Here is a 72,089-nt window from a genome sequence, read left to right on the forward strand (position 1 = left end):
CTACACCTGAGCCGGTCCAGTCCACAGTCCTGATGAGTCCTGTGTGTGAGGTTCTGCTGTTTCAGACGTGTTGTGTTGTTGTTGTGCACAACGTTAGCGATTAGCACCAGGCGACGCGTGCAGCAGATAATGTGCAGACTGGAGAAGCAGAAGTAAAACGATGAGTCCTCTGAAGGATTTAAAAATACTAAAGTCTGTTCCTCACTCAGAAAAAAGAGAGAAACAAAAACATAGACGGTGATTAATCACTTAAGTTCTGCATTTGAGGCCAAATATACAAGGAAGGAACCGAGACGCCGGTTCAATGACGTCTGAGACAGGAAACGGTTTCTTCTTCACCTCGAACAAAGGAGAAGAAAAGAAGAAAAAAACACAAAAACACAGGAAGTAAGACACTGCTGCAGCTTGTACGGTGGCCTGGAGAGCTCAAACTGAACCAAACACCTTCACACACACACATACACATTTACACACTGCAGGTAGAACAGGAAGTGTTTCCGGCGACCGCAATATAGTGACAGAAACATAAAAGAGGCAGAAGAACAAGAAACCTAAACAATTAGAATTTAAATTTACCCCGGGGGCAAAGCAAAAAAACAGACACGGAGCGTTGTAAAAGGTTTGACAGCAGAAATGATATCTAGGAACTTGAAGGATTAAAACCTGGGTGGACAACCTGGTCAACTAGCTGCTGGAAAGCTACAGGGGCCAAAACCCCTTTCTTGGGTAGTTTTGCTGGTGAAATGATGTAAATGCAAATATTTAGGTACTACAATGGCATAAATAGTCATACAACTATATAATTTGGCAGAGAGTATCCTGACACATAGGGGGAGGCATGAAAAAAAGATTCTGGGGTTTGTTGCAACTTGATTTTAAGATATCACCCTCAACATCCCAAAAAAGACAAAAAAAAGTGCTGTTCGCCTGACAAATTCTCATGAAAATTATGATTTTTCAGCACTTTATGGAGAATATCTATGCCTAACATGTATATAGAAAACTTCCTTAATTCATAAGCTTTCATTTGAGTCCAAGATAGCCTTTCTATCTCAAAAGCCCCACTTGCTGCGGCCAACGGTCTTCTCTATCTATCTGTTCACTCATCGGGTTAACATGGAGTTTTTCACAATAGGTGTTGCATTGTTTGGAGACAGCCTGTAGCTTTCCAGTAGCCAGTAGAAAGGCTATCTGGGACTCAAATGGAAGCTTATGAATTAAGGAAATTTTCTGTATAGTTGTTAGGCATAAATATTCTCCATAAAGTGCTGAAAAATCATAATTTTCATGAGAATTTGTCAGGCGAACAGTACTTTTTTTGGGATGTTGAGGGTGATATCTTAAAATCGAGTTGCAACAAACCCCAGAATCTTTTTTTCATGCCTCCCCCTATGTGTCAAGATACTCTCTGCCAAATGTTATAATTGTATGACTATTTATGCCATTGTAGTACCTAAATATTTGCATTTACATCATTTCGCCAGCAAAACGACCCCAGAAAGGGGTTTTGGCCCCTGTAGCTTTCCAGCAGCTAGTTGACCGGGTTGTCCACCCAGGTTTTAATCCATGAAGTTCCTAGAGATCATTTCTGCTGTCAAACCTTTTACAACGCTCCGTATGTCTGTTTTCCAAAAAACTGGGATTTTGCCCCCTGGGTAATTATAAATCAATAAAGTAATTGATAAAAAATGATGAAATAATCAATAAGAATCCATGATCGGATCGGTTTAAATCAAATCACAGACTCAGACGTTTCTTAAAAATTTAAAAAAAACTTTATTTGGCCAACACAAACAAACATCATGAACACTTAATGCCACAGAACAAAGAGCTCCGCCTCCTCTCGGTACCGTCACAGTGCGTCTGCTGCACCTCGCTAAGCCCCGCCCCCTCTCGTTATGTAGCTCCACACACTTCATCCTCTCATTCAGTCTGCAGATAAAAACACTTTCAGTAAGAAAATAAAACTATTTATCAAGAGACGAGATTTTCTTTTCTTTTTTTTTTTGTTTTAAAATCTCGTCTTGAGAACATAAAAACAGTTTCAGTCTGTTGCTGCTGCAGCTTCGATTGTCAAAGCACTTTGTGAACTTAAAGTGAATTTAAAGGTGCAAGTTATTATTATTATCATTATTATTATTATTAGGGCCCGAGCGGCGACTGCAAGTCGCCCAGCGAAAGCCCTATTGAAATCGCGCTGTTTATTATTATTATTATTATTATTATTATTCCCACACCCTTAAAACGCCATTTTGACCCCTTTCCCAAAGGCGAAAATGCGTCTACTTTTGCATGGGTGTCCGGCCGGATCCGAAAAACGATATTTTTGAGTGGTCGCACATGGTTGACGCGAAATGGCTAAATAGCGCCCCCTACAATTTTGCCAAAAACCCATAGGGAAAAAAATGATGTTAACGAAAGCGGACCAAAATCGGCACACATATTTATCAATGCGAGATGAACAAAAAATCCTCCTATAGCGAAGCCCGAAACCCAACAGGAAGTCGGCCATTTTGGTTCAAAGTTCGTTTACGCAAAACGAACTCGTCCGAGGGGTTACGCCCGATCGGCTCCAAATTGGGTTCAGAACATCGTCAGACCTAGCTGAGCTTATCTTGTGCTCCGCAGGTCTGTAGCTCAAAGCGCTTGGCCTCTGGCGTGCCCCGAAGTTTGGCGACTGTTTCGGTGCTCGCCATGTAAATACGAACGGCTCTCATGCCCTCATACTTGATCGTAGACGCTTCAAACTTGGTGCAAAAATCTATGGCGAGACCCTGAACGATCCGACATATTATTTGCCTACGTCGCTCATAGCGCCCCCCGGTGGTAACAGGAAACGTACAAAAATTCGTTAAAAATACGTAGTTCACTAAATCGACTTTGTTCCACTTCTAGTACATGCTGAACCAGTTGCTGAAGCTACATTATGAACGCTTTGAAGATACGACGAACGGCGTCCGTGTGCCGCCGCGGCGACTGACGATTTTTTGTCGTAAAATTACGTTTGCCTATTACGCGCACATACTTCGTCGTAGCCACTTGAAATTCAAAGGACATGACGTTGGCTCCGCCCTGAACGTTTTGATGTATCGACTTCCTGCCTGGCTCATAGCGCCCCCCGGTGGTAACAGGAAGTACGCAAAAATTCATTAAAAATCTCTACTTCACCCGATCAACTTCATTCCACTTCTAATACATGCAGAACCAGTTGCTGAAGCTACATTATGAACGCTGTGAAGATACGACGAACGGCGTCCGTGTGCCGCCGCGGCGACTGACGATTTTTTATCGTACAATTACGTTTGCCTTTTTCGTGGCTTTAACGAAGTCGTGTCCTCACGAAATTTCATACACGGGTCAAGAATGGCGAGCTCTTTCAGCAGATAGAGTCGTTTCCTATGGGCGTGGCTAAATGCCTCAATAGCGCCCCCTTGAAGTTTTTCCGAAATTCTTCATAGACAAATTTCGCTTACTTTGTCGAACACATACAAAACTCGACACACACGTGTATCATACCCAAACATACAAAAAATTGAATTGGAGCCACGCCCTAAACCCAACAGGAAGTCGGCCATTTTGGTGTAGATTTTTCCCGCCTAAAATTAACTCCTCCCAGAGCGTTCGCCCGATCAAGTTCAAATTAGGTATACCACATCTCCAGACCTCGCTGAGCTTATCTTGTGCTCCGTGAGTCCGTAGGTCAAAGGGCGTGGCTGCCAGCGCTCAATTCACTTTGGCGTGCTCGCCATGTCCATACGAGTGGCTCTCACGCCCACATACTTCATCCAATCAACTTCAAACTTGCTGGACATGATGATGGCTCCGCCCTGAACGTCCCGATATATTAACTTCCCACGTAACTTATAGCGCCCCCCGGTGGTAACAGGAAGTGTACTAAAATTTGGAAAATGTACATTCTTTGCCCCATCAACTTCATTCCACTTCTAATACATGCAGAACCAGTTGGTGAAGCTCCATCATGAACGCTGTGAAGCTACGAGTAATGGCGTCCGTGTGGGGGCGCGGCGACAATTCCTCGCCATGACAATACGTTTGCCCTTTGGATGGCTTTATTGAACTCCTATCAACATGAAAATTGGTACACAGGTCCAGGGTCACAACCTCAACGTTTCTATGTACTCATAGGCGATCTCACTCATTCGCCCCCTAGTGGAAACAGGAAGTGGCATATTTTACATCAACATTGTCCGATTTCCACGAAACTTCACATGTGTGATGAGGGACTGACCCTGAACACACCTGCACGCATCCCATTACTGCCCCCTGGTGGACGAACCTTTAACTGCTCATAATTCCTTCATGCTTTGTCCGATTCACTCCAAACTTCACATGTGTGATGAGGGACTGACCCTGAACACACCTGCACGCATTGCATTACTGCCCCCTAGTGGACGAACCTTCAACTGCTCATAACTCACTCATGCTTTGTCCGATTCACTCCAAACTTCACACGAGTGATGAGGGGCGGCCCCTGAACGCACCAGACCACATGCGGTGACTGCCCCCTGGTGGATGAACGAAACATTGCGTTTTTTGCCTCCTTCCGGGTTTTTTCTCCATTTCTGCTCCGCGCCACGGCCCCGGCGTGCCTCAGGCCCCGCGGTGGCATGGGCGAGCGAGGGCCCGCCATCGCCGCTTGCGGCTTTAATTATTATTATTATTATTACTTACGACGGAGTATTAGAGCCACATTGAGAGAAAAAAAAAACACAGACTTCGAGAATAAAGTCATAAATTTACGAGAATAAAGTCGTACATTTCCTACAAGAAAAAAGTCATAACATTACAAGAATAAAGTCGTAAATTCATGAGAATAAAGTCGTAAATTTACGAGAATAAAGTTGTAAATTATCTATGAGAAAAAAGTCATAACATTACGAGAATAAAGTCATAAATTTATGAGAATAAAGTCGTACATTTCCTACAAGAAAAAAGTCATAACATTACAAGAATAAAGTCGTAAATTCATGAGAATAAAGTTGTAAATTATCTATGAGGATAAAGTCGTAAATTTACGAGAATAAAGTCGTAAATTTTCGAGAATAATGTCGTAAATTTACGAGAATAAACTGATTTATTCTCGAAGTTTGTGATTTTTTTATTTGTCACTGTGGCCCTAATACTCCGTCGTAATTACAGGACCATGTGACCAGTCAAATGTGTTCATTTGAAATGCATTATGGGAGATTTGGTGCTGGTGCCTTGGGCCGTGGCCGCCGACCTGAGCGAGGGGAGCGACACTGAAGCAGAGTACAGCTGCATGGAAACAACAACAACAACAACAACAATGGATAAAAAGTTTCAGTCACCTGATTTGGAGCTGCTACGCTGCTAACCAGCTAGCAGAGGAGGAGGAGGAGGAGGAGGAGGAGGAGGAGGAGGAAGAGGAGGAGGAGGAGGAACTTAAACTCGGCCGTGAAAGGGTTAAAGAGCTGATTCACAGCAGGATTAAAGCAGAACTGAAAACCGTAGTAAGAACCGTATAAGAACGCAGATGACGTCATGCATGTCACAAATCGTGATTGGTTTGAGTTCGGAAAGTCGGAGGAAACCATGGAAACATGAAATGTGTGTACTGATGAAGTTCGACTTGTGGCTAACACGGAGCTAATGCTAACATGAACACACACACACCATGGATCTTTTATAAGATAATGTAATACATCATGACACACACACACACCTTCGCGTTTTGGAACCTTTATTCATGTGTGTGTATGTCTGTGTCTTTGTGTCTTTGTCTGTGTGTGGCCGTGTTAGCGTTAGCTCCGTGTTAGCAGGGCTTAGCAAACACCGCTCTCTATCTTCTCTTCTCTATCCTCCTTCTCTTCTTCCTCCTCCTCCTCCTCTTTTGAAATGAGAATAAAAACAACTTGAGGTTCAACAGAAACTGGAGCTGAAGGTTTTGTTCAGTAGTTTCAACAACAACAATAACAACAACAACAACAACGAGCGTCGACTTAATTTGGCTGCAGCATGTTTTTGATTTGCTTCGGGGTCGTCTCGTCGTTCAGGTGTTTGGTCGTGTACCTGCAGAGAGGAGGAGGAGGAGGAGGAGTCAGTGATGAAGGCTCTCCTTGCTTGTAAAAGAGATTTTTTTTATCTCAAGCAATTTGACTGGTAAAATAAAGGTTAAATAAATAAATTCAGGAGCGTCATGTTGTGTTGAGGTGAACTCACCTGAGAGCGTTGAGGAGTCCCTCCACGCTGCTGGGAGGCTGCTCCTTCAGCACCCGGATACAGCCCTTCATCTGCCACACACAGACACACAACCTCAGGACCAGAACCAGAACCAGACTAGGGCTGTCAATCTTTCCCCAAATAAGATTCAAATTTCTAATGCTTCTTATGACTAGGGGAGGGATTATGGTGATAGGAGAATCTGACTAAGGCCCAATTCCAATTCTATTTTTCATCCCTACCCCTAGCCCTTAACCCTTGCCCTTGAAACGGAGCTACAACCCCACTTTAAAAAAAATGCTACTATCCCTTTAAGAAGGTAAATCGAAATATTGAATATCGAAGTAGTGGTGCCAAACGGATCACAGTTGATCCGTGATCCGTTCCGATTGTGTGTGTGGTTAACATACGTCTATATTGGAGGTCTTGACGAAGGCCCCGGCCGGGTGGACGTGGTCGTACAGGATGATGACGCCGACCATCACACGGAGACAGAACAGAACTGTCTCCTCGCTGGCAAAACGACTGCGATACTCCCTGCACACACACACACACACACACAGAGTCAGGGTGCTACCGGCTCTGATGATGATGATGATGATGATGATGATGATGCATTCAGGGACTCGTCAGGACTCACGGTGTTTCCAGCATCACTTTGCAGACGCAGGCCATCGTGCTCAGACAGTCTGTGGTGTTTTCCACCGGGACGTCGGAGTTCTGCAGAAACAACGACGACGTGAGAGAATCAGCCTCAGTCGTTATCGTTAAATAACCAATAATCACTATGTTAAAGGGATAGTTCAACATTTTGTCAAATTGGCCCATTGCCATAATCCCTATAGTCATAGCAGTAGGTTCAGTACCTTTAATTGTCGGTGCAAGCTGTTTATAGAACGGCGGAGCAGAGCCGTGAGCTGCTCAGAGCTACGCTACGGAGGCTCATGGGATTTCTTGGTTTCCCTCATCAAACTCATCAAATACACAATCCAACAACTCCACAACGCTCTGGTGGACAAGTTGTGAGCTGCACATTCACCACACTATGAGATAATAACAAAACGTTACCAGACAGAGTTGTTTTAGAAGGAAAGACAGAGACTGCTTGATGAAAAACTGTCCCTGAAGGCAACGTTTTGCATGAATTTCCCTCTAAAACAACTCTGGATTGTGTATTTGATGAGTTTGATGAGGGAAACCAAGAAATCCCATGAGCCTCCGTAGCGTAGCTCTGAGCAGCTCACGGCTCTGCTCCGCCGTTCTAAAAATAGCTTGCACCGACAAATAAAGGTAACGAACCTACTGCTGTGACTATAGGGATTATGGAGATTCAACGGCCAATTTGCCAAAATGTTGAACTATCCCTTTAATACTTCAGTATGGTGGCTCTGAGGGGTCAACTCGCTGCTACGAAGTCAGAAAACTGCTTCGTCAGACTGACAGAGGAAGAGGAAGAGGAAGAGGAAGGGTTTTTTGGGGGACACATTGAGGTTTATGTGTCCCCCAGAAACACTTGTGTTTTCTGACTTTGTGTCTTTGTGCATCTGTTGTCTTCAGCTGCAGTGAGTTGACCCCTTAGAGCCACCGTAGTTCAGTCCTGACACTGACACCTGGAGGCTGAAATCTGCATTACAGCACCGATGTGAGTACGAACATCTACATCTACTTTATAACAGATGTAAATAAAACAGAACCAGAGCGCGAGATGAACGTTTTTGACGTCTGGACTCACGTCTGAGACGAACTTCGACGTGGCGTCACTTAGCGTCTTCAGCATCGGCGTGGCGCTGGCGTAAAACAGAGACATCCGATTGGCCAGCTCGTTGTTGACCTCATTCCCCGCGTCGGCCTGAAAAAAAAAAGCATGTGTGTGTGAATGAATGAATGAATTTATATTTATTTAAGTGTCATGTACCAATTAAGGCGCCAACCTATTACTGTGCGTTCACACCAAAAGCTTCCAGAGCGACAAAAACGCTCGAGGGTGGGCGTCAGACAAGACAGCTCCCAAAACGGCAAATATTTTCAGCCGCTTTGGTCGCTCGTCACGTGACTGACGTCAAAGTTCGATCGCGCTGAGCCGAAATACAAAAAAAAGAAGAAAAAAAAGGCAGCCGACGGACATCTCTATTCTGACAGGTTGCCGCCGGATGCCGCCGAACCGCGTCATAGCTAATTGTCCTAAAGTTAACCAGGGCTCAACTTCTCGTCTGGTGACGCTTTGGACACTTTGGAAGCTTTGGACGCTTTGGAAGCTTTGGACACTTTGGAAGCTTTGGACACTTTGGACACTTTGGAAGCTTTGGAAGCTTTGGAAACTTTGGACGCTTTGGACGCTTTGGAAGCTTTGGACACTTTGGAAGCTTTGGACACTTTGGACACTTTGGAAGCTTTGGAAGCTTTGGAAACTTTGGACGCTTTGGACACTTTGGACACTTTGGACACTTTGGAAGCTTTGGAAGCTTTGGAAACTTTGGAAGCTTTGGAAGCTTTGGAAACTTTGGACGCTTTGGACGCTTTGGAAGCTTTGGACACTTTGGAAGCTTTGGACACTTTGGAAGCTTTGGACACTTTGGACACTTTGGAAGCTTTGGAAGCTTTGGAAGCTTTGGACACTTTGGAAGCTTTGGAAGCTTTGGACACTTTGGAAGCTTTGGAAGCTTTGGACACTTTGGACACTTTGGACACTTTGGAAGCTTTGGAAGCTTTGGACACTTTGGAAGCTTTGGAAGCTTTGGACACTTTGGACACTTTGGACGCTTTGGACGCTTTGGACGCTTTGGAAGCTTTGGACACTTTGGACGCTTTGGAAGCTTTGGATGCTTTGGAAGCTTTGGAAGCTTTGGACACTTTGGAAGCTTTGGACACTTTGGACGCTTTGGACGCTTTGGAAGCTTTGGAAGCTTTGGACACTTTGGAAGCTTTGGAAGCTTTGGACACTTTGGACGCTTTGGAAGCTTTGGATGCTTTGGAAGCGCGGCGACGCCTGTTGACGCTTTGGACGCTCAGTGTCGCCGGGCTCTCATTGAAAATGAATTGACTTCCGGTGTTTTGACGCTTTGGAAGCTTTTGGTGTGAACGCACAGTAAGAGCTTACAAGACACATTTCATATTTAGACAACAAACAAAATCATCAGAGCACAGACAAAACAAAACAAAAACAGAAACAAAAACCACATGGAATTCACATAAATAATTCACTTTTTCTTTTTGACCAGGCCCTTTTTATGAAAGTAGCTATAGTAAAGACTTATTTTCTGAAGAACCATTCCAACTTTACCTCATCATCATCAACCCAAAACAACTCAGGTTTCACATTTTGCATTTTCTGAAACAAAAACTGCCTGTTCTGACTTCGTCATATAACGGACAATGAAACACAAAATGCAGTTCATCCTTGATTACATTTAGATTACATAATGTGCATAGTCTTCCCTCCTCAGGTACTGAATTAAACCGACCTGTTTCTATTTGTGTGTGTGTGTGTGTGTGTGTGTGTGTGTGTGTGTGTGTGTGTGTGTGTGTGTGTGCGTCTCTTACAGACAGGTTGTTGATGCGCATGCGGCTGATGGTGCGGCGGTAGTAGCTGAAGTCGTTCTGGATGGCCGGGTTGGTCATCTGGAAGACAGAGTGGACACATGAGGAGGAGGAGGAGGAGGAAGAGGATGAGGATGAAGAAGAGGAGGGGGCGGGGCTTAGAGTCAGACCTTGAGCTCGTCGAATCGCAGCGTGAAGTGCATGATGTGGGCGAACTGACGAGCCAGAGCCTGTTTCTGCTCCAGATGCTGAGTGGGAGTGGAACCAGAGCTGGTGAGGACGTCGAGGAGACACTGAAGACTGGACTCTGACGGAGACAGAGACAGAGACAACGTGATGTCACATCCAGACCTTCAGACCTTCAGACCTTCTCACTCTGGACTAGACTTGTCACGATACCAGAATGTCACGAGTTGATACAAACACCAGAATTTGTGAATTTCCACCACGATTCTCGATACTCATTCAACACCACGATAAAAATGAAAAAACAAAAGCACACTGGTCTCAGGGACGGCTCTACACCGGGGCTAGGGGCTGCTATAGCCCCGTGAAAAATATGTGTAGCCCCAGTTAAGCCTAGGGCTGGGACGATATGCTTTTCTCCCGATTTGATTCTTCTACGATTTTTTGGATGGCGATTCGATTTAAATTGCGATTCTACGATATTGCTGATTCTCTCGATTTTTAGTCTTTAGCATTTTTAACATTTATCTGCACACAAATACTGTAGGAGCCTATAAATTAACATACTCCATTATAAAGTGAACTTAAACCCTTTTCAAAACCTGTACTCTCTGTATGTAAAAAAGGCTAACAAATGCACATTGCACAATATTAAAAAATAATAATAATAAAAATTCCCCCCAAATTTTTTTTCCAAAAAAAAAAAAAAAGTCGATTTTTGAAAAAAAAAATCGATTTAAAAATCGTCAAAAAAGATATTGCGATATTTATGTGAATCGATTTTTTCTCCCACCCCTAGTTAAGCCCCTCAAGTATTTCATTTTATATTTTAAAATACATAACTTTTTTTCAGGTTAAAAAACATTTAAAACTTCACAAGTAGCCATTCTGTTCCAATCCAATCCCCTGTGCCTACTCCATTGACTGGTGTACCCTACAACCTGTGTGTGTGTTGTGTGTGAGGGGACAGGAGCTGAGGGGAGGGGGGAGTCTTTTTTTATGTTTGTGCGTTAGGCGGAGGCTAGCTAACTTACAGTCCGTTGCAATGGATCGTTTTGTGATCACGAAAAAGAGTGCAGGTAGAAAATGAAGACTCAAGACCCAGCCTTCCAGAGGGACAAGGAAGAAGAGGGAGATGTGAAAAATGAATCTGAGAGAGGAACTCGTGAGCCAGGACTTGAAGGAGCACCAGAGAAGTCCATTATGTGTTATATAACTTTATCCACCCTACATGTATTGATTTTTTTGCCGGCTTCCTTTTAAACAAATGCAAAAGCACCAGACTTGCATAGTTAATTAAAAATTTAAGCCATGAAAATGAATTATTTTCGTATCGGTCAAGCCCCCCCCCTTAGCACCGTCCCTGACTGGTCTATCAAAGAACAGTTTCACATCAAACTGCAGCAACATGAAGTTAACAACAGAGTTAAAATGGTGAATTATTATGACTCAACACAAACAGGAAGTCACAGAGTCGTGACTGAGTCCTTCAAGTATTAAACAACACAACTGTTGTTCTCATTCATTCACTTTCAGGCTGTTTTCACAGATACAAAAACCATGCACTGTTTCACTTTTCAGCGAGCGTTGGCGTGACAACTCTACTGTGACGACTTTAAGGTGAACTCGATTTCCACCTTAACTCTGTAGGATTTCCACCTTAACTCAGCTCCATGTGTCCCTTGTCTCCAGCTCCAGAGTCCTAGTTCTGGTTAAATCAGTGACTAGTAACTAGTTCCAGGGAGAACGGAGGCTCTCTGCCTTCCACCGAGCGTCTCTTGGCTGAAAATTGCATCATTTCTGCATGTCTGGTCACGTCCGCTGTTTCACTGAGCCTCCTCCCGGTCGTGCATTTGAAGCCTTTGATAATCAATCAGTGGATCGATGGATTACCATACACGTGTTATTATGATGTGTGTATTGTGTGTAGTCGTATCTGTCATAAACAAGAGATTAACTTTACTGTTTACGGGGTGCGTTTGTGTCGTGGAGTCGCGGTGCCACCGAGACGAGAGGAGAGCTGTGACACCGGGTCAGAGGCTCTGATCGCAGGTTTGGTTTCCAGCCACGATGTGAAGGAGCCTCCACTCTCCTTGTAACAAGTTACAAGTCGTTTATCTAACATCACAGTTAGTCCGAAGCTGTTTAATGACGGTAAAAATTAAACATAAGGTAAATATCCTGCATAGTTTCTCTTTTCTGTGCTGCGCTGATCAGAGCGGCGTCCCTAGCAACGGTCTGTTATACTTGATGACCGCAGAACGCAGCGCTGGACCAATCAGAGAGCAGCATTCAATAGAGCCGTGTAATAAATAACCTTATCCACCGCTCCATGGATTGATTTCTCACCGGCTTCGTTGGAAACAGATGATGCACATGGAGGAGAGGAGGGGTAGAGACACCAGAGCTGGAGAGGTCAGGATTATGAGCTCACATTGTGCCGGTACATCACATCATCAAACTGCATCAGCATCTTAAAGAGTGACATCATGTTGTTCTGGTCCTGAACCGTTCTCTCACACAGAACTGAACAGAAGGACTGCCTGGTCGTATATGTCTTATTCATACCAAAACTCAGATAATGTTGTTGTTTGGTCTCCCTACAACTGAATGCAGCCACTGTTACAAGCCCACACATCCCGTTTTGATTCATCATTGCCCCAAAATGCGAAATTGTCCCGAAAAAAATGAAATAAGTCTATGTTTCAAGCTTGTTTTGTAGCGGAAGCTCCAAATTGGACGAACCAGGGTCTGTCCTCTTCCCAGTCCGTCCAAATTTGACGAACCGGGAAGAGGAGCTTCGAGAAGCTTCCGCTACAAAACAAGCTTGAAATATAGACTTATTTCATTTTTTTGGGGACAATTTCGCATTTCGTGGCTTCAATACAAGACGGACATTACATACGAGCAGCATGGAGGTATTTGGATGTTTTTTGGTGTGTCTTTTTGTTACGAAGACAGTTGGTATCCATTTGCAACCGTCATATGGACATGCACTGCTACGCCGAGACCCCCTGTAACTTTCAATTTTGGGTGAACTATCCCTTTAAAGAGTGACATCATGTTGAGACCAGGAAGGAGATGTGGATCGGACAGAACCAGAACCAGAACCAGAACTAGAGCGAGGGTTATTATGTCAGTAGCTACGGTAACTCTCTGCTGAGCGGTGAATTCCCTCCAGCTCACAACAACAGGAAGTTAGTTGGTGTAGTTTGGCTGCTCAGCTGCAACCGTGGGTGTGACTCACACACACACACACACACACACACACACACACCCCGAACACACACACACACACACACACACACACACACACACACACACAGAAGAAGCAGAACTCCACAGAGAATCCAGCTGTTTTTAACTTTCCTTCGTGTCACAATGACTCACTGACACTCGTCTCAACACCCATGATGCATTGCAGCGGACAGGAAGTGATCGGCCGCTGAATCAGCTGCTCTAATGGACACTCTGTATTTTTATTCTTTCTGTAACAACAGGCTGAAAAATCATGTTTTTGTCTTGATATCTTTCTTTGATATCTGTTTTTTTTATATATATATTTATCATATTTTATTGTGTTTTTATTTTATTTTTCACTATTACTATATTTTATTGCTGTTTTTAATCTTGGTGCATTAGTCTCCATGTCATTCTTCTTGTTTCACTTCTTATATATAAGATGTAAAGCACTTGAACAGCATTTATTTGCTCTGAAAGGTGCTATATAAATAAAATATGATTGACTGATTGATGAGAAACTTGATCAGAGAGTAAACGCTGACACCTGTCATGTTTTTATGTGTGTGTGTGTGTGTGTGTGTGTCTGTGTGGGTGGGGTTGAGGGGTTAGTGATGCGTTCAGGCTCTTACCGAGTTTCTGGGAGAACTCGTAGAAGGTTTTCAGTTTGGCGACCAGAGGCACGACGGCGGACCAGGCCCTCTCCTGGACCCCCTCCACACTGGGGCTCTGGATGGCCTGAACACACACACACACACACACACACACAATTCATCGATTCATCACACAATAATCAATTCTTACATTAATCGTCAACTATTCTGATAATCTACGGTTTGATTTTCTCTGATTCCAGCTTCTTAAAGGGACAACCAGGAGTTTTGTTAAAGCAAAGTGTTTCCACACTACATTTATGAGCCTCCGCACCGTGAAATTCTTTGACCGGCGCAAGACAGACTCATGTTTTCATTCATCAAGAATTAAAGTCAGAGGTTGGAAGACGATGACATACCGTCGTAGTTCCGGGAGCGTGCCTATGTTCCCTCAGCCTTATGTCCCCTCATTTCTAAGGTTTTTTTTTTTCTTTCCCAAATTAGGCCCTATGTTCCCACATTTCCTTTATCATCAATTTGCATCAGATTTTAGCCCCATTTCTCCCAATTTGGTCGTCAGTTACACCCAACCTGTTATCCAGCAGCAGTTGACTACAGATGTAATGTAGCTTTTAGCTAAATCTGGGAACACAGGGCCCATGGGAACACAAGGCTGACCCCTTCCAACACCGCTACTCCAACATAGGGTTGAGTGACGAACCCTTATACCAAAATTAAACCCACCTCCATGAGTTAGTGCAATTTAGACAACAAACTTCTACAGTAGTACAAATAGTGTTAGTAGTAGTAAACAAAGCATTAGAAAGTTTGTAGGTCATGGTGTAAAGGACCCTAGTTTGAAATTACTCCGAATCAACCCTTTAAAATAAAAATGACTTGATTTAGTTTCATTTTGAGAAAATTCTTAGAAATAAGAAAAATCTTAGAAATGAGGCAACATAAACCTGAGGGAACACAGGGCTGACCCCGTAGTTCCCACCATAAACGGAGATTCGGCGGCGTTATTCTCATGACTCGCCACGAAACCGAAAGTAAAGAAACGCTGGTCGGCTCGACCAGCATTTCCACCACCACTAATAATAACAAAATAACCATAGAGACAAAACCAGATATTTATCTAAAATGGACCATTAACAAGGTTTTTCGTTTTCGTTCTGCCGATGGAGAAACTCCTGGTTGTCCCTTTAAATGCGAATACTTCTGGTTTCTTTGTTCCTTTATGACAATAAACTGAGTCTCTCTTTGGTTTGTGGACAAAACAAAGACATTTGAGGACGATGTCGTCTGGTGGTTTGAGAAACACTGACTGATGTTTTTCAACATTTTTAACATTTTATTGACCAAACAACTAATTGATTACTGGTTTAAATAATCAACACATTAATTGATAATTACAATAATGGTTAGTAGCAGCTCTAAACTCTTATTCCCCTCCTCCCTCCCCCTCACACAGCTGCAGCTCTGAGTCTCATTCCTCCTCCTCTGTGTCACATCAGTTGTGTTTTGTCTCTGAGCTGAAACGTGAAGCTCAGTGGGCGGAGCCACGAGGCCGGGGGGGGGGGGGCGGGGGGCCGGGGTCGGTGTGTGAGCGGTGGACGCCCTCTAGTGGACCAGGAGCAGCTCAACCGGTTCAGTCTGGCTGCTTTCAGTCTGACACACTGGTTCTGGTTCTGGAGTCGCAGAACTCGGTGCAAGACCAAAGATCAGAATGACTTTACTTTATTAAAGGTCCAGTGTGTAGAAATGATTTGTCCAGGTTTATTGTTAAAATCTGAATCTACTCCCCATGAATATATGTGTATAGTGTATATAGTGTGTATATAGTGTATAATCGCTACATGGGCGATTCCACCAAAAGAGTGCCATTTCTGTCCCCAGCATATTAAATGTATAAAAAACATGTAATAATATAATATAAACTGCATTTAATTAATGAACAGAGCACCATACACATGAATCACTGTAGAAATTAAAGATATATCATTTTTAATTACTATAAAAAGGCTTTCAAAACACTGAAACATAGCCTTTGTTGCATGTCCCCAGAGCCAAACGCTATAGTTTACCACAATGCATTATGACTAAAATCCCTTTAAAATCTCTTTTTTTTTGCGTATTAGTGTGACTTCATATTATATCTACACTTATATAACATTTATTTAATTAAAACTTAATTATATTTTGGTTAAAATTCACATTTTAGTCCCGTCCCCAGGTTTTCACTCAGTGCTGTTTGACCCAAACACATTCTACACTCACCAGTGACATGTTCTGCTGGAAGTGACATCATTTGGGTCTTTTGAAAGTCAGGTCAAGACCAAAATTAAATTCTGTAATTTATTTTTCCTGAAATGTAATGATATTGTAGCTATGTCAGGGACGGTCACTCTCAAAACTCATTCCTGTTATACCTAAATTATCTCTAGACAGTGTTTGTTGATATCAAAAGTAAAATATTCTGTTAAATCCTAAGAATGTGCTCTGTTTGCTCAAGCTATTAGTATAGATGCTATTTGGCTAGATTTCACACAATGGCTGATTTTATGCTAAAAACTCATTGCTGTTACTCATTCTTCAAAAATGCAATGATAAAAGCAGCAATAAATTAAATAAAGTAGCCTGAGATTGACCACTACTCATTTTGAATGAGTTAATGTGTATATTAAAAAATTCTGTACTGAAATGGAATGAAAAATGAAGTTTAATTTTTAAGAGTTACAATGAGCAAATGGCACTCTTTTGGCGGAATGATACACACAATAAAACCTGTTTGGTTTTCGTAGCCTCATAATTCTTCTTTTATATCTACATACAGTATATCAAGGGTGTTGCTTTAGAGAGTGTGGCCATGTTTGTACGGCAGCCTGAAGGGAAAATCCTAATGTGAAATCTGGAATCTGAACGCTGGATGTGATGGTTTTACCTCCATTTTACAGACTGGACCTTTAAGCCCTGGAGTGAAATTCTTACAACTTGTTTTCTCTCTTGTTCTGCTGCTCTGTCTTCGTCCAAATCTACAATCTTATGTCATAGTCTCATAGTTATTTTATTCTATTCTATAAACAGTTTTACAGTCTTCTATTTTATTACTTTCTTCTTGGTATCTTTCTTTTGAGTGTTTTTATATTTTGTTCTATATTTCTATCCTGCATTTTATTCTGTTTTATTAAATGTCATTGTTTTGTTTTAAATATATTTGATCATATTTTTTTTTATTTTTTTTTTCACTATTGCTACATTTTATTGCTGTTTCACCTCCTCAAAACACTTGAACAGCATTTATTTGCTCTGAAAGCTGCTGTATAAATAACATTTGATAGATTGATTGATGAGAAACTTGATCAGAGAGTAAACGCTGACACCTGCAGGTGAGGTCAGGAACTGCAGCGTCAACGAGGTCAGATATAAAACTAATTCATCTCTGATTACATAAAACATCACACTGATTTAATTATATTACAGTCTGATAGTGATAAATCATCAATAAGATCCTGAGTGATCAATAAGTTTGTTAGAGTTCAGTCTCTTTACTGATTCTGCTGCACAAAGAAACTGGAGTCAGATCTTCATCAGGTAAAGAATTGTAGCTTTAGTACTAACTATATATTTATTCAGTGATGAACTCAGTATCTACTGATCAACATCATTGATCACGTCAGGATGATAGGATGATGATGACTCAGTGTTTCCAGTGATGTGATTGGTCAGTAGTTTAGATCCTCTGAAGTTCACCTCGGTTAAACCTGAGGTTATCTTGATAACTTTAGATCCTGACTTGTAGTGGGCAGACCTTAAATGAGACATGTTATGCACATTTTTTAAAGCTCTGTAACAGATATCTGACTGGGTGTTTGTTTTGCCTTCTGGCCCCAAAATGTGAGATTAGACAAATATATCAGTGATGTTCAGGCCCCCGAGGTTGAAATCCATGTGGTTTCACCAGCTGTTGCCTGGGCTGTCTAGAAATATGTAATTAGGTTCAAATGTGCATAATCCCAACTCTACTGGTGAGTACAGGTAAAGGGGGCGGGGCCTAGTGAGCAGTGGCTCATTTGCATTTAAAGGGACAGACACCGAAGCCCGTCACAGACAACGTCGGAAATTATCGAGGCTCACGGGCCATTTCACCCCCAGTTTCCGCAAAACCCTGGCTCCAGGGGACAAAACTGCCCCCCAGGTTTTAGAAACAAATTCATATTTATATTTGTACATTTTTATACGACATTAAACTAAAATTTTATTTTTATTAATTTACCGTTGCGTCTCATTATTTTCCTGATGCAGGCTGAATGTAATGTAAACCAACAAGATTGCACTGATTACGAAGAGTAAATGTAATGTGATTTCCCCCAAAATATTTTCTTAAAGGGACAACAAGGAGTTTTGTTAAAGCGAAGTGTTTTCACACTACATTTATGAGCCTCCGCACCGTGAAATTCTTTGACCGGCGCAAGACAGACTCATGTTTTCATTCATCAAGAATTAAAGTCAGAGGTTGGAAGACGATCACATACCGTCGTAGTTCCCACCATAAACGGAGATTCGGCGGCGTTATTCTCATGACTCGCCACGAAACTGAAAGTAAAGAAACGCTGGTCGGCTCGCCCAGCATTTCCACCACCACTAATAATAACACAATAACCATAGAGACAAAACCATAGATTTATCTAAAATGGAGCCATTAACAAGTGGTAACGTAGATTCATCCACATTAATATCAGACTTTTTTATTGTCGCGGAATTTTAAACTCCTCGTTGTCCCTTTAATTTCATACCCTGGACACAGACACGTCTTGAAGACACATGGGAACTGTTTTAATCTGTGGAAACGGGGCAGAATACGTAAGGGATAATGCTCGACGAGGTGTAGGGATAATGGTTTGACTTTTTAATTCTGATAATTTTAATTCTAATGCCCAACGGTTCACGCCTCTGCGTCGTCCATTAATTTCTGATAATCGGACACCTTGAAGGGCATTATCCCGCCATGGTCACTTACAAAATAAATACATATTAAATCAATTACTTGTAATGTAATGTTGTTTTTACCGTTAAAATCATACGTCTTTGAGCTGCTGAGCGGACTATTTAATAACTCTCGCCGACAATAAAAGAAAAAAAAGAGGGACCCGCTGTGACCGCAGCGTGTTGCCATAGTGACTCTGCTACAGCCTGGTAGTTGATCAGTGAAGGGAGGTGAGGTGACAGCTCAAATGTTACGTGACACTAAGTTTTTCAGAGGTCCAGTGCTTCTTACCGCTGGTGTGTTTACAGACTCCAGTGCCGTGATGCGCTGAAAAAAAGTTGTTATGGTCCGAGTGTCCGTTGCCGTGGTTACCAACAAGCGTTTGAGCCAGCGCAGTAATATTTAGAACGTAATCAGGCAATTTTACCGGAACATCTTTATAGGTGTCCATTATCACTTTTTAATGGACACCCAGCAGCCAATCAGAATCGAGGATTCATCCAGACCATGGTATAAGTCTCCTTTAACACTTTACTGTCAGTGTTGAATCCAGGACCAGGACCAGCACCAGGAGCAGGTCTTACCAGTCGTATCTCCTCCCCTGCTCCTCTGTAGGCCTGCAGGTCGTCCAGGATGAGCCGAGCCTCCGTCAGCACCTGGTTCACCTTCTCCCACACCTCCGTCTCCGACTGGGACGGCTGGGCGTCTGGAGGGGACACACAGGGTCAGAGGTCAGAGGTCAGAGGTCAAACACACACAGATACACACACACACAGACACACAGACACAGACACACACACACACACTCAGCTCCACCTCTGTTTGTGCATTTGCCAAATAGAGTTTTTTTAGACTTTATTTATTTGCACATAAAAAATAAAACAAAACATTTACTTATCTCTCTTACTAGTAAGAGAGATGTGAAAAAGAAATGTGCAGGTGAGGTCTGAAACCCGAAAGGCTTCTAACACGACCTCACCTTGATCTAACGAATAACTGAAGCACAGTCAAGAAATAATAATCACATAGCTACCTTGTGCAAGGTAGAGAAATAATAAAATTGAAAAAAAAGAAAGGAAAAAAACAGGGAAGATGTTGGTAGTAAAAATAAAAGTAGTAGTAATGATAACAACACTAAATAAATAAATAAATAAATAAAGGAAAAGAGGTGAGAAAAGAAAGCGAGACAAAAGAAGAGAACTGGTACAGATGTTGCAGCAGTCACAATCAGGCCGACTCACGGATTCGCTCTCACGTCTGGTCCGTTTATTCTCTTCACAACTGCTGCGCTATCATGTTTCTTTTTCGTTTCTGTATCACAAACTACGGCGTTACAATGTTGTACAAAGTTTCTTTCTCTTTTTCGCTCTCCCGTCTCACAGGAACTACCATAGCAACAACAAAAAGAACACTCGTAACCATGACAATTACACGCGCTACCTGTTGGTGAACCTTCTATTTCCCAACTGCTCTTAACTCAGCATCAGATTAAAGCAGAAGTAAGTGATATATTTGTGTTAATATAAGTCTTAAATAGTTATATCTTCCGACAGCAATCACTTACATAGAGTGTTTGGACTGAAACACGGGTCTGTCAGTCACTCTGCTCTGCTCTGAGCCGAGGAGAAAACATTTATCGTATCCTACAGTTTTTATCCAATGAGGAGAGAGAACGGCATGCAGGGCTGTGTGTGCAGCCAAGGGACGCCGTGAATGTGGCGACGTAGGGACGAGGACTGTTATGGTGCGTTCAAGGCAACCCGTAACTCGTGTTTTTCCGACCTGTGAAGTGGTACCAGTTCGATCTGGTACGAGTTCACGGGTCAGAAGTTACGAGTGGCCGTTATAGTGACTTTCACAGGTAAAACAGGTCGGAGAAACACGAGTGGGTTGTCTGGAACGCTACAAAGTCGTAAGTCGTGACATGAAGCTGTAATTTATGGTTTCAAAAGCCTGCCTGGAACGCAGCATTAGCGAAAACCACCGGATCGCTGACTTCTGCTTTAACCATGTTTATAAAAATAATAGGCTACATAAGAGAAAACCATGGAGTCCCCTCTAACAGCAACGGGTCTCTCACATAAACACTAAAGAGGGAAAAGAAAAGAAAAACTACAAAAACACGGGGCGCTAGGAAAGCAGAATTAAAGCTGCTGAGTCTGCACCTGGCTGTGGTGCATGCTGGGTAACGGAGGAGGAGTCAACACTGACATTCAACCAATCACAGCTTTATTTGTACTTTTCAGTGTGTGTGTGTGTGTAACTTACTCTCAAAATCCAGGAAGAAGTTTCCACCATTGTTGTCGATGTCTCTGGTTAAAACTTTGATCAGGTTCCCCATCCTGTCAACACACAGAGAGGTTGGTGTTAAAGCTCCTTCAGAATAAAGGTACAGTAGATGTTTGTGTTAAAGCTCCTTCAGAATAAAGGTACAGTAGATGTTTGTGTTAAAGCTCCTTCAGAATAAAGGTACAGTAGATGTTTGTGTTAAAGCCCCTTCAGAATAAAGGTACAGTAGATGTTTGTGTTAAAGCTCCTTCAAAATAAAGGTACAATAGATGTTTGTGTTAAAGCTCCTTCAGAATAAAGGTACAATAGATGTTTGTGTTAAAGCCCCTTCAGAATAAAGGTACAGTAGATGTTTGTGTTAAAGCTCCTTCAAAATAAAGGTACAGTAGATGTTTGTGTTAAAGCTCCTTCAGAATAAAAGTAGATGTTTGTGTCAAAGCTCCTTCAAAATAAAGGTAGATGTCCATGTGTAGTGTGATTATAAAACTTTATTTATATATATATTAATACTGAGACGAGGAGCCCCCTAGTGGCTGAAGTTATACTGTGTGATTAAAGCAAAACATTGAAATTATCGTCTCACTTCCGCCTGACAGTGAGAAAACCAACACACACCCATTCACACACACACACACACACACACACACACACACACTGAGTGCAACGCTGCTGCTGCTGCTGCAACAACTGAACTGGGAGCTGCGCCGCTGAAAAGAGGAAGTGAAGAAGTCTCTGAAAGTTTGAGCTAAATTTAAAGCAGAGGAAGTAACGCAGACTGAGCTGAGGGCAGGTGAGACACTCGCCCTCAAACGGCAGCAGCAACACAACACATACAGTAGGCTACACAACGACACGGACACAAAGGGTTAACACAACAACAACTACAACCAGTGTGAGAAGAAGAAGAGAAACGCTCAGACCTGTTACTAAAGTCAAACGCCACTTGACCACAGTGTCACAAATACATAACCTACCTGTGTCCGGTGTGTGTGTGTGTGTGTGAAGGTCTACAGTGCTAAAGCTGAGCTAATGCACTGACTAATAGAGAGCCGTAGCGAAAGCAGCCCCATGGGTCCTCAATTCGAAAAAAGTCTCCATACAAATGAACGGGAGTCCAAGTTTTATTTTGTGATCCGTTTGAATTGTGCCATGAGAAACAAATATGTCCTCTACCTGTTTAAAACGAAGAGAAATCAGCAGTTTGTTGTAAAACTATTGTAAAATACAATTCCGAAGAATCCGTAACCAGAAAGACTACAGGTGGCGTAGGTGACGTCACACACCAAATGCCGCCCTTTCCCGTGTCAGTTGGTGACGTATTTTTTGTGGGACACAGATCTGTAGTCCGCAGAGCGTCGTCACACTAAATACATTCTTCTGTTGCCGTTTTACGATAAACTGCTGATTTCTCGGCATGAAACGTGATGTTTTACACAGGTAGAGGACAGAGTTTTTTGTCATGGCGCAATTCGAACGGATCACGAAATAAAACTTGGACTCCCGTTCATTTGTATGGAGACTTTTTTCGAATTGAGGTCCCATGGGGCCGTTACTTCCTGCTTCCGCTTCGGCACTCTATACACTGACAGCAGAAAAGGAAAAAGCAAAATCTACGGTGTCCCAGAAGGAAAGAACCTAAAGGTAACACTTTACTTGAATAGGTATTCATAAGATTGACATAACACTGTCATAAACATCAATGAATACTTATGACTAGGGATGTCACAATTACTTGTTTTCACAATTAATCGCGGTATAGGACAAATCGCATGAGAACAATAGTGATGGTCGAGAGTTTCACTATAATTTTTCATGTCACTATATCACCGTTTAGACTAATCTGATGTTTGTAAAGTCTATAAAACCAATGATTGGACAAACATGACTATTTCTGTGTGCACATTTTTGTAATTAGTCATGGTTAGCATAGATTAGCCAGGCGGCACGGTGGCACAGTGGTTAGCACTGTTGCCTCACAGCAAGAAGGTCCTGCCGCCCAGATCCTTTCTGTGTGGAGTTTGCATGTTCTCCCCGTGTCTGCGTGGGTTTCCTCCGGGTGCTCCGGTTTCCCCCACCACTAAAAACAAACACGGCTAGGTTGATCCTCCAGTCAGCGCCACTGACCAAAGGCACTGGCTCATAATCTGGAGTTGGTCCCCGGGCGCTGCACCGTGGCTGCCCACTGCTCCTCAGGGATGGGTTAAATGCAGAGAAAGAATTTCATTGTACTAGCTGTATATGTGACAAATAAAGTACCTTTACCTGTTTAACTTTAATAACTCAGTGACTCAATAAACGCTCCATGAAAAAATATTTTCTCCAGCGGATATCTGAGTTCCAACATGACTGAGCTAACTGGAGTAGTCATGAATGGTGATAGGGCGTGAAAAATATGATATATAGCTAAACTCTCATTTGTTACTATTGATCTCATTCAAATTACGTGCTGGTTTTCTACCCGGAAGTAGAATGTAAACAACAAGGAGATTCGGTCTATACTTATTATGACAGCTGTCGTTAAGTGTCATTCGGTAAGTTATGTCACTTTTGATGCAAAGTTGACATTGTTTGAGATGTTTTTGTTCTGACAACTTGACATAAAGACAATTTAAACTGTCATAGCAGACCTAATGGACAAACTTTAAAAATTATGTTAAGTTCTCATAACAAGGAACACCTCAAACAATGTCAACTTTGCATCAAAAGTGACATAACTTACCGAATGACACTTAACTTGATGTTTATGACAGCTGTTATGTCATGGTTATGACAGTGTTATGTCAATCTGATGAATACCTATTCAAGTAAAGTGTTACCAGCTGAGCTAATACACTGACTAATACACTGACAACAGAAAAGGAAAAAGCAAAATCTACGGTGGCCCAGAAGGAAAGAACCTGCAAAAATAAAAACGTGCTAAAAAAAAACCCACTTTCGGAATCGTCAGTTTGACAAACAGTCACAACAGAAGTGTTGAAGGCGACACAACGACACAAACAACAAACCACCACAACTCTCCCTTTGCCACCCTGTCACCTAGCAACAAAACCCACACTATGGGGCCATATACTGTAACATGAATGAGTGGAGGAGAGAGGGGGCAAGTAGGTCGACACCAGATGGAAAATACCCTTCAAAATAAAAGACAGAATAAAGAAGATTTGAGGGGTTTTTTTGTTGTTTTTTTTAAACCTCTGGTCACATAATCGACCGCCAGAGGAGGAAGAAGAGGAGGAGGAGGAGGAGGAAGCTTCACTAAACTCAACTCAACTCTGCCTCAGTTTGAGCAGAAGAAGTTACCACAGTCTAAAAATACTGTGTCAAAAGTGCAGAATGTCAATGAAGTGAAAGAAGAAGTGTGATCGTCTCCGAGCAGCGAGCAGAGAGACTCTGCAACGACCGACCGACCAGCTCAGACCGGTCTGAACCTCAGTCCACTGGCTTCACTGGTCCAATCAATCAATAAGATAGATAGATAGATAGATAGATAGATAGATAGATAGATAGATAGATAGATAGATAGATAGATAGATAGATAGATAGATAGATAGATAGATAGATAGATAGATAGATAGATAGATAGATAGATAGATAGATGGCGGTTAAAATCTGGTCACTTCCGGTTTAGACAGCCATTTTGAATTTTGAAAATGTCAGAAATGGATTCAGCATCATCAATAACCCCTAAAACCACTCCAATATTGCCCAGATCAGCCAAGTCAATTTTGTTGAAATATTGCCCATATAGGCAATTATGCTAATTTATGCTAATTATGTCTGTTATGCTAATTTGTGCTAATTATGTCTGTTATGCTAATTGCCCAATATATATAAGTTAGCATCCGGCAGTTTCTGAATACTGGGGACCCATACTATCTATTTCTAACATAAAACTTTGGGGTACTCAACATTTCCGGGTTCACAATGGGGCCCTATGGGCTGGCAAGTAGACTAATAGTGACACCACCTGCACTCGGTTCCTTCAGGACAGCCTTGGTAGTAGTCGTTGGATTGTTTTCAACATCTCGCTTGATTTTTCTGACTAGCTAAGGTGACACTACTGACTTTTGACTGCATCCTTTCAGGGTTTTCACTGTGTTAAAGCTTTGGTACTTATTGACATTTTTGGTACTTATTTACGATACTTTGCTCCATTGACACTGGCACCTTCTTGTATCGTTTCCTTCTTTTTTTTTGGCATTTCCAATGTGTCCTCACTCAGCTCTCTGGTCTTCGCCATAGCAAGTCTTGCGTTGACATGAAAATGACTGAAACATCCCAAGCAAGTCAACTTTTATAGTCATAAAACTGGTCAAAAAAACTCCCAGAAACATTGAAAATAATTGTAAACACTTTAGACCTTTAAAGAGAATGGTTTGTTTGAACATCCTATGGCCTTTTGTCTTGGTATCAACTGGGGTATGAATCATTTTGGACATGGTGATTTTTGTTCAACGTTCAAATAAACACCTTTAACAATGTAACTTTACTTAAATAAATCGGTCATGGCTGCAGACTTTCCCTCATGTCCTATTCATGTCAAATCTGAGTTGAAATACTAATCTGTGACTGACAAAATTAAGAAATTCCCTGTATTTGACAGGGGTATGAATCATTTTGAGGACGACTATAGATAGATAGATAGATAGATAGATAGATAGATAGATAGATAGATAGATAGATAGATAGATGGGGATGGCTATATAGAAAGAGACAGAGGGAGAGAGAAGGAGAGAGAGGGAAAGAAAGAAAGAAAGAAAGAAAGAAAGAAAGAAAGAAAGAAAGAAAGAAAGAAAGAAAGAAAGAAAGAAAGAAAGAAAGAAAGAAAGAAAGAAAAAGACAGAGAGGGGGTAGAAAGAAAGACAGAGAGGGGGATGGATATATAGAAAGAGACAAAGAGAGAGGGGTAGAAAGAAAGAGAAAAAGAAGGGAAGGATGGATGGATAGATAGAACGATATATAGAGCGATAGATAGAATGATAGATAGAACGATAGATATATAGAACAAGAGATAGAACGACAGACAGACAGATAAATAGATAGATAGATAGATAGATAGATAGATAGATAGATAGATAGATAGATAGATAGATAGATAGATAGATAGATAGATAGATAGATAGATAGATAGATAGATAGATAGATAGACAGACAGACAGACAGACAGACAGACAGACAGACAGACAGACAGATATATAGAGGAGGATGAATATATAGAAAGAGACAGAGGGAGAGAGGGGGAAAGAAAGAAAGAAAGAAAGAAAGAAAGAAAGAAAGAAAGAGAGGGGGATGGATATATAGAAAGAGACAGAAAGAGAGGGGTACAAAGAAAGAGAAAAAGAAGGATAGATAGATAGATAGATAGATAGATAGATAGATAGATAGATAGATAGATAGATAGATAGATAGATAGATAGATAGATAGATAGATAGATAGATAGATAGATAGATAGATAGAACGATAGATAGATAGATAGATAGATAGATAGATAGATAGATAGATAGATAGATAGATAGATAGATGGGGATGGCTATATAGAGAGAGACAGAGGGAGAGAGAGGGAAAGAAAGAAAGAAAGAAAGAAAGAAAGAAAGAAAGAAAGAAAGAAAGAAAGAAAGAAAGAAAGAAAGAAAGAAAGAAAAAGACAGAGAGGGGGTAGAAAGAAAGACAGAGAGGGGGATGGATATATAGAAAGAGACAAAGAGAGAGGGGTAGAAAGAAAGAGAAAAAGAAGGGAAGGATGGATGGATAGATAGAACGATATATAGAGCGATAGATAGAACGATAGATATATAGAACAAGAGATAGAACGACAGACAGACAGACAGATAGATAGATAGACAGACAGACAGACAGACAGACAGACAGACAGACAGACAGACAGACAGACAGACAGACAGACAGACAGACAGACAGACAGACAGACAGACAGACAGACAGACAGACAGACAGACAGACAGACAGACAGATAGATAGATAGATAGATAGATAGATAGATAGATAGATAGATAGATAGATAGATAGATAGATAGATAGACACAGTGACTCATTAACAGACGTTGGCCAGGTGGGTTTTTAAAGGCCGATATAGTTTGGGGCTGATAGACGATCGATTGATTGATTGATCGATCAGCTGTGTGAACAATTTAGCCACACAGAATGGTTGATTTTTATGTTGGTGTTGTACGACCGAAATAAACAAATTTCAATTAAAAATGAAAATCGAAATCGAAATGAAATCGACTCCTACTCTGCTTCATCACAAAAACCTTTTTGTCCCTCGCTGCCTCCGGTCCACAGTCACCTGACCTCTGACCTCTGACCTCTGACCTGCTGAGCTACAGGTGGAGGCGCCGTCAGTAACCGGTCGACTGGCAGATTAAAGTCCTGAGGTGAAGTTAAATCGAAGTACCAGTACCTCAGTGTTAGTAGAGTACTACTCACAATAACATAGACAAATACTCAAGTACTGTTATTGTTGTTCTCCGAGCCTCCTCCTGCCTCCATCCAATCAGATTGGCTGCTCTGTTGTGACATCACAAAGTCACAGAAAACCCTGGCGGTTGTTTTTACATCGACCCTGTATTAAGGAGCTTTAGTGTAGTAGTACTGCTGTCAGGTGTACTGTGTAGTACTGTGAAGTACGTGTAGCCGATGTTAATCTGGTCGTCTGCGTTATGTTTCGGTACGGACCGCCACCGGTGGGGTTCGAACCCTGGTCTCCCACGACGATGCAAACCGCTGTGCCAAGAGGTCAATGACCGCTTGGCAGTCTGGACCCTCTGTTATACGCAGTAGTAGTACGCTGTGTGGTACTGTAAATATTACATTTGTAGTGCAAGGTGTAATACTATGAAGTACTGTGGTACTCTGAACAGGTGTAGTATACAGTGAGGTACTGCAAGGTACACAATAGTAGTAGTAGTAGTAGTAGTATACAGCAGCAGCAGAAGTAGTAGCCTACAAAGTAGTATTATGTAGTACCTATGCAGAAGTAATATGATGCATACAGTGTGGTGCTGTGAAGTACACAGAGGTAGTACTCTGCAGTACCAGAAAGACACAATACTAGAACATAGTAGCATAAAGTACATAGTAGTTGTACACATAGTGCAAGAGTAACTGTAAGGTACACAGCAGTAGACCTACAAAGGAGTAGTAGTAGTAGTACACAGGAACAGTAGTTCACAATAGTAGTAGTAAGCTAGTACTCTGTAGTAGCAGTACTTAGCATAAGCAGTACTCTGTGGTAGTAGTATTAGTAGTAGTAGGCTACAGAGCAACAGTAGTGGTAGTATTCTGTTAAAGCAGTTATGCTCTGTAGTAGTGGTAGTGGTAGTAGTAGAGTAACAGTACTTCACAGTAGTAGTAAGCCTACACAGTAGTAGTAGGTAGCAGTACTAGTATTAGTACTGCACTGCAACAGTAGTTCAGTAACACAAAGAAGAAGTTCACAGCAGTAGCAGTAGTACTAATGAGTAGTAGGAGGCTAGTACTCTGCAGCAGGGCCGTATAGGAGAAAGGTGATGATAACTCTAGGGGCCCAGAGCCCAGTGGGGCCCCCAAAATACCCCAGTAGTCTAAACTTTGTATGACTGATTTATTCTGCATAAGACCCTTAATACTCATAGTAATACTGCATTAGCATCACAACAAAGAAGGCTAAATGAAAAATGATAATACATAGCTTACGTAGTCTAAGAAAAAAAGTGGTAAAGTCAGGGGGCAGAGGCCCACTTTAGTATTCTTTCAGGGGGCCCAGAATTCCTAGCAACGGCCCTGCTCTGTAGTAGTAGGTAGTACTCTGTGGTAGTAGCATTAGTAGTAGCTAGTATACAGCAACAGGTAGTAGTGCTCTGCAGTAGTTGTAGTAGGACAGAAACAGTAGTTCAATAGTAGCCTAGTACCCAGGGCCATATAGGAGAAAGGTGATGATAATTCTAGGGGCCCAGCGCCCAGTGGGGCCCCCAAAATACCCAGTAGTCTAATCTTTATACAGTATGACTGAATTATTCTGCATATGACCCTACTCATAGTAATACTGCATTAGCATCAAAACAAAGTAAATAAAAAATGATAATACATACGTAGTTTAAGAAAGAAGGGGAAAAGTTAGGGGGAGGGGCCCACTTCAGTATTCTTTCAGGGGGCCCAGAATTCCTAGCAACGGCCCTGCTCTGTAGTAGTAGGTAGTATTCTGTGGTAGTAGCATTAGTAGTAGCTAGTACACAGCAACAGGTAGTAGGTCGTAGTGCTCTGCAGTAGTTGTAGTAGGACAGAAACAGTAGTTCAATAGTAGCCTAGTACCCAGGGCCGTATAGGGGAGAAAGGTGGTGATTATTCTAGGGGCCCAGAGCCCAGTGGGGCCCATAAAAAACCCAGTAGTCTAATCTTTGTATGACTGAATTATTCTACTTAGACCCTGACTAGTACTCATAGTAATAACTGCATTAGCATCACAACAAAGTAAATAAAAAATGATAATACATAGCTTACGTAGTCTAAGAAAGAAGGGGAAAAGTCAGGGGGCAGGGGCCCACTTTAGTATTCTTTCAGGCCCTGCTCTGTAGTAGTAGGTAGTAATCAGTGGTAGTAGCATTAGTAGTAGCTAGTACACAGGCACAGCAACAGGTACTAGTAGGTCGTAGTGCTCTGCAGTAGCTGTAGGACAGAAACAGTAGTTCAAGGCTAGTAGCTACTCAGCAGTAGTAGTAGTAGCCTAGTAGTAGTACCTCCAGCTGTTGTCGGTGTGTGTATGTGTGCCTGTGTATGGACTAATACTCATAGTAATACTGCATTAGCATCACAACAAAGAAGGCTAAATAAAAAATGATAATACATAGCTTATGTAGTCTAAGAAAGAAGGGGGAAAGTCAGGGGCCCACTTTAGTATACTTTCAGGACAGGGGGCCCAGAGTTCCTAGCAACGGCCCTGCTACTACTACTGTTGTCGGTGTTTGTAGCCTATGTGTGTTGTGTGTGTGTGTATGTGTATGTGAGCAGCTTCCTCGTGCACACCGTTACCACCATCGGTCGGTGTGTGTGTGTGTGTGTGTGTGTGTGTGTGTGGTGGTGGTCAGGCCGGGGGATGCTGCTCCGCTCTACCCGGGGATCAGCGGCTCTATCCCGGCCACCGCTGCGCCGCTGCGCCGCTGAGCCGCCGGAGCTCCGGAGCTTCTTCCTGGTGCCGCCGCTGCTGCAGCTGCTGCAGGACCTGACATGTCTGATCCAGGACCCACCCAGACTAGAGATCCTGATACCCCCCCGACCTCCTCCTCCTCCCCCCACCTCCTCCTCCTCCTCCTCCTCCTCACCTTCACTTGATAGCTGCTGATCGATCGATACGTGCGGATCGATCCGTGCGCTGCGCTGCGTCCTGGCGCTGACTCCGGTGTGTCCTCCTCGGTCCAGGTCCAGGTCCAGGTGTCTGCGGCTCTGCGCCTCCTCCTCTACATGCTGAGTGAGTGTCAACCCGGAAAAGAGCCGCGCAGCCGCCGCGTTAACTATAAAAGGAGTGATTTCCTCAGGAGGAACTGAAGAGTCTGAGCCAATCAATGAGCCGTGAAGGCAGCAGCGGTGCAACTGTCTGACTGACTGTCTGTCTGTAGCTTCAACCTGAGTAGAGTAGAGTAGAGCTGCTGTTTATGCTGCTGTTTCTGCTGCTGGTGCAACCGCAGCCCGGCTACGGAAGCCCGGCGCTGCCAACATTTAACCCAAACTGAAACTTTCTAAAGTCAAACAGGATCAAAAACAAACCAACTTGAAGATCAGTGGGTCTCTGGAGGAGGAGGAAATCAAAGTTATTGGTGAAGGAGGTTATAATATAACCAAACATCTGGCTCAGCTGGATCACTGTCAGCTTCATCTCAAAAAGTTACTCAGAGTTTTTATTTTTATTTCAGAGTCAGAATTAGAAAAGTTTTTATTGCCAAGAGCTGTAAAGGTCAGAGGAACTGGACCAGGTGCATACGCAACATTTATTAAAATATAATAAATTAAAAAACATTCTAATGCAAAAATATGCATATAAAGTTTAGGATTTATATAAAATTGTGCAACTTGTTGTAGTCGTTTGAGTGACTGTCCAGGTTGAAGGTTATCTTGACCAAAGTGCTGTGAGGCCTGAGCAGCCGCTGCAATAAAAATAGAATTAAAACAGTTCAGAAAAACACAGTAAAACTAGTTAAAATGGTCAGATTCAACCTGAGTCAAAGTCAAAAGGAGAAGAGGTGCGTCTCTATAGCAATGACTTATATTGTTGGATGTTTTCAGGAAGTTTGTTCCCTGCAGCTGCCACCACAACGGGCTCCGTCAGCTTTGGTTTTGCATCTGGACCTTGGGTGATAAGAGAAGCGTCTGAAGACCTTGTCAGTCTGATTCAGGCTTAGAGGCTTAAAAAGTCACATAAATCTTGAGGTGCTCGTCCATTTAAAATCTTAAAACAAACAATAAAATCTTAAAATCAATCCTTAATTGGACAGGAAGCCAGTGGAGTGGAGGGACGGAGGCCAAACTGGTGAAATGTGATCATGTTTCCTCTTTCCAACTGATGAACCGGTCGTTTATCGTCTCATAATCTAGAATTAAAACGTCTGTGTCAGAACAGAACTCATCTGTTAGGATGCACCCGAGACCAAGAGAATCTCTGTAGAACCATAAACACCTCACTGCTCTTTGTAGAGTAGAGTAGAGAATACTTTATTCATCCCTAGGAGGGAAATTCAAATTAGTCCAGTAGCACGACAATGACACAAAAAAGAAAGAAAGATGGAGCAGGAACCGCCGGGTGGAGCAGGACCTCCGGATGGAGCAGGAACCGCCGGATGGAGCAGGACCACCGGATGGAGCAGGAACCGCTGGATGGAGCAGGACCACCGGATGGAGCAGGGCCACCGGATGGAGCAGGACCCCCGGATGGAGCAGGGCCACCGGATGGAGCAGGACCCCCGGATGGAGCAGGACCGCCGGGTGGAGCAGGACCGCCAGGTGGAGCAGGACCCCTGGGTGGAGCAGGACCCCCAGATGGAGCAGGAACCGCCAGATGGAGCAGGACCGCCAGGTGGAGCAGGGCCACCGGATGGAGCAGGACTGCCGGGTGGAGCAGGACCACCGGATGGAGCAGGACCACTGGATGGAGCAGGAACCGCCAGGTGAAGCAGGACCGCCAGGTGGAGCAGGACCGATGGTGAAGGGGCAGCTGGGTGTATCAGTCCCTGTAGCGACTAACCAGATCATGACAGGTCAGCAGGTGGCAGCTCTATCACACTACCACACTAGTTACATAGTCGTCTGTCTAAAGAAATCTGAAAATCTGATAAACACAAGGAGATTATAACTTAGTAAACAAACTGAAAGAGACAGAATATTTAAAGATTAAATTGCACTTTGACATCTTTGTTTATTAAATCAAATGTTTCTCTTTTTTATCTAAAGACATCTAGTCCTCGACAAAACTTAGATGTTTAATGTCGTTGTTGATTTATTTGACTGACTGAGTCCACACAGAAGCAGAAATGTCGTCTTCAACGTTGAAAACCACTAAAAGTCACAGCAGCACCAAACACTGTGGTTTAATCTGTCCTGGCGTCAGCAGCAGCAGTCTGGTCGGACGGAGAGAGAAAGGGTTAATCAGATCAGACAGGTGAGACGTCCATCCCATCAACACAAGCTCCTTAGAGTCTGAGCTGACTGAGCTGGACGCCATGAAGAGAAGGTCATGTGATCTAATCACCTTACCTCATCATGAACCATCCTTATCCTTTATTCTTATATAGCTGCCACTATACTCTTCCTGGGGTCTGCTACTACAATATTACTGTTATTAGTATTACAAAAACATGACATATCAGTTATCTGATCCAACAAGTCATAACACAGGATTTCAGATTAAAGTAAAAGAGTGGGTTGAAGCTATTAAGCTTATATATAGGCTATATACTGTATGTATGCCTATACCTTCAATCTACCCTTTAAAACTATCAATAATGATCAAAAGAGAGGGTAGGATCAATAAAACACATAGATCCTCAGCTGTCAGTCACTTAGTTGTCAAGATTTACTGTTTAATGATCAATGTTGTGTCTCTGACAGGTCGGCTCCATGACCAGAGGCTCACTGCTGTCAGAATACAGCAGCAAAAAGTTACAAAACATCCAGACAGAGTACATTTACAATATATAATATAATATAACGTAACGTAACGTAACGTAACGTAACGTAACGTAACATAACATAACATAACATAACATAACATGATATAATATAATGTAACGTAACGTAACGTAACGTAACGTAACGTAACGTAACGTAACGTAACGTAACGTAACATAATATAATATAACATAACATAATATAATATAACATAACATAACATAACATAACATAATATAACATAACATAACATAATATAATATAATACAATATATAATATAAAATAATATAATATAACATAACATAACATAACATAATATAATATAATATAATATAATATATAATATAAAATAATATAATACAACATAACATAACATAACATAATATAACATAATATAATATAATATAACATAACATAATACAATATAATATAACATAATATAACATAATATAATATAATATAACATAACATAACATAACATAATATAATATAATATAATATAATATAATATAATATAACAACATAACATAATATAATATAATATAATACAATATGCCGTGTCTTCCCTTGCTTGAAGAGAGTGAGTCCTACATTTCCCATGCTGCCTTGCGCGCACACCGAGCGGAAGTACGTCATCCCCCGTGACCTTGTCCTCCTCCTGCTGCTGCTCAGTGAGTTTCCTAATCAGCAGAGGACGAGCAGCAGCAGCAGCAGCAGCAGCAGCATGGCGAATAAAGAGCCCGGGGTGAGTAGCTGCTTCTCCTGCTTCACCTTTACGTCTCTTAGCGACGCAGATAATGACGTTACTACAGGTAAAGTTACAGAAGAGTCGCTTTGTTTCCCGCTAAAACCTAAAACCTAAAACCTAAAACCTAAAACCTGGTCCTGGTCCTCAGTGATCCACGTGAGGCTGCAGCTGCTGTTAGCTCACAGCTACAAGTCTCATCCAGGAGGACACATGTTGACACTACACAGATTCATTATTACACTTCATTCATAAATGTTACTAGTTAGTTACAGCTGTGACGTAGGAAGATGAAGCTAATTAAGGTGAGTCACTAGGCTACAGGTGAAGGTGAAGGGTTAAACTGACAGGTTACAGGTAGCCTATCAGCAGTTCACCACTCACCTTAACATTAATATTATGTGTATGCAAATGAGGCCATATCTATTTGACTATGCACCAGTTTGCATATAGAAATCTAACCAATGGATAAAAGCTACTTTGTTTTATTTTGTTGCCATGCTAGAGTCTTTAGTTTTTACAGAGGAGGATTGTGGATATCTCTTTTTATCACTCTGTAAATGAGAAATGATCTTATTCCTCCATGTTTTTAGTAATAAAATGTTGTATAAATGAGGCTGTGAATCAACAATCCCCTCTGGAAAAACCTTCAGAATATAGAAAGGGATCAAAGTGGAAGGTTTGGTGTCTGAGTCTGAAAAACTCTTTCTGAGAAAACGGCCTTTAAAGACTTGGACTGTAAAATTACATAGATTGTTATTGTCAATCCTGCTTTTATGATTTATTGCGGATACAAAGGAAATGACCATTTTTGGAGCCCAGAGAGAGAGCTTTACAATGGTACCTGACATGACATGGGTCAGACTAACTTTTAGTGAATTTAGGAGAAATCTACAGACGAAAAAAGACAAAATAAAGTCAAATAAAAATCTTAATGTACATTTTCTACAGTTTCTTTCCCCTGTTCTTAAAGAAGACATGTAAAAGAGGCAAAATAGCCTGAAATCGGTGCTTGAAACAACAATGTTTTGCCTGTTAGTGTGTCGCCTTAAGAAGTTACGTTCAGCTCTGTGATGAGAGATTCAAGGTCCCGTTAAAAAAAATCGTACAACTCGATGTTTCTCTCTTTCCCTTCGTGTGTTTCTGTCTTGTATAAATATTAATGTTAAGTGTTTATATGTTTTAACGCTCTTATCTTTAACTCTGCTTCCTGACGTGTGCTTTCTGTTGGACGACTTTTAGATTAAAGTTCGTAATTTAAACTTCTACTGTATGTCTGTAAACTTTAAAGTAGTTGGTGTTACCGTGGAGTTTAGCCTGCACACACACACACACACACACACACACACACACACACACACACACACACACACACACACACACACACACACACACACGGTTGTGTAAAGTCCTTGTGCAGATGTAGGGAGTGTGTGTGTGTGTGTGTGTGGTCTGTGAAGGTCGGTCAGTGTGTTGTTGTTGTTGTTGTTGTCACCTGACCACAGTGCTTGTGTGTATTTGTCCAGATTGTTTCTGTTCATCTTTGTATAAAAACATCTGGATGATGAAACTGATGATGTCACATTTCATCAGTTTGAGGTTTGTCCTCTTCTGATGACATCATCAGGCTGCGCCTCTGTGGTTTAATGACACATGAGTGGAGCCACAAACAGTTTATTTCTAATAATCAGCGACCTCATGTCAGCTCCATGGATTTAACTGCAAAGCCAGTACGGATACAGAAGAATTTCTTAACCCTCTATGGTACCATGTTGCCCTCAGGCCTGTCACATCTCCACAGTTCATCCCCTTTAATGCTGTAAAGGGGTGTTCACACCAAACGCGATGCTGCGTTGTCGCGCGTCGAGATTACATGTAAAGTCAATGCACAGACGCGATTAGATGCGAAATCGCGCCGGGCGACGCGATACGCGCGTCACACGCGACGCGATGGACGCGATGCCGCGAAAATCGCGCCAACGCCCGAGTTGAAAATATTGAACTTTTGCGGCGACATCGCGTGACGCCGTGACACAACAATACACTGCTACTCACCGGAGACAGATGGACAGGCACTCTGCAGCTGAAATGAAGAGCCTGTAACTTTAGTTGGTGTCCTGCCTGGAGATCCTGGCAACAACCCTAGCTGCTAGCAAGTCCTCAAACTCAGCAACAGTCAGTCTGAAGTACCGTACAACGGCCGCGATACGAGCGGGGCTGAGCGGAGTTTTTTTTACCTGCTACACCAGGACCAGGACGTCAAGGATCAGCTTCACCTCGTCCATTGTCAAGCCTACGGTAAAATGAGTGCACTTTCTGTGTCTCAACACATGTTTACATCCGTCCTGTTAGCTGGATTGACAGTAGAGGGGAGGGGAGGGGGGACGCGATGACGCGTCAAAACACGAGCGATAGCGCGACGGATTGTCATTTGTCGCGCGAAAAAATCGCGTTCATCGCGTTTGGTGTGAACACAGCTTAATACTTTAAAAAAGAGAGGAGACCTTAGAGAACCAATAACAATGCTTTAATTTATCACATGACTTTCAAGAAGCCACTGAAACCCTTTTTTGCAGACTTTTTCAAAGGAAACAGGTTTGCCATTTTGCTCCACTAAAACGGTCTGAAAACATACAGTAACTTCCTGGCCCTTTTTCATCTGGAAAAAAATATATTTACACTAATAGATTAGTAAAGTTTAATTTTTAATAGTTCCATGCAATTTATTTACTTATTAAATAATGGAAACTTGTTAAAATGCACCTGTTGCCCCAAAGCAACAACGTACCATTATAGAAAACTGCAGCGTTGCCTTGAGGCGACAGTGAACCATTATGGAATCAATATTGCATTATGAGACTATGGTAGTGTGTGTTCAGGTGTAAATATAATGTTCAAAAACATATAATTCATCATCATTTAGTTTTTTATCCTTAATAAATGTGATTTTGGATGCAGTAAAGTAAACATCAGGCTATTGTGATGAGGATGAGGCCAGTGAAGGGTAAAGTCTACAGAGACTGCTGTTTCTAATACAGTAGATGATGAACCGTAATGGTACAATGTTGCTACAGGCAAAACATCCCAAAAACTTCCAAAAATAAATAATTTTTAAACATTTCTTTAGATTATGTTTATTTATTTATTATTTTGAGACATAAAAACACTCCAAACATTTTTTTCCCCACTGGCATCATAATGCAGCGTAGCATAGAGGGTTAATCTAACAAACATAATGGAGGCAGCAGCATGATAAGACACAGGAAATAAATACAACTCATACATGCAAAGAAGGCAATCTGACAAAGTGCAGTGAAATCATTTCAGAAAGCAGAATAAATAACAATGATGAGAATAAAAAAGATGATTTCTTCAGCTCTGACCGCTGAGTGAACACATGACGGTTGGTCTTTGTGGCTCTGATGACACAATACTAACAACACGGTCGGGTTCAGCAGCAAACTTTCAGCTCTTTGGACGACACGTTTCTCCCAACCAGAGTTCAGCTCTTTATTCTTTATTCCAATAATGTTGGAACAAACTTTCACAACGTTATTCAAACAGTTTCTGTCCTTCAGCGTCAGATTGTTAAACCAACAGATAAAAGAGAAGGTGAGGAGGCTCTGGATACACTAAACTGTTCATCGCAATTATTTATATGCTATTTAATTGTCAGTTAAACATGTCTGGGGTTGCAAAGGGGTGGAACATTTCCAGTAAATTTTCGGAAAATTTCCAGAAACTTTCCATGGGAAGTTAAGATGGGGAATTTTGGAAATATTACAAATTGGAAACTTTCCATGGGAATTATGGGAATTTATGCGAATCATGGAAATGTATGGGAATTATTGGGAATTTATGGGAATTAACTGGAAATTGGCGGTAATTAATTTAAACAAACTGTATCATATCCAAACATAAATGTAAATATTTAGTTTTGTCATAAACAGACGTCTATGCAAAATAATACAATTAAAAAAACACGACATTTCAACAGATTTATTTGTGAGTAGAACTTTATCAAGTTTTAATTCTTGTATGAACAATCACTTCTTTTACTGAACCACAAAAACATGAATGTTGAGTTAAATATTACTCACCCTCACCAATCAATTTTGTAAATTTCGGATTTATTCCCGTTTATTCCCATATTCCTGTTAATTCCCATATATTCCCATTAATTCCCATATATTCCTGTTAATTTCCATGGAAAGTTTCCAACTTTGAAAATTCCCGGAATTTTGCAACCCTAAACATGTCACATGACTATGACCATAATAGATATCTGTAAGAAAACTAGATGACTCACCTGACGCTGCTGTCGCCACACGGCGGCCATCTTGGCTCAGTCGCTCTCTCCCTCAGAGCTTTGACCTTCTGGTTCTGGTTCTACTGAAACAACCAGAACTTCATCAGTTTTCGTCCGATTTCCAAACAGTTTGGTTTGTTTTGAACGTCAGAAATACAGTTATGATGCAGCATAGCTACTAAAAATCACACATACTATTAATCATGTACTTTTCTATAAAAGTAACATTATGCAAATAGATAAAGTAATATCTACATACGGACATGAATAGTTTTTTGTGCAGATGACACCAACCTTAATGTGGCCAGAGTCAGAGCGAGTGGACCGACGCACGATGGCCGATGGTCATTTACGTCTACGTGTAGTCCAATCAGCTCTAACCCTGTGTGTGTGTGTGTGTGTTTGTGTGTGTGTCAGGGTTTCCTGCAGCAGCTGCGGCAGATCGCCGGCAGGATGTCGTCTGGACCTCGAGGGACGGGGATCGGAGTGAAGCTGCTGATCGGAGCCGGAGCTCTGGCCTACGGAGTGAAGGAGGCCACCTACACAGGTGATGACTAGACATACCATAATAACCTTTAACCAGTTCACTGTCCATTCATCTGGATCACAGCTCTGTACGGCCATGTTTCACAGAGTTAGAGCTGTTTGAATACGGTATCAGATTCACAAGAGAAACAGAAACATGTTGTTTTAAAAGTCTCTCTGTCTCTCTTTATTCAGGTTCACAAGATGAAATAAAAACCTGGATGTTTTTTTTCTATGTTTGCCGAACAAGAGTTTTTAAAAAATCTATTAATTAAAGGTCCCATATTATGAAAAACAGGTTTTTTTCTGGTCTCTACATACATACACTGATCCTCCCTGAACCTACCAACCTACCAACTCCTAGAATGAGGAAAGCAGACGGGTCCTGCATGGACTCAGCAGCCCAGCGACTGGTAAAACGCTGCTCATACCGGCTGTTCAGACTCAGCTCCTGTGGTGATGTCACAACGGGAGTGAGGCCGGTCCCTCAGCGTGATAAAACGCCTACCACGTCTATTTCTACAGCTGCAGTGCACAGCAAGAAACTCCTGAGCTAAATTGATGAAATACCGACCAATTTTAAGTCATAAAGTGGTAATAATCTTTGCCGTGTACAGTAACCATGTTACTTAAAGGTGCAGGCACAGAAACAGCTCGTTCTCAGCAGAGCTCATTTGAGCGGCTTTTAGACAGCTGACATTCAGGACCACGGATCAGTTTGGGGCGATACATTTAGTTTAGTTGGACGTCTGACAGCTGAGTGAAATTGAGTAAAAAGAGTTTAATATGGGACCTTTAAAGTTTAACAGTGTGAAGGACGTTCAGCGCTCTGAGCTGCACAGAGATGAAACAACAATGATCTGTTTGTCATGATGTGAACATACTGAACACAAACCGTTGTACATGTTTGCTGTGACATCACGCTGTGACATCACGCTGTGACATCACGCTGTGACATCACACCGTGACATCACACACTGACCCGTCTGCTTCCTGCTTCCTGGTGCAGTGGAGGGAGGACAGAGAGCCATCATCTTCAACAGGATCGGAGGGATTCAGGCCGACACGGTGCTCGCCGAGGGGCTGCACTTCAGGTAGGCTCCGTTACCACGGCAACGCCACTTCTAAATGAATCCAGCAGTAGGTTTTAGTAGTTTTATCTGTGTGTGTGTTGTGGTCGTCCTCTCCAGGATCCCCTGGTTCCAGTATCCGATCATCTACGACATCCGAGCTCGACCCCGGAAGATCTCCTCACTCACAGGAAGTAAAGGTAAGGAAACTTTTATTCTGAAGGAGCTTCAGTACAAACATCTACCTTTATTGTGAAGGAGCTTTAGTACAGACGTCTACCTTTATTGTGAAGGAGTGTTAACAGCAACATGTACCTTTATTGTGAAGGAGTGTTAACAGCAACATGTACCTTTATTGTGAAGGAGTGTTAACAGCAACATGTACCTTTATTGTGAAGGAGCATTAACCCCCTGTCTACTTCCTGTCAGACCTCCAGATGGTCAGCGTGACCCTCAGGGTTTTGTCTCGGCCTCTGGCCTCCAACCTGCCGTTCCTGTACCAGCACCTGGGTCAGGACTACGACGAGCGCGTGCTGCCCTCCATCGTCAACGAGGTGCTGAAGAGCGTCGTGGCCAAGTTCAACGCCTCGCAGCTCATCACGCAGCGAGCTCAGGTACACGTCTGACTGGGTTAACTCGACCTGGAGCGTCTGGAGAGATTTAAACAGACCAGACCACACAACACAGAGATGAAATAACCGTCATTTCCCCTTTAAGTCAAGTCAAGTCAAAGTCAAAGTGTTTAGTGTCATTTGCACAGTGGAAAGGTGAGTTTCCCTGACCTTGTCATAGAAAGCCAGCAATTATAAGAAAAAAACTAGATATAAAAAAATAGACAATTAAATTCAATATAAGTGATGTTTTCCTCTGTAAACTTCTCCACCTCTGTTACCTGCAGTTGAAACAGGATCGATACCACCAGCGTTGTCGGGGTTAAAGTGAATGAACAGCACCAACAGCAGGTTTAGATCTATACCACCAGAGAACGACTGAGGATTATTGACCTAAAGAGTTTTATTAGTATGTATTTTGGCTTTATTTTGATCTGACTGTGGAGATTTAGACAAAGAACTGAGTTTCATTGTGTTTTAGCCTTTATTTAAAAAAAAATAATTAAATAATTCCTAATTATAACCATTTTCCTGGGTATTAATATCAAGTTTGAAACCTGGGGCGTCCCTGACTAAGGATTTTCATAGTTCAAGTTCACTTTTATTTATATAGCACAATTAAAAAGACCTGTAACAGTCAAAAACAACCCGAACGCATGAAAACATGCATATCATCACACATACACACACATGCATGTACCGTAGCACATGCACATATACGCACACATAACGCATACGTGCATGGTTACAGTCGTCACAAAACAACAGTGCAAGATTATGTTAAAAAACGCACAAAGGCATTTTGACAACACTAGGCTGGGTGAGAGGTCCAAGGAGAAAAGATGGGTTTTTAAAGCAGACTTAAAGGAATAGTTCACCAAAAAATGAAATACAGTCATTTCATTCCCCCTCATGCTGATGAATACTCCTGAGTAGTTTTTTATTCCTCAAAGTGCATCTGGAGACCGGGGAGGCCGGTTCCTAGTCCAACCAAAACTTTATACTATGAGAGTAAAAGGGCCCGACACAAAAACGTCCATAAAACTACTACTATTGCAGTGGACGAGCAGTGTGGAGGAAGATTAAATGGTTGTTGTGTAGTTTTATGGATGTGTTTGTGTCGGACCCTATTACTCTCATATAAAGTTTTAGTTGGACTAGGAACCGGCCTCCCGGGTCTCCAGATGACCTTTGAGGAATAAAAAACTACTAATAACTGAAAAATAACTGAATGACTGAATTTCATTTTTTGGTGAACTATTCCTTTAAACCTCTCCATGGATCCCGCATGTCTAACAAGTCGAATCTGACTTGTCAGGTTTTGTCTTTAGTCGACTAATCATTTATGTTTTATGTTATTCTTCAGTTGGCATTAGATAAAAACAACAGGACATTCTCCTTCAGAGTTCGAGTTTCTGCTGTGAACTAATGAGTTTTTATGGAGACTGAAAACGTGAAGTCCCATCAGAGAGAGAGAGATCAGAGATCAAAATAGGTTTTATTATAAGAAAACAAATAAATTGAGTGTAAAATCAGCTGTTGAGCAGCAGTGAGCAGCAGTGTCATAATGCTAGGCTACAGTCTTTTCTTTCATAACCACATGTTGCGACAATTCGACGACGAGTTTGAGAGTTGAATCAGACCTCTGCAACTTTCCAATCATGGAAAACACATGGAAAATGAAAAAAAAACTGCTTTTTTGCATTGCTCTTTGATTAATTAGTCATAATTTCTAAGCATGTAAGAGATTATGTCCAGGGTTCTAAATTAAATTTAAAATAATTTTGTCTGGTGTTAATAAAGACTTACAGCCAGTTTGGCCGCCGGCCGCCGGTCAGAGCCGCTCTGCTGTTCTCAGTCATTTGTCCCCCTGGCAGCACTTAAATAAATAACTTAAATAATAAAATAATAAAAAGAGGATTTTAGGGTAAGAGTAGCCTATCACACATTACCTGTACTTAATCATTTGCAAAGATGTACGAAGACATTTAGGCCACAATGTGATGAAATTAATGAGAAATACTTTAAATTCTTTTGTGAACATTTGCCAAGTGGTTTGGAGGTTTGTCCATGTTGTTTTGAGAATGTGATTTCTGTTTTGAAAAATGAGCCAAACCAATGGAGAAAAACTGTAATAGAGGAGGCACAATACCTGAAAGTCATTATTTCAGTTCAGAATCTCTCACCGGAAAAAGTGTGGCTAGTGGAAATTCTGATTGGTTGGTAACTTCAGAAAGTTACTAGCCAACTTGGCTGGTGATCTAAAAAGTTAATTTAGAACCCTGATTATGTCATAGATCAGGGTTCCTACGCAGGTATGAAAAAGATAGAATTTGATTTTATACATTTCCAGGTCTGGGAATGTATGGAAAATGGAAACTATTGTATGTAAATATATTTATCTGAAGTTATTTGGGTTAATTATTTTGTATGCGCTATTATACCAGCTACAATCTACATACACATACACATTCAGAATAATGAAAACAAATGATTAATTGCATGCTTTTATATTATGTACATCTATTTACAGGGTATCCACGGGGTCTTGAAAAGTATTAAAAGGTGATAAATCAATTTTGGGAAAATTAAGACCCTTAAAAAGTATTAAAATGTATTTTCACGACTTTATAAAGTCTTAAATTTTGAAGGTATTTTTTCAGAATTAGCTGTCCAAGAGTTTGAGTCCTAAAAAACATTGTAAAAGTGTGTGAATTTATTTATATTAAAGAACAAAGATGAACCGGTGCATAAAAAAAGAAAAGAAGATTGTTGTTTTGGTTTTTTGAGAGTGGAGCAATGTTTTTTGTTTTTTTTTTATTATAAACTTTTATAACTTTTATTTATTATCCCAGCCTATTTTGAATTCTGTTGTGGTCATAGTGATAGTCATAGTGGTCTAAAGTCTTTATCACAAACTAAAACTGTTAAGTTAAAAGTGCCACTGATGTAAATGCTTACAGCTTGAGGTGGCCGTGAGGCATTTGAGAAGGTCTTGAAAAAGTCTTAAAAAGGTTTTAAAATTAACTTCAAAATTCCTGTATATACCCTGATTTACTCAAATATCACAAATAATTTGATTTTTTTTTACCGAGAAATCTGGAAATTAGAGTCTGGAAAAAGTATGGAATCTGGAAATTTCAAATGTGTAGGAACCCTGATAGATGTTCATCTGTAAATCAGACTTCTGGAGGTGAAAGAGGAATGAACATAGAAACAATCGTGTAGAAAATAAGGTTCAGCAGTGGAAAAGCCTGAATGTGGCGGAGAGGAGGAGGATGTATAGAGTGTGAACTGGTAGTGAGGTTGGTCCTGAGGTGTAACGTTGTGGTCGTCCTGCAGGTGTCGCTGCTGATCCGCCGCGAGCTGTTTGACCGAGCCAAAGACTTCAACATCATCCTGGACGACGTGGCCATCACCGACCTGAGCTTCAGCCGCGAGTACACGGCCGCCGTGGAGGCCAAGCAAGTCGGTACGTAGCGAGCTGATCCTCAAATACACAATCCAACAACTCCACAACGCTCTGGTGGACAAGTTGTGAGCTGCACATTCACCACGCTATGAGATAATAACACAACGTTACCACACAGAGTTGTTTTAGAGGGAAATTCATGCAAAACCACTGATGCGCGTTGCCTTCAGGGACAGTTTTTCATCATCAGTCTCTGTATTTCCCTCTAAAACAACTCTGTGTGGTAACGTTGTGTTATTATCTCATAGCGTGGTGAATGTGCAGGTCACAACTTGTCCACCAGAGCGTTGTGGAGTTGTTAGATTGTGTATTTGATGAGTTTGATGAAGGAAACCAAGAAATCCCATAATGAGCCTCTGTAGCGTAGCTCTGAGCAGCTCACGGCTCTGCTCCGCCGTTCTAAAAACAGCTTGCACCGACAATTAAAGGTAACGAACCTACAGCTATTAGGGATGTCCCGATCCGATATTGATATCGGATTTATGTCCGATATCAGCCAAAAAAACGAATATCGGATTATATCGGACTGCATCTAAAATCTCCGATATAAACGCTCCGATAAAAGCAGTCTATTATTCCGCTCCAGCACTTCTGTCCCATATGAATAGGTGACTCTGGTTCACACTCCAACACAGTAGGTGGCGCTAACGCACCTTAATGTTGGTGCGCCGCCTGCCAGAGAAGAAGAGCGGCCGGCTCCAGCATGCAGAGATCACATGATCACAACAACAACAGACACGGGTGCATGGACAGGTCGCGCTTGCCCGCTAATAAACGGTAAATGCGCTATATTGCTCTAAAGGTCGGTGGTCAGATTCTTCTGGAGGAAGACCAGCTGGTCCACATGTTGTGCCGTGTTACGGTCAGGTTACGGTGCGTTCACACCGGGCGCGAGTAACAGTGCTAAAGCCAGAGTTAAATTAACGATGCTAATTTCTGTTAGCCTGTCTATGGCGTTTTACATTATATGTTAGCATTAAGCTAGCGGGCTTTATGCTTAGTTGTGACACTGGCTGTGTGTTTTGAACGTTGTTTCAAACTATGTGGGTTTGATTGAACATCTTTGATGCTTAAATATTGCTGCTTAATATATTGCTTTACTCCTCTTTTTATTTCATGTATGCCATTTTTACTGTAAGACAGGCTATAATCTTCAATTTGGAGTGACAAATAAAACCTTGAAGCAAGAAGATTTGCCTTTGTTTGACATTGATGTACATACAGTAATTCAATAACAGTTGTAAATAAGGTTTATTTTTTAATATTTTACAGTTCAAAAGTAAGCTCACTACTGTCTGCCCCATAGAAGAACATGACAGCAGCAGCCTGTCAGTCAGCAACAGGAGGACTCTCCTTTGTATTAGAATTTGAAAAATATAAATAATCGTTTTTTTTCACCACCCCTAATATCGGATCGGTATCGGGCCGATATTAAAGCAGAACTTTGCAAGTCGGCCGGAAATAGCTCGCTCCTTCGTTGGTTTTTCTTTTTTTTCCTCTCCGGAGCTCCCCCACAGTTCTGGTAGGCACATGTCACTGTCGTAAAAAAAAAAAAAAACTCGCCGCCACCACCTCCGCCCCCTACACGTGCTTGTGTTTACTGCTGTTTGCTAAGCCCTGCTAACACCGAGCTAATGCTAACACCGAGCTAATGCTAACACGGAGCTAACGGAGCTAATGCTAACACGGAGCTAACGCTAGCACAGAGCTAACGCTAATAGGGCCACGCACAGACACAAAGACACAGACATACACACACATGAATAAAGGTTCCAAAACGCGAAGGTGTGTGTGTGTGTCATGATGTATTACATTATCTTGTAAAAGACCCATGGTGTGTGTATCTGTGTTAGCATTAGCTCCCTGTTAGCCACAAGCTGAACTTCCTCAGTACAAACATTTCATGTTTCCATGGTTTCTTCCGACTTTCCGAACTCAAACCAATCACGATTCGTGACATGCATGACGTCATATGCGTTCTTATCTCGTACTGCCGTAAGGCAGTTTCTCGCGATACTTCTATCCATTGACGAGATTTGTAACACCGAGACGGACGACTGATCTTGCAAGTGCGGTTTTCAGCCAGTGGGGGGGGTGAGCGCATTGGCCTAGACCCCATTCACTTCATAACAGGTCACTCAACCATCACAGTGACTCTGAGCCACAATAATTACAGCCCAAATCCTGCATAGTTCCGCTTTAAAGGCTGCAATATCGGTATCGTATCGGAAGTGAAAAAGTGGTATCGGGATATCCCTAACTGCTATGACTATAGGGATTATGGCAATGGGCCAATTTGCCAAAATTGTTGAACTATCCCTTTAATTTGTTTCCCCTGCTGCTGCTTTCTAAGTTTAAAGTGTGTGTGTGGTTCCCCTCCAGCCCAGCAGGAGGCTCAGCGAGCTCAGTTCTACGTGGAGAAAGCCAAACAGGACCAGAGGCAGAAGATCATCCAGGCCGAGGGAGAAGCTGAGGCCGCTAAGATGGTGAGTGCTGCTGTTGCCCACGACGACGGCAACATCCTCGGCGCGTTACCACGGAAACCACTAGGCTGAAAACACTATTTTAACATCCACGACTCCGTGTTAAGACGTCAAATTAGTCTGTGTACTGGTGGTAGAAAAAAACAAAAAACGTCTTTAAGTGTCGATTTCATCTAAAGTCACTAAAAACTGTCCTGTGTGAACTCGTCTCATTACTTACATTGTTTTTCCCTTAAAGGGGAATTGCCGTTTTTAACAATCTGGACCTTATTTCTATCATAAAATCCGATCATTTCCTCACCCAGATAACTTTGGTGTCATTACAAGTGGTTGTGATGAAATGAGCTCCAGCCGAGAGGCGCGTATATCCGTATAATGGAGTCTACAGACCCCGGATGTTGATAACAGCTAACCCCGGACTCAGAGGGGAATAGCACTAGCCTATCAGAACTAAATATTGGTGAAATGAAGGAGTTTCTCTGCAGATAATGTGTTATTTAGAGGCTGTACACTCCATTATACGGATATACGCGGCTCTCGGCTGGAGCTCATTTCATCACAACCACGTGTAATGACACCAAAGTTATCTGGGGGAGGAAATGATCGGATTTTATGATAGAAATAAGGTAAGACTCTCAGTTCAGGAGAAATAAAACCTTAAGAATCTGAAGACAGAAAAAAACAACATCTTTTATTTAGTGAAATGTTTAAATGTTGTGAGCAACTGCACAGAAAATCATAAACTTTCCCTTAAAGCAGAAGTAAGTGATATATTTGTGTTAATATAAGTCTTAAATAGTTATATCTTCCGACAGCAATCACTTCTATAGAGTGTTTGGACTGAAACACGGGTCTGTCAGTCACTCTGCTCTGCTCTGAGCCCAGGAGAAAACATTTATCGTATCCTACAGTTTTTATCCAATGAGGAGAGAGAACGGCATGCAGGGCTGTGTGTGCAGCCAAGGGACGCCGTGAGTGTGGCGACGTAGGGACGAGGACTGTTATGGTGCGTTCAAGGAAACTCGTATTTTTCCGACCGTGAAGTGGTACCAGTTCGATCTGGTACGAGTTCACGGGTCAGAAGTTACGAGTGGCCGTTATAGTGACTTTCACCGGTAAAACAGGTCGGAGAAACACGAGTGGGTTGCCTGAAACGCTACAAAGTCGTAAGTTGTGACTTGAAGCTGTAATTTACGATTTCAAAAGCCTGCCTGGAACGCAGCATTAGCCAAAACGACCGGATCGCTTACTTCTGCTTTAACTAAAGGAAATATTGTTAAGGGACTGTGCTGAAGTGTCTCAGCTGTTATAAGGAGAAGTTCAACTTTAACCTTTTGCTGCGTTAAATCATTTTGGAATCAATCAGAAACAGAATCGATTAAATACATTTAACAATGTGATGATGATAACAAAACGTACAATTATTAGATTTACATTAATGAACAGATACAGAGGCATCGTGATGTAACTGGAGTCAGACGTGTTGTTGTTGTTGTTGTGAGCAGCTTTGTCCAGCAGGAGGCAGCAGCTGTACAGAGTTCACCTGTTCTCTCCTCTTCCTCCTGAAAACATTCAACACAGGTCGTGTGTGTGTGTGTGTGTGTGTGTGTGTGTGTGTGTGTGTGTGTATAACTGATATTGAGAGAGTAATGTGACCTTGGTATTACACATAAAAATGAACCTTGTGAAAGACCAAAAATGACAAGACGGCAAACTTAGACGCACATCTGAGTGAGGAGAAGGACTCACCTGCATCGTGCAGCTGTCAGAGGAGCTCTCTGCTGTTTCTGTCTATTGACAATTTATTTGTGGCATTAGTGAACACGTCGTCGGGCTGTGACATACAGTAACAGGGCTGGTGTCGGCAGCCTAGTCACAGCCACAACACCAGCTAAACGTGTTTCCTCAAATCTGAGGCGGAGTGGCCACCCTGTTTACCACAGAGATGTTGTGTGCGGTCATATGACTACCTGGCTCCGTCTGATTGGACGTCGCCAGTGGCTGCATTTGATTGGTGAAACACTGTCATATGACAGAGTATAGTTGGAAGCAGCAAGCCAAGCGGCTTCATTAAAACAAAACAAACAGATTACGCATTGGATCAATAAAAAAAAGTAGCGAGTATGTGTGTGTGTGTGTGTGCGTGTGTGTGTGTGTGTAAAATCGACAAGAAAACAAAACATCGCCGCTCATCCTTCCAATCGCCGATAGACGATCGGCACAACCCTACTGAGAGCAGCGCCTCAGCCCAAATGTTGGCCAGGAAAAACCCTGTAAACGTGTTGTTTGACCTGCTGCTTCAGGTGAACTGCAGGTTATAAATCACCTGTAGGTGTGTTGAGCTGCCTGACTCACCTGGAGGAGGTTAGCCCCGCCCCCTCGCTGCCTGGCCCCCCCCCCTCGCCGCCGGCCGAGCAGCTCCATGAGCGACTGTCTGTGATTTACAGTCTGATCTCCTGTAACGACCATAATGAGCCCCGCCTGTCGTTAACTTCAGAGAAACAATCAAACACCATCGACGCACAAACATGTGGTTAACGACTACGTGACAACATCAAAGCTGCAGCGGCGGCGTCCCGCCTGAGGGGGTTCGATTCCCTCTGATGACGCAGATCAGGACTGATCAGGACTGACTGACTGACGGCTGCTGCTGCTGCTGCTGCTGCTGCTGCTGCTGCTGCTGCTGCTGCTCCGCCTCGGGGCCGTCGCTCTCTCTGGGTGTGTAACTGTAACCTCCTGTGAACACACAACTAACAACGTGTGTGTGTGTGTGTGTGTGTGTGTGTGTGTGTGTTGCAGCTGGGCGAGGCCGTGACAAAGAACCCAGGTTACCTGAAGCTCAGGAGGATCCGGGCGGCGCAGACCATCGCCAAGACGGTAAGAGACACTCAGACATACGGTGCGTTCAGAACAACTCGGAGGTCGGGATTCCCAACTTGGAAATTTTCGACTTCCGACATCATTGCGTTCACGCTGCAGGAACTCGGGAGAAAAAAAACATGGATACCTGAAGGAAGTTTCTCATATTGTGGCTCATCGCTGAATACGAAAAATGAATGCAGCAGTAAATGATGTTTATTTTGGAGGAGAGGAGACGCTGCAGATGAGTGCACATATAATGTTACAGCCTTGATAACAGTTATTTCCGTCACAAACGAGCACCGCAATTTCACACCAAACAACAATCACAGCTTCATATAAACGTATTTCATACAGGCTACTGCAATAATACACAAAAATATGCATTAAAACATCAACAAATAAATAAAATTGTCTAAATTCTAACTGTTTAAGACGAGGGCATGACGCCATGTTTTGATCTTGTCCTGACGTCAAGTCGGAAAGTCGGGGCTCTGATGTGATACCTGAGTTTCCGACTTGTAATTTCCGAGTTCGACGCCGTTCAATTCATTTTTTACAACTCGGAGCTCGTTTTTTTCCGACTTCCGAGTTGTCTTGAACGCAGCATTACAGACAACTTTGTGATGTCACTAAGCCCCGCCCACCTCCACCTGCCAATCAAACCTCTGCAGGATTTAGTTTTTCAGGTGGTTCAATAATAAAAAAACAGAGCAGATTTCAGAATAAAACACTCAGAGAAACTGAATCCTGCATGTTTTTGGTCGGATGGATGTTGTTGTCCAGGTGGTGGTGAGGGGGCGGGGCTTAGTTGTGACATCACAAAGTGACAGGAAGTCCTGACGGCTGGTTTTTAAAGGCTCAGTTTCTGAATCCAGGCTGTGTGCATTTCTCTGTGGACTGAGGCTTTGATACTTTAGTATTATACTAAAAGTGCTACACTGCAAAAACTCAACATCTTTCCAAGAATATTTGTCTTATTTCTTGTCAAAACGTCTCATTTCTAATCAAAACGAATCCCTTTCCACTTAAACTAAGACTCATCACCTAGAAATTAACTTGTTTTTAGATCATTTTCACTTGAAATAAGTAGAAAAATCTGCCAGTGAAAGCAGGTTTTTTGTGCTTGTGATAAGAAAGAAAAACTTGCTCCACTATCAGATTTTTTCTACTTATTTCAAGTGAAAATCTGCTTGAAAGAAGTAAAAAGTGTCTAAAAACAAGCTACTTTTTAATGTGGTGAGTCTTATTTTAAGTAGAATGAGATTTGTTTTGACTAGAAATAAGACAAATATTTTTGGTAAGATTTTGAGTTTTTGCAGTGTATACTTTACTATACAGTATTAATATAGAACCTAGAGCTGCTTTATAATCACACTACACATGGACGTCTACCTTTATACTGTATGGAGCTTTAACACAAACATCTACCTTTATACTGTATGGAGCTTTAATACAAACCTTTATTCTGAAGGAGCGTTTCATATATCAGCTGTAGGTTGAGTGAAGCTGCAGTGTGTAGTCGAGTCCACATGGTGGCACCAAACCACCATGGATTTGTTTCTTTTTCATTCAGGAGCCATGTTGGTTCAGTCCTCTGACCTTTGACCTCCAGTCATGTAGCCACCTAAAGTCTGAGGAAAACTTTAGTTTAAGGGTTAAAAGTCTCCTTAAAAATATTTTATATAGAAGAAAAAAACATTTTTTCTCAGCAGCAGCTTCATTATTTTTGATATTTCTATTTATTTGTGGAGGTTTTTATTATTAATTTCCAAATAAAGGATATAAAAGAAGCAAAAATAGGACAAAATAAAAACTGATAATAAATAAAAAGACTGGTGTAATATTCAAACTATTAATAAAGTTTATTGAAAAAGACGATTAATGATGTGAAATTGAACAAATTCAAACCAGAAGAATCAACAAAGACTGAACATATTTTAGCTGTATTCATATTAATATTAATATTAATATTAATATTAATGTGAATGTTAAAGCAGTGAGTGAGTGACTGTAGTTGATGATGAAGGATTCACTGCATCAGCTGAGTGTGACGCACCAGGCTCAGTGTGTGTGTGTGTGTGTGTGTCGTCAGCAGCTCCCTGTGAATCGGCTCAGTGTCGACGCTCCGACAATGTTCCCATTGTGCTCGGTCGGAAACTTTCCACCTGTGTGTGTGTTTCTCTGTGTGTGTGTGTGTGTGTGTGTGTTTCTCTGTGTGTGTGTGTGTGTTTCTCTCTGTGTGTGTGTTGACTCCCTGTGTTCGACCTGCAGGTGGCGACGTCCCAAAACAAAGTGTATCTGAACGCCGACAGTCTGGTGCTCAACCTGCAGGACAGCGACAACTTCAAGTGAGTCCAAGGCCGTCGCACACACACACACACACACACACTGACACACACACACACACACGCACACACACACACACTGAACTCTGCACCCGTTCTCTTTGTGTGTGTTTGTTTATTCTCCGTCAGCATCGATCGAACCGTCGGAGTCGAAGTAAAAACTGAAACATGAACAAATAAAAACTGGTTGAATTCATTTTATTTTCCCAGTTTCTGATCCGACTGATTCACTACACCTTTTATTTTTAAATTAACTTTTAATATATAGTTCGGTAACACTTTACTTGACGCCTTTCTCTATAACGCATTATAACCAGACTTATAATGCAGTTATAACACTGTATAACTATAGTTATAAACACTCATAAATGATCATAAGGCTTAATAACAATAAGCATAACACATCATAGAGCATTTTATAATGGCTTATATAATAAGGTCAGGTATTATAATAGAGTTATAATGCTCTATAATGAGTTATGCTTATTGTTATTAAGCCTTTATGAGTGCTTATAATGATAGTTATACACGTCTATAAGCCAATTATAACACATAACTATATTTAATACATTATCGATGTGGGCATTGTCGGCAAGTTACTAACAATTATAACGTATTATAATACCTGACCGTATAAGTCAAGATAAAATGCTTTATAGTGCGTTATGATTATTGTTATAAAGCAGTATGATCATTTATGAGTGTTTATAACTATACTATACTACTTTTATTCTGTCTTTCTTTTATTATTTTATTGTGCTTTTATGGCGATATGGCCCTCGGGTCTGAAATAAAGAAATGAATGAATATAGTTATACAGTGCTATAACTGCATTATAAGTCTGGTTATAATGCGTTATAGAGAAAGGCGTTAAGTGTTACTTATAATTCTTGTGTGTTTCATACTGTTTCTGCTGTTTTTAATTGAATTACACTCTGACTTGCTCTATTTTATGATGTTTAAAAGTGTAAAGTGTCTTTGAGCATTGAGTTAATACCAGCTGCTTGTTGAACCATTGTAGCATCGCTGCAGACGCCTTCAGCAGATTTACAAGAACATAAGTTGCTGTTAAATTTGTTCTTTAGCTATTTAAACTGAAAATACACATTTCCCCATTTTATTCATGTTGAACACATTGTTTTACATGTATCCTAAACTACTGAGGCTCTTCTCAACCATTTCACACCATCAAACCTGTTTACATGTTCTAATTTTATTCAGATTTCAACTATTCAACCATTACACTTAAACATGCAGGATTTCAATGTTTTATTTCTACTGCTTTTTACCTTTAAAAGACATGCATCTCACACTACAAGTTATATGTTTCAGCTTTAGCATTAGCCTTTCTTTTCTTCAGCTCATTCAGCATTGCTTCAGCAACAGCGTTCAGCTGCTTTCAGCATTCACACACATTTTCTGTAGGAAATGCTTCTTTTTCTAGTTATTAAATGTTAATGTCTCTTTCACCAAACCAAGGAAGAATCCAGCTTTGACACGTTCATTTTCTTATTTATTCATTTATTTACTTGATTATTCTCTTATTTGCTTATTTTCTTATGTTATTTGTTTTCTTTGTTCTGATTTCTTATACATTTCCTCCCCTGAGAGTCAGATCTGAGCTTCAGTCCAAATACACATGTATTAGAAATAAATCTAATATAATCCTCTTATACTTCCCTCTTGTTCTTAATGTAAACACATCCTGTCAGTAGGAATAAACAATGTAAAAAAGCGAATATTTACTATAAAACATTTTTTTTATGGGACAATACATACAACATTGCCACATAAAAAGGGAAAATGTGTCTAGCTCCAGCTAATGTGCCGTCTTTGTCCCTGTTCAGGCTTCAGAACAGGATCAAATATACTAAATACAATACATGCAGCGATACAAATACAGTGAATAGGTGCCATGAATAAATCAACACAGCTGCAGTTATACATTTCAGATTAAAACACAAGTTAAATTTAGCATTAAACATTAGAAAAGTGCTGTGTTGACAACGACTTGAGAGAAGTTAATGTTGTTGTTTAACAAACTGCTGTTGTCTCCGTCTCTGTTTCAGTTCGTTTCTGCGGAAGTAGGACGACGTCTCCCTCCACTTCCTGTCCTCCTCCTCCTCCTCTTCCTCCTCCTCTGCACCCGTCGAGGTGAAATCGACTCCACGTCGTCAGGTTTCCGGGCTGATCCCGGTTCAGCCGTGAACCGACCGGCTGTCAGCTGCAGCTTTTATTTTGAAAGGGCTTTCCTGTGGTGTTGGTAAAAGCTGCCGAGTTGTTGTTCTGCTACTTCACCAGGATCATTATTATTATTATTATTATTATTATTAATAATATTATTTTTATTATTCCAAGCAGAGTTAATTCTGTAATTCTGTAAAGTTAAAGGACCAGTTACACAACTTTGACCAACACCAGAGGAACACGGAGCGACGACGCTCGGACACTCACTAATTATTATTTTTTTCTCTTCACTATGCAGATGTAACCACAGATGTATTGTTTTGTTTTGTTTTGTTTTCTTCTGTCCAGTGATTATTATGGTCTGTTTGCGTGTCAGGAGTTTACAGAGACTTTTAGAGCCGCTGCTTCGTCCACGATGACGATGATGATGTGAAGCTTCCTGTTGTTACGGTGACGGATGTAGTGATTATTATTATTATTATTATTATAACAGAAGGTGGTTACAGATGTTTTCTACTGTTTCTGTCTGGACACAGATGTTCACACACACACACACACACACACACACACACACACACACAGTTTGTAAAGAAAACCAGCACAACGTAGCGTAGCTTAGCATAAAGACTGGAAACGGTAGGAAACTGCTAGCCTAGCTCCTTCTAGCGCCGAGAGAAAAAGAAGGAAACACAAACTCAGTTTAGACGTTTCATCGTTTTCTCTCCGTGGCAACGGGACCAACAGCAGGTTACAGATGGTGCGTTCAGGGACCAGCGGACTGTTTTCCTAACTCTGAGCAAAGACCTTGAACTCAACACGAGTGTAGATGTACGTGTGTGTGTGTGTGTGTGTGTGTGTTTGCTCCTGAAGGATGAAGCACTAACTGACTTTATACTGAATAAAGACGTTTGTTAACGAGACCAACAACAACAACGTGTGGACGTTTTGTTTTTATTTTCATATTTGTTTTCATTTATATTTGAATTTGAATTGTGAGAGAGTTGGATCTTTAGCGAGGATCAAATTTGATTGGATTTCAATTTCCAGGGAATCCACGGGGGCTTGAAAAGTATTAAAAGGTGATAAATCAATTGTGGGAAAATTAAGACCCTTAAAAAGTATTAAAAAGTCTTTTCATGACTTCATAAAGTCTTACATTTTGAAGGTATTTTTTCTGAATTAGCTGTCCAAGAGTTTGAGTCCTAAAGAAAACATTGTGAGAGTGTGAATTTATTCGTTTTATTAAAAAACAAAGATGAACAGGTAAATAAAAAACAAAGCTATTGTGGGTGCGTTCGTAAATTGTCTCAGAGCGCCCCCAGTCTATTTTGAGTTCTGTTGTATCATAGTGATCTATCTATAGTCTTTATCACAAACTAAGTGTCACTGATGTAAATGTTTACAGCTTGAAGTGGCGGTGAGGTATTAAAAAATATTGAGAAGGTCTTGAAAAAGTCTTAAAAAGGTTTTAAACTTCAAGATTCCTGTATATACCGGTACCCTGAATTTCAAATGATACTGTTCAGATACAGTTTTTCAATGCAGTGATTCAAATTAAACTTTACAATTTCAAATAACGTGATTCAAATTTTTCAATTTTTCAATTCAATTATTCAAGTTTGGCAATTCAAATTCAGATATAAATGATTCAAATTCAGTTTCTGGTGGCACATATTCCATCCCATAACCTTCTCTCTCTGTCTCTCTGTCTGTCTGGGTGAAGTCGACCTTTGACCTTGTGGAGATAACAGCGGCTGAGCCTTATGTTGCATGGTGACGTCTGCAGCCGGTGAATTGGCTGTTTTCTGATCTTTGACCTTTCACCACCAGTCGAGGCTCAGACGTCCAGACTCCAGGCCTTAAAGGGACAGTCCAACATTTATTAGTCAGATCCTCCTCTTGCCATAATCCCTATAGTCATAGCAGTAGGTTTGTTACCTTTAATTGTTGGTGCAAGGTGTTTTGAGATCGGTGGAGCAGAGACGTGAGCTGCTCAGTGGAGGTGAACTGAACTCATCAAATACACAATCCAACAACTCCACAACGCTCTGGTGGACAAGTTGTGAGCTGCACATTCACCACGCTCTGAGATAATCATGTAACATTTAGTTTTATTTTAGTTTTATTTATTTGCACCATAAAAATCAAGGACATTTACAAAAACAGAAATGAAACAAGAATAGTAAGTGCAGGAGAGGTTAAAAACCCAACAGTATATGGACTTATACAAAATACCTCCCCGAAAAATACACAAAAGATTCAAAAACAATTCAACAACAAAGAAAGTGATAGGTTCACGCTATCCCTTGTAGTCATGGTGATTTCTAGAGGCAGAGACGAGAACGCCGTAACGCTTCTACAACCGGCTTTCTGGGATGTTTTTGTTCTGGGGTCTTACACCAGTCTGGAGCATGAGCACATGAGTTGTCCAGTTACACTCTGATTAAGGCGTATGTATACATGCTGGAGGAAGTAGAATTCCAATCGTATTATCTGGGTGTTTTAATCAGAGTTGGAGAACTCTGATATTACGGTAGTGGGACTAATGCGTTTACTACATGCACTCAGTTGTCCAGTTACAGTCGGATTAAGGCAATAATTAGTTTTTCTCAAGTGTCATGTAAACGTACTGACCTTGTGAAGCGCTGGCTTCATTCAGAAACAACGTCAACAAGCTTTATACAGCCCATGGTTTTACTTTTTTTATTTCTAATCTCCTCTCCTTCAGTTCTCACGTTCTCACCACAGCTGTTATCATGTCGGTAGGGTTGCAAAGGGGCGGAAAATTTCCATTAAATTTCCGGTAAATTTCCAGAAACCTTCCATGGGAAGTTAAGCTGGGGAATATTGGAAATATTCCAAATTGGAAACTTTCCATGGGAATTATGGGAATTTATGGGAATTTATGGGAATTTATAGGAATTATTGGGAATTTATGGGAATTAACTGGAAATTGGGGGTAATTTAAACAAGCTATATCATATCCAAACATAAATGTAAATATTTAGTTTAGTAGACATCTATGCAAAATAATACAATTAAAAAAACACGACATTTCAACAGATTTATTTGTGAGTAAAACTTTATCAAGTTTTAATTCTTGTATGAAGAACCAATTATTTTACTGAACAACAAAAACATGAATGTTGACTAAAATATTACTATATATACATATATATATATGTTTTCATGTTCAATGTTTTCGTAGTAATATATATATATATATATATATTACTACGATGGTGTCTGATCATCTGCAAACCTCCGACTTTCATTCTTGATCAATGAAAACATTCTTGCCAATTGTTTTCGCTTTTGTCCATCTTGTGCTGGTCCAAGAATTTCACCGTGCGCGGCGGAGGCTCATGGGAAATGTAGTGAAAACACTTCGCTTTCCATAGATATTCAAGTGTATTTGCATTAAATCTGGTTGTTTTAGTATGCTACAATATATTTTTCACAACTATATTTAAGTTCCCTGTTAAGGGCCGACCTTCAATTTAGTAAATTTCTGATTTATTCCCATTTATTCCCGCTAATTCCCATATATTCCCGCTAATTCCCATGGAAAGTTTCCAACTTTGAAAATTCCCGGAATTTTACAACCCTAGTTGTCGGTAAACACACATGATGATGATGCAACCGCTGCTGCATAAAAAGATCCAAGAGGAAACATTGTGAAGTGACGTAAAGTTGCATCAAATCCACCTTTAGCTGTTCACACTGAGGTCACATTGGAAAAAACTGATCTGGGTCTGATTCAGGACCATGGAAACCGTCTGAACCAGATTTAAAAGAATCTGATCTGGACCAGATGAGATTTGAGTGTTCACACTTCTCCAGAAAACATTTGACCTCTTGACCCCTAAAAACCCTGACCTGGGTGTCTGTCTGTAGCCTGAGACAGTGAGATGGACGTGTGGACAAGGTGAAGTCCAGACGGCCGGCGCTCTGAGGGGGCGTGGCCTCGGCGTCTCTGAGGGGGCGTGGCCTCGGCGTCAGAGATTAAGCTCATTAACATATGACATCATGAATATTAATGAGCCGTCGTCGACCTCGGAGCAGGAAACTGACTGAGTCACATTTACATGAAGACGCTGATGGTCAAGGTGACGGTGTCCTCCTCTTCCTCCTCCTCCTCCTCCTCCTCCTCCTCCTCCTCGTCACATGATGAAGGACACGGAGACATGGTGGACGTGGTCGTCAGGGGGCGGAGCCAACACACTGGACGAGAAGAAGAATAAATAATAATGATAATATATTGGGGGTTTTTTTTGTGTTTCGATACATGATTTTTTTATATAGTGCAATACAGGTGATAAACAATACAAGTGTAAAAGTGTGTAAAACGGGTGAAAAACAAACATATACAGCAACACAGGACAAGACAATACGCAATGATAACTATTATAACCAATCAAATGAAATAACAAATAGATGAAAATAAAAAATAAAATAAAATAACACAATTGAAATAGCAAAGACATTGTTTTTTGCTTAGGATACGCATTGTGTGTGTGTGTGTGTGTGTGTGTGTGTGTGTGTGTGTGTGTGTGTGTGTGTGTGTGTGTGTGTGTGTGTGCGTGTGTGTGCGTGTGTGTGTGTGTGTGTGTGTGCGTGTCTGTGATGAGCATAAGTATGTTGGACTTCTGAGGTAGATATGGCAAAAAAGGGGGGGGGGGGACAGCAGAACAATAGTAAATAGGTAATAAATAATATAAATAATAATAATAATAATTAGATTGAAAGTGTTTGACCGGCATCAGTTCCTCAGCTCAACTCTTTGTTTCTTTTTAACTCTTTATGTTTTTCTTTACATTTCCACGTTTAAACAGGAAAAGCAAACGGCTGCTGTCTAGGAACTACGTTACCCATAATGCACCTCGGCTGATGAGTGACTCTGCAGTGACTGTGATGACAACACAGCTGATCAAGTCTGAGTTCATTTACTGAACACACGGTACAAGTCACATGTGTAAAAGTCAAATATCAAACCAGCACATGTGTGTAGCAAAAAGTCACAGTTAGTTTATTTATTTAATTTAATTCAGTTTATTTAATAGGGACAATGCAGGTTAACATAGTGACACCTCCACTCGTTACAAACAGGTGACTGATGTCCTGCAGACAGAGATTATAGCTGATGCTAGTTTCCAACTCCCGAAGGTAAGAAGAAAGACATCAAAATTACATAACAACACTATGAAATGTACAATACATCTAAAAACCATACCAGGTCATGACACGTTAAAAATGCATACAGTTCTGATTTATGAACTGTACAGGTGTAAAAATACAATATAGTTCAACATAGACACTATAATAAACAAGGAATAATAATAAGAAGAACTCAATGTGAAACTAATTTAGAATAAAAGGAAACTGTTTTATTGACAGATTATATATAAATAATATAAATATGTTATGACACAATATCAGTGTGTTGATGTTATAGAAGAGTCTAAATACACATTTAAACGTATTAGGAAAAATACTGTATATAAACAAAGATTTTAATGTTTTAATTATACATATATAATGTTTAGGTAACACTTTACAATAAGGGTCCCTAGTTAGTACATTATTAAGCATTAATATATAAACTAATGTGTTAATTAATGCTGAGTAATACATACATTAATGATAACTAATTACATTCTTTGAGTAATAAACATTAATTAACTGCTTACTAATAGGCTACATTAATGAATGTGTTTCCTAATCCTAAGTAATACATAATAACAATGATTGTTAATGTATCTGTAAACAGTTAATTAATGCTTAATAATGTACTAACTCATGTTAAATAAGGGTTAGCCCTTATTGTAACGTGTTACCAGTGTTTATTCTAAATGTTCACATGTGTATTTTTAATCATGTACATGTATGTGTAGACGTTAGAGGACATGAACATTTCTATGTGACGCATGATACAGGGACGTGTGTGTGTGTGTGTGTGTGTGTACCAGTTCACTCTAGAGATTTAAAGGCCTTCGTCTAATTTCATCAGTCATGTGACCCTCATCATATCTATAACCCCCCTCCCTCCTTTTCCTCACCCCTCCCTCCTCTTCTCACCAGAACAAAAAAAAAAAAACAGAAAAGAAAAGAAAAGATAAGATGGCCGCCGAGTTATTTATAGCAGAGAGGCTGCTGCACTGCAACCTCAAATCTGCAAAGAGAGAGGGAGGGGGGAGGAGGAGGAGGAGGAGGGATTTGGGGAGGGGAGGGGTGAGGGGGGGAGGGGGGTGTTGGAGTCCATTGTGTGAGCGACACAAAGCGCGCGGCCGTCCCTCCATGTTGAGACTCAGGTCCTCTACATGAGAAAGAGGAAGGAGGAGGAGGAGGAGGTGTGGGGGGGCAGATTTAAATCTCTGAGGGGATTTTTTATTTAGGCAGGATGGGAGGAGGGGGAGGGGGGGGGAGGGGGGGTGTTTATGGTATATAGAGGAGGAGGGGAGGAAGGGGGTGAATATTCATGCTGGGTTTTTAAAGGGGAGGAGGGAGGTGATGGGAGTAACGACACCACCATTGACTCCCGTGTTAAAGCCTCATGCGCCCCTAGTGGCAGGATGTGGGTGTTGCAAAAGCGCCCAGAAAACCCATTCACTCCAATGTATTGAATGTGTGTTGCCCACTCGCTTCTAAATGGATGAAAACGGCCGTGTTTTTGTTTTTAGGTGTCTTGGTCATATCAGATTATACTTAGAATTAGTTTATTACAAAATGTAGATTGAAACATTCATGTAGACAACTGTTTTTTTTTGTTGTTTTTTGGGGTTTTTACTCGCCTATGTGTTAATGTTTATCTGTAAAGGATCCATGATGATGCCATTGGTGATCTATAAATGTCCTTAAATGATTGAAAACACCACACTGGCTCATTCACCAACAATGCAGAGATGTCAGTTCTACCCATATTCCTCCACCAGGAGGCGCTGCCATTGGACCGATGGGTGTTGTTACTCTCTTTTACAGAGCTCTAGTGAAGGGGAGGAGGAGAGGGAGGGAGGAGGGGGGTAAGAGGGGGCTGGGAGATGAAGCCTGCTCCTGATTGGCTGCTGCTCCCCGCCCCCTCTGCCCGCGAGCCGGCCAATCAGGAGCCTCGGCACCGTTTGAAAGATGCCAGAGAGACGGAGGAGGAGGAAGAAGAAGAAGGAAGGGAGGGAGGGAGGGAGGAGGGGAGGAAAGGGGGGAGGAGGAGGGGAGGGGGGTGTTAACAGAGAGAGGGAGGAGGGAGGAAAAGAAAAAGCAAAGAGGAGTCAGAGATGATGAATGTGCAGCTGGTGTCGATGTGCAGCCGCTGCAGTTTGTAGAAACACACACACACACACACACACACACACACACGTTTCCTGGAGTCGCTGCACAAAGACGAAGAAAAAAAAAACACACACACACAAAAAAAACCTGCATCGACATCATCATCACTGCTGCTCCCTGTCGGCATGGCAACAACAACAGCAACAAAAAAACCATCTGTCGAGCTGAAATAAGATTTTTCTTTCTTTTTTCTTTTAAACTTATTGTCGTCGTCGGTTTCCACTGTGACATCAGAGAGGAGGAGGAGGAGGGGGCGTGGCCTGTGTAACCCCGGGCAACGCCTCCTCTTCCTCGCTGCACTGAAGAGAGACTTCCTCATCAATCATGTGGCCAATTAGAGGCGACGTCAGCGACATGCGACTCTTTACTGACACCTAGAGGCCGGAGGAGGAACTGCAGCAGCGGGTTGACGCACGAGTTGAGTGAATGAATGAATGATGCAGCTGATCTTTATTATTGTCATTTCAACACATGGTCAAATAAAATAAAAATAAAACATGGAAATTAGGTGTCGGTGCACATCCAGAAACAGAATCACAGAGAAGTGAACGATAGAATAAAAAGTAGAGAACTGAGTGTCACAGTGAGTTTATTTGCAGAAAAGAGACGACATTGGAGAAGGATTTACAAAAACTCCGGTAGGACAGCTTTGTTAAAACCTAGAATAAACAATAAAGTAAATGAAAACAGTCGATAATAGCAAGATGGAGATTAAAGTATAAAACATATAAAAGAATCTAACAGTATAAAAGTATAAATGCTATAATAACAACAACATACAACATGGAGGTCGTGTGCATTAAAAAGTGACAATTGTGCAGGATGCTGAACGTCTGTGTGAGAATGAATGGAGCATCTTCATCATCTTCATCATCATCATCATCATCATCATCATCATCATCGTCGTCGTACTCACTCGGGTCATATAAACCAACGGCAGCAGGTCACACACATGTCAACACAGCCACCTGTGTGTGTCTCGGTGTCTCTCTGTCCTGCAGCAGTGGAGCGGCGCCCGTCGTCGTCGTCGTGGCGGCGGTCGGTCGTCGTCGTTGTCGTGACCTGGTTTGTGCTGCTGCAGCTTTTCCTCTTTTTTTTCTTTTTTCTTTTTCTTTTTTTGTAAATGTGTGTGACGCTCGGCTCCATCTGCTGAGTGTGAGCACAGCGGCTATTAGGAGCAGAGAGAGGAGGGGGGGGGGGGCTGCAGCTTTAGTGACATCACACACACACACACACACACACACACACACGCTCACGACTCCCCCTCCTCCTCCTCTCCTCCCTCCTCCTCCTCTCCCTCCCCGTCCTGTTTCCACGGTGCAAAAACAAGGACAGATTACCGTTCATCTGCTCCATCGCCATGGAAACACTGACCTCACACTGTGGTGGTGGTGGTGGTGGTGACCGGCAATCTGGGCTTGTCGCCATGGCGATCTGCTGCTGCCAGTGCAGTGCAGTGCCGGTGGCGGTGGCGGTGCATGCTGAGGGAAGGCTGCAGAGCTGCAGGGCCGTTACCCAGCATGCCCTGCAGCGCTCCGACACGCTGCTGCTGCTTCCTGCTCGGCTTCAGGTTTCTTTAACTCTGATTGGATGATGAAGGTCGAAAGGTCAAAGGTCAAGGTCAGCATCACACAGGTGTCCCTGAACTCCGTCAGAGCCTCTAGCACTTCCGCTTCTCTCGTCAATATGTTTTCTGAATGGGATTTTGGTAAAATACCTCAAATTAGGTCTGTGGTTAAAGGGATAGTCTGTAGAAAAGGAGAAACTCGCACACTGCTTCTTGCTCAGCATCACCATTTTGACTAACCCTAACCCCCAAAATGGTGATGCTAAGCAAGAAGCAGTGTGCGAGTTTCTCCTTTTCTACAGACTGCAAGCCAAACTGAACCCTGCAACTGAAAACACATGGATGTGTGAATATTCTCTTCAATAAAGGGATAGTTCAACATTTTTGGCAAATTGGCCCATTGCCATAATCCCTATAGTCATAGCAGTAGGTTTGTTACCTTTAATTGTCGGTGCAAGCTGTTTTAGAACGGCGGAGCAGAGCCGTGAGCTGCTCAGAGCTACGCTACAGAGGCTCATTATGGGATTTCTTGGTTTCCCTCATCAAACTCATCAAATACTCAATCCAACAACTCCACAACGCTCTGGTGGACAAGTTGTGAGCTGCACATTCACCACGCTATGAGATAATAACACAACGTTACCACACAGAGTTGTTTTAGAGGGAAATTCATGCAAAACCGCTGATGCGCGTTGCCTTCAGGGACAGTTTTTCATCAACAGTCTCTGTATTTCCCTCTAAAACAACTCTGTCTGGTAACGTTCTCGCTTGCTCGTACTCGTGCTCTCTGACTGGCTGGATTTTCCGTTCGGGCTGCCGTACAAACATGGCGGCGCAAGATGGCGACACTCTCTAAGGGCGTATTCACACCTGTGGTTTGTTTGCTTTGTTACGATTCAGCAACTAAACCGATACAACTGTTGCATACTTTTTTTGTCGTGTTGGTGACGACTGTGTTTGTTGAGCGTGAAGGAGAGTCGTCGGTTTCCCAGAGGCCTTTGCTGTCTCTGCTAAATGCTCTGAATTTTACCCACAAACCCTCAGTGTAACATGATATCTATCCATGTAATAGAAAATATTAAACTTGTAGAATATGTAAAGATATCTATGAAAAATATATCTTTATATATGTTATACTCTACTTAATACTTTATTTATAATATGTTTCTCTGTCTGTCTCTGTCTCTCTGACCCTGTTGTGTTCGTCTCCTGAGTTACGAGCGTCTGACGTGCAGACGAGTCTCTTCAAATCTCTAACGAGCGTTTAATGGAAACAAGCTCCTCAGTGTCACTGACTGATGGATGTGGGACCAGTCTGGACTGGAATCTGGACTGGACTGGCCTGAACTCGTCTGGGGGAGGACTGGACTTGGTCTGGACTAAACTGGACTGGGACTGGACTCATTTGTGACTGGACTGGGACTCGTTTGGGACTGGACAAGACTAAAATGGATTCATTTGGGACTGGACTCAACTGTTCTGTTGGGCTGGAACTGGACTGGATTAATTTGGGACTGGATTGGACTGGATTGGACTGGACTGGACTGGGACTGGACTGGATTCATTTGGGACTGGGACTGGGACTAGACTAGATTTGGGACTGGGATTGGGATTGGACTGGATTCATTTGGGACTGGATTGAATTGGACTGGACTGGGACTGGGACTGGACTGGATTCATTTGGGACTGGACTGAACTGTTCTGTTGGACTGGACTGGATTCATTTGGGACTGGGACTGGACTAGATTTGGGACTGGGATTGGGATTGGGATTGGACTGGATTCATTTGGGACTGGATTGGACTGGACTGGACTGGACTAGATTTGGGATTGGACTGGATTGGATTTGACTGGGACTGGGACAGGACTGGATTCAATTGGGACTGGACTGAACTGTTCTGTTGGACTGGAACTGGACTGGATTCATTTGGGACTGGGATTGGGACTGGACTGAATTGGACAAGACTGAAATTGATTCATTTGGGACTGGGACTGGACTAGACTGAGACTGGGATTGGGATTGGACTGGATTCATTTGGGACTGGATTGGACTGGACTGGGACTTGACTGGATTCAATTGGGACTGGACTGAACTGTTCTGTTGGACTGGAACTGGACTGGATTCATTTGGGACTGGACTGGACTGGACTGGACTGGAATGGATTCATTTGGGACTGGGACTGGGACTAGATTTTGAGACTGGGATTGGGATTGGACAGGATTGGACTGGATTCATTTGGGACTGGATTGGACTGGACTGGAATGGATTCATTTGGGACTGGACTGAACTAGACTGGATTCATTTGGGACTGGGACTGGGACTGGGACGGGACTGGGACCCGACTAGACTTTGGGACTGGGATTGGGATTGGACATGATTGGACTGGATTCTTTTGGGACTGGATTGGACTGGATTGGACTGGACTGGGACTGGGACTGGGACAGGACTGGACTGGATTCAGTTGGGACTGGACTGGGACTGGGACAGGACTGGACTGGATTCAGTTGGGACTGGACTGAACTGTTCTGTTGGACTGGACTGGATTCGTTTGGGACTGGACTGAACTAGACTGGATTCATTTGGGACGGGACTGGGACTGGACTAGACTTTGGGACTGGGATTGGGATTGGACATGATTGGACTGGATTCTTTTGGGACTGGACTGGACTGGACTGGACTGGAATGGATTCATTTGGGACTGGGACTGGGACTAGATTTTGAGACTGGGATTGGGATTGGACAGGATTGGACTGGATTCATTTGGGACTGGATTGGACTGGACTGGAATGGATTCATTTGGGACTGGACTGAACTAGACTGGATTCATTTGGGACTGGGACTGGGACTGGGACGGGACTGGGACCCGACTAGACTTTGGGACTGGGATTGGGATTGGACATGATTGGACTGGATTCTTTTGGGACTGGATTGGACTGGATTGGACTGGACTGGGACTGGGACTGGGACAGGACTGGACTGGATTCAGTTGGGACTGGACTGGGACTGGGACAGGACTGGACTGGATTCAGTTGGGACTGGACTGAACTGTTCTGTTGGACTGGACTGGATTCGTTTGGGACTGGACTGAACTAGACTGGATTCATTTGGGACGGGACTGGGACTGGACTAGACTTTGGGACTGGGATTGGGATTGGACATGATTGGACTGGATTCTTTTGGGACTGGACTGGACAGGACTGGATTCAGTTGGGACTGGACTGAACCGTTCTCTTGGACTGGACTGGATTCGTTTGGAACTGGACTGGACTAGACTGGACTGGACTGGTCCTGGTCCTGCATGGATCTGTCTCCAGGAGCTGTGAAGCCTCAGTGATGCTGAACTCGTCTGTACGACCTCACACTCAGTGGTGACACATTGTAGCGTGTAGAGAACGATTCTAAGACCTGAGGTCAGTCCGGTGAGACCTGAACAGAGAGGACACCCACCGACATCCCACTCATTCACAGCAGGGTTGTTATAGTTCACTAAGACTAAAAGTAGCAATGAAATAATAATCTAGTAAACTGAAATAAAAACAAAAATGGCTCTTTTTGCCCCAAAAAACGAGAATTAAATAAAAACTACACTGAACAAAACTAAGTCAAACTAAAGTTCAGTCAGATAACATCAGCTTAGAGGTCTGACAGAAGCTTTCTCCTAAAACCTGAAAAACTAAAACTATATGAACTAAATAAAAACTGGTCAATTCTAAACCTAAAACTAAACCAAAATCACTTATTTATTTTATTTTATTCATATGCACAATAAAAACAAGGATTATATTTAATAATACAAAGGCAAATAATTGCACAGGAGAGGAAAAGGGGCCCATAGGGTAAAACCCTCCCCCCGAAATCACTAAAACAGATCAACCAATAGAAACAAAAAGGGGAAAAGAAGCAGAAAGGGGAAAGAGAGGATATGGATGAATTAAACTGTGATATAATGTCATGAGACAGGACTGATTCAGAAATGTTGTACAAGAGACTTATTTAATTTCAGTTTTATTAATTAGCAGCTTTGAGTCCTGCTTAGGAAAAGTTTTATTTTTGTTTCTAAAAAGTATATAATTTGATTTGTTTACATTCATGGAAATCAATCAATCAACCCAATAGGGCAATTCTACGGAAGCCGAGAACGGCCACGTCCATAATATTTTTTTTATTATCGTTTTCTCGTGATAACGACTTATTATTTCGTTATCTCGAGATAACAAAGTCCGTTTTCTCGTGATAACGAATTAATTTATTTCGTTATCTCGTGATAACAAAGACCGTTTTCTCGTGATAACGAAATAATCATAGAATGTGACGTTGACATGGTTGCCTAGCAACATGTTTCCCCGGTGCAATCGCTTCTGTTTACGGGGTTAATATAATCAAAGACGGTTTATATAATACATCCATGGTAGCAGCTGGTTAGCCGCTGTATGTTCGTAGCAGGAGGCTACTAAAGCGAGTCTGTTGGAAACACTACACATCTACAGATCTAACGTAACAGAAGAGATGTTTTTCGTGGGATAATTGCCCAAAACCATGTGTAGAACTCAAATCAGTGAGCTGATTAATGTGATCACATCATCCTGATTTCAGCCTTCAAGAGCTGCCACTAACGTTAGTCTGCTCTGAGGAGCTGTCAACAATGAAGTACCGGTAAGTTACACTTAACGTTAGTTTGTTTACTGAGCTGGGTTTATTTAAGGGGCTACAGGTTAGCATAAACACATGAGAGTTGGCTACGTTATGGCAGCTTCAGCTAAGGTAATGTTAGCTAGTTGCTGCTCAGATAAAGCTCATGAACACCATATTAACACTGCTGTCTTGCCAAATTAACATTAGCCTACATGTCAGTGGTCGCAGGCAACAGGTGTCTGATGGTTGGAGATAAGGTTGTGATTTCTGACAGCAGCAGCCAGTAGCTAACGTTAGCTTAGCTGAAACAGGATAGATGGGACCACCGGCCGGTAGCCCCTTAAATAAACCCAGCACAGTGACGTTATACAAACTAACGTGTAACTTACTGCTAAGTTATTGTTGACAGCTGGTGTGGACAATAATCACACCAGTGAGTAGGCTAGAGTAGAAAAGTTAACTGCCCCATGCTCGAGCTGAACAGTAGCCTCCTGTTGCTGGCAACCATGGCAACCATGGCAACGACACATTCTATGATTATTTCGTTATCACGAGAAAACGGTCTTTGTTATCTCGAGATAACGAAATAAATTAATTCGTTATCACGAGAAAACGGTCTTTGTTATCTCGAGATAACAAAATAATAAGTCGTTATCACGAGAAAACGGTAATAAAAAAAATGTATACGGACCTGGCCGTTCTCGGCTTCCGTACAATTCAGTTTGCAGAAGACGCCGACATTACTAAACCAACTAAACTGATAGTATGTCAACAAAATAAAACAAGAATTTTGAAAGTGGCTTTATCCATTGTTGAGATTTCGGTTCTGGAAATATGTGCAAATTAGCGCATATTTAATGAGATATTGCCTCATTTACATATTTAAACATACAATTTGACAAAACTTGTAATACAAAAAATATTTGTCTTAATGTACGTGATAAACTTGGGAAGTTTCATAGTGATATCTGTTAGTTAAAAATTTTACCCTATTCACCTGTGGTGTCTCCCCGGGCTTCCTATCCATCTTGGACGCCATCTTGAAAATAACACCTTTCTAGTGGTCAAACTTTGGTAAACTTTTAGTATGTTATTAAGGACATCTAATACTATACAAAACAGCTGAGAAACCTTTTATAAGAATTTTTTTGGGGTCAAGTCATATTTGCACCTGACTATGAAACAACATGCATTTTCTGATGATGTTTCAGAGCGGAGGCTGATCCTGGACCTGTCGGCTGGAGAGGTTTTCATTTGAAATCCTCGGTGATGTCACAGGAACCCCCCCCCTCAGCCCCTCAAACAGGTTCCTGCAGGTTTCTGGTGCACCTGAAACCAGGAGCTGGTCCAGAGAAAACAAAAGTCTCAACTCCTCCGGCTCCGAGCGACGGTGAGAAGACGAGCCTCAGGTTTCAACGGTGAGAACGAAGTCAAACACAAAACCTGACGAATGCTGCTGAAGGGTCAAAGGTCAAAGGTCAGAGGGTCGTGGCTGGAGGGAAGCAGATCGAAACTGAAAAATAGGTTCAGTTCAAACTTTTTATTAAAGCTCCATACGGTATATCTGTAGATGTTTGTATTAAAGGAATAGTTCACCAAAAAATGAAATTCATCATTCGTCATTAATTATTGACTCCCCCTCATGCTGATGAATACTCCGGAGTAGTTTTTTATTCCTCAACATGCATCTGGAGACCCGGGAGGCCGGTTCCTAGTCCAACGAAATCCTTGCCTGGGGGGCGCTCTCACATTCACACGATGCTCGAGTGAACCGCGTGAACGTGAGAGCGAGTGCCATGCAGGCAAATTCAATACAGGACTGTTGAGGCTGTAAAAATGTCCTAAATGACATAGTTTCCAGTAAACTCTGGACTATCTCCCTTCAGGACACTTGGATTGCAGTGGACGAGCAGTGTGGAGGAATATTAAATGTGTAGTTGTGTAGTTTTATGAACGTTTTTGTGTTGGGTCCTGTTACTCTCATATAAAGTTTTCGTTAACTGAATTTCATTTTTTGGTGAACTATTCCTTCAAAGCTCCATACAGTATAAAGGTAGATGTTTGTGTTAAAGCTCCATACAGTATAAAGGTAGATGTTTGTATTAAAGCTGTCTGTTCTTATTTTGGTTGTCTGCGTCTCTTTTGCCTTGATATTGTCAGTCTGTGCTCTGTCTTGTAATTGTCCACTGTATGACTTGTCATCACAAGGTTTTAAAATTCTGTGTTATGTTTTTTAGAAACCTGCCTTGGGACTGCGGCTGAAATTTAGCAGTTGTGCTAAGTCCGACACATTTACACTGATACTTAATGCGTCAGTGTTGATGAATGTGCACTGTCCCAATTAAATAAATAAAGAAATGAAAATGAAATGAAATGAAGCTCCATACAGTATAAAGGTAGATGTTTGTGTTAAAGCTCCATACAGTATAAAGGTAGATGTTTGTGTTAAAGCTCCATACAGTATAAAGGTAGATGTTTGTGTTAAAGCTCCTTCAAAATAAAGGTAGATGTTTGTGTTAAAGGGATAGTTCACCCTAGAATGATATTTCGCTCATTATCTACTCACCCTCATGTTGACTAAGGGCTGGAAGAAGTTTCAGAGTCCTCCGTCCCTTCTCTGAGTTACAGGGGGTCTTGGCGTAGCAGTGCATTTCAAGGCAACGGTTGTAAAGGGACACCAGAGCTCTTCATAAAAAAACACACACAAAAAAACATCCAAATACCTCCATGATGCTCGTATGTAATGTCCGTCTTGTGCTGAAGCCCCAAATTGCGTAATTGTCCCGAAAAAAATTAAATAAGTCCACATTCCAAGCATGTTTGTAGCATTAGCTCTGTGTCTGTTGTCCGGTCTTCCGCTGCCAGCGCGCATGCGCAAGGTTCGCACTGAGACCGACTCGAGTCTCAGTCTGGTTGCGCATGCGCGCTGGCAGCGGAAGACCGGACAACAGACACAGAGCTAATGCTACAAACATGCTTGGAATGTGGACTTATTTAATTTTTTTCGGGACAATTACGCAATTTGGGGCTTCAGCACAAGACGGACATTACATACGAGCATCATGGAGGTATTTGGATGTTTTTTTGTGTGTGTTTTTTTACGAAGAGCTCTGGTGTCCCTTTACAACCGTTGCCTTGAAATGCACTGCTCCGCCGAGACCCCCTGTAACTCAGAGAAGGGACGGAGGACTCTGAGACTTCTTCCAGCCCTTAGTCAACATGAGGGTGAGTAGATAATGAGCGAAATATCATTCTAGGGTGAACTATCCCTTTAAAGCTCCATACAGTATAAAGGTAGATGTTTGTGTTAAAGCTCCATACAGAATATAGGTAGATGTTTGTATTAAAGCTGTCTGTTCTTATTTTGGTTGTCTGCGTCTGTTTTGCCTTGATATTGTCAGTCTGTGCTCTGTCTTGTAATTGTCCACTGTATGACTTGTCATCACAAGGTTTTAAAATTCTGTGTTATGTTTTTTAGAAACCTGCCTTGGGACTGCGGCTGAAATTTAGCAGTTGTGCTAAGTCCGGCACATTTACACTGATACTTAATGCGTCAGTGTTGATGAATGTGCACTGTCCCAATTCAATAAATAAAGAAATGAAAATGAAATGAAATGAAGCTCCATACAGTATAAAGGTAGATGTTTGTGTTAAAGCTCCTTCAAAATAAAGGTAGATGTTTGTGTTAAAGCTCCTTCAAAATAAAGGTAGATGTTTGTGTTAAAGCTCCTTCAAAATAAAGGTAGATGTTTGTATTAAAGCTCCTTCAGAATAAAGGTAGATGTTTGTGTTAAAGCTCCATACAGTATAAAGGTAGATGTTTGTGTTAAAGCTCCTTCAAAATAAAGGTAGATGTTTGTGTTAAAGCTCCTTCAAAATAAAGGTAGATGTTTGTGTTAAAGCTCCATACAGTATAAAGGTAGATGTTTGTGTTAAAGCTCCATACAGTATAAAGGTAGATGTTTGTGTTAAAGCTCCTTCAAAATAAAGGTAGATGTTTGTGTTAAAGCTCCATACAGTATAAAGGTAGATGTTTGTGTTAAAGCTCCATACAGTATAAAGGTAGATGTTTGTATTAAAGCTCCTTCAAAATAAAGGTAGATGTTTGTGTTAAAGCTCCATACAGTATAAAGGTAGATGTTTGTGTTAAAGCTCCATACAGTATAAAGGTAGATGTTTGTGTTAAAGCTCCATACAGTATAAAGGTAGATGTTTGTGTTAAAGCTCCATACAGTATAAAGGTAGATGTCCATGTGTAGTGTGATTATAAAGCAGCTCTAGGTTCTATATTAATACTGTGAAACTATCAAAGCCTCAGTCCACAGAGAAATGCACACAGCCTGTATTCAGAAACTGAGCCTTAAAACCAGCCGTCAGGACTTCCTGTCACTTTGTGATGTCACAACTAAGCCCCGCCCCCTCACCACCTGGACCCACCATCCATCCATCCAACAACAACTTTGCAGGATTTGGTTTCTCTGAGTGTCTTAATCTGAAATCTGCTTTGTTTTTTTAATTGGATCACTTTAGGAAAAAATCAGCCAATCAGAAGAGAGGCTCAGAGCCTCCTCCTCTCTTCTGATTGGCTGACACCGACCTGTTGTTTCTAGAGCTCCAGAGAGAAGCTGAGAGAGGAGATGGTTTTTAGATCTTCTCATGGATCAACCCTCCATAAAATAATATAATAAGAAAATAAAAACACAGAAGGAGAAACATGGAGCTTTAAAGGGATAGTTCAACATTTTGGCAAATTGGCCCATTGCCATAATCCCT

The 72,089-nt window shown here is 41.7% G+C and overlaps 2 protein-coding genes across 2 annotated transcripts; one reads left to right on the top strand and one right to left on the bottom strand.

Annotated features, from left to right (window-relative positions):
* Positions 1 to 5,825: 5,825 nt before the first annotated feature.
* LOC146969759 (CYFIP-related Rac1 interactor B-like) lies at positions 5,826 to 30,514 on the bottom strand. Its single transcript, XM_085804382.1, has 11 exons — positions 30,349 to 30,514; positions 21,013 to 21,086; positions 19,329 to 19,450; positions 13,797 to 13,902; positions 9,909 to 10,045; positions 9,742 to 9,819; positions 7,934 to 8,050; positions 6,842 to 6,921; positions 6,612 to 6,738; positions 6,202 to 6,272; positions 5,826 to 6,051 (listed from the first exon to the last, which is right to left on the bottom strand). Exons 2-11 carry the CDS (start codon positions 21,083 to 21,085, stop codon positions 5,982 to 5,984), a joined length of 981 nt encoding a protein of 326 aa, XP_085660508.1. The 5' UTR covers position 21,086; positions 30,349 to 30,514; the 3' UTR covers positions 5,826 to 5,981.
* A 3,351-nt stretch (positions 30,515 to 33,865) lies between these two features.
* On the top strand, positions 33,866 to 53,908 carry LOC146969760 (prohibitin-2-like). The gene is made up of 10 exons (XM_085804266.1): positions 33,866 to 33,930; positions 38,657 to 38,786; positions 39,774 to 39,858; positions 39,955 to 40,034; positions 40,264 to 40,448; positions 43,788 to 43,917; positions 46,300 to 46,403; positions 49,200 to 49,277; positions 51,534 to 51,610; positions 53,677 to 53,908. Exons 1-10 carry the CDS (start codon positions 33,910 to 33,912, stop codon positions 53,693 to 53,695), a joined length of 909 nt encoding a protein of 302 aa, XP_085660392.1. The 5' UTR covers positions 33,866 to 33,909; the 3' UTR covers positions 53,696 to 53,908.
* The last annotated feature ends 18,181 nt before the right edge of the window (positions 53,909 to 72,089 follow it).

This window comes from Trachurus japonicus, chromosome 17 (genome assembly GCF_045865225.1).
Source record: "Trachurus japonicus isolate A0001 chromosome 17, Traja_1.0".
NCBI lineage: Eukaryota > Metazoa > Chordata > Actinopteri > Carangiformes > Carangidae > Trachurus > Trachurus japonicus.

Bases quoted from the DNA above. Each gene is read 5' to 3' on its own strand.
- LOC146969759 (XM_085804382.1), bottom strand. From the start codon at position 21,085: ATGGGGAACCTGATCAAAGTTTTAACCAGAGACATCGACAACAATGGT. The intron at 19,451-21,012 runs GTAAGTTACACA...TGTCCCCTCCAG, and splicing joins CTTCTTCCTGGATTTTGAGA to ACGCCCAGCCGTCCCAGTCG. The intron at 6,739-6,841 runs GTGAGTCCTGAC...GTGTGTGTGCAG, and splicing joins AAAGTGATGCTGGAAACACC to GGAGTATCGCAGTCGTTTTG.
- LOC146969760 (XM_085804266.1), top strand. From the start codon at position 33,910: ATGGCGAATAAAGAGCCCGGG. The intron at 38,787-39,773 runs GTGATGACTAGA...TTCCTGGTGCAG, and splicing joins GAAGGAGGCCACCTACACAG to TGGAGGGAGGACAGAGAGCC. The intron at 43,918-46,299 runs GTACGTAGCGAG...GTTCCCCTCCAG, and splicing joins CGTGGAGGCCAAGCAAGTCG to CCCAGCAGGAGGCTCAGCGA.